Source organism: Hevea brasiliensis, chromosome 3, assembly GCF_030052815.1.
Source record: "Hevea brasiliensis isolate MT/VB/25A 57/8 chromosome 3, ASM3005281v1, whole genome shotgun sequence".
Taxonomy (NCBI): domain Eukaryota; kingdom Viridiplantae; phylum Streptophyta; class Magnoliopsida; order Malpighiales; family Euphorbiaceae; genus Hevea; species Hevea brasiliensis.
The window spans coordinates 6,363,805-6,424,752 of NC_079495.1; the positions used below are offsets into that span (position 1 = coordinate 6,363,805).

The window sequence follows — 60,948 nt, forward strand, 5'->3', positions numbered from 1 at the left end:
TCAAATTTCAACCGTAAAAGTGACGCAGTCCTTAGGACCCTTATGAACACAGTGGAAAAGAGAAAATCATGAAAAAGAACTGTTAAGCCAGTCAAATAATTAGGTCAGGGAGCCGGAAGAAATATTGGATTATTTGCAAACCGGGATGAACCGGCGAGGGGCAATTTGGTCAATTTACCTCGAGAGCTGACTCCTGACCTAATTGTCAAATAAAATTGGAGAAAAGGAAATTTCGGAATCGATAATTAAATTAAAGAACTAATAGAAAAATAAATAGAAAAAAAAAGAAGAAGAAAAATAAAAAGTCAAAAGTGATGACATCATGCATGATCTCATGCATGATGCCAAAAATAAATTAATTAGTTGAATTATTTAATTGGACTTTTTGTGGTCTTCCATAAGCCAACAGAGATAAAAGAAAAGAAAAAAAAAATTTGATTACTTCTCCATTCTCCATTCCCGTCACTCCTTCTCCCTCATTTCTCTCATTTCTTTTCCACCATTAACACCCATCTCAAGCTTTCAAAAGCTTGATTTTATTTTATAAACTCCCTAACTCCTTTAAGTAAGTCTTGTTCTTGGACTTTGACAAGCATCTTGACAACAAAAAGAGGAGGAAAGAAAGAAGATTTGAAGAGGGAGAAATTCAACAAAAGAGGTTAGTCCGTGCTGGTCTGGATCTTTTGCCACATCTGAAGGATCAACCCAAGTCTCTGTACCTAGAGAGTCACCGTCAGTTGCTAGAGGCAGAGGCAGAGGTAGGGGTCCTGGTAACACCCCTGGAAGTCAGAGCACTGTTAACCAGCCAGTACCTAGTGGCGCACTAGTTAGAGTGTATACCATGCGTCAGAGGGAAGAGGCTGAAACATCAGATGTTGTAGCTGGTATTTTCTCCATCCTTGACCAAGATGTGTATGTGTTATTTGATCCTGCCTCCACACATTCGTATGTTAGTGCTAGTGTGATGTGTTCAACTGCTATTCAGTGTGTACCAATGGACTATGATGTGCTAGTAACTAGTCCATTAGGCCAGGAGGTCAAGGTAAATAGGTTATATAGGGACTGTCCTTTGGTGATCCAAGGACACACTTTTCTGTCTGATTTAATTGAAATGCCCTTCAGAGATTATGACATTATCTTGGGCATGGATTGGTTAGCCAAGCATCACGCCATGATTGATCAGAGATCAAGATGTCACTTTTGGTCTCCTCGCATGGTGATGTAGTAATACATGGGGAGAGACAGTTATTGCCTTCAAACATCATTTCAGCTGCATTGGCCAGGAAAATGATTAGAAAAGGGTGTGAGGCGTACTTGGCACATGTGATAGACACCCAAGTGGGGAGTCCAACATTGGAGGACATTCCTACTGTATGTGACTTTCCGGATGCATTTCCTGAAGAATTGCCAGGATTACCTCCAGAAAGAGAAGTGCAGTTTGAAATTGATGTTATGCCTAGTGTGGACCCAATCTCCATAACACCATACAGAATGGCACCTGCAGAATTGAAAGAGTTGATAAAAGACTATGATTGTTCGATAGACTATCAGCCAGGGAAAGCTAATGTTGTGGCTGATGCCCTAAGTCGCAAGACTATGGCAAGTCTACAGGTTACTCCTTTGTCTTTGGTACATGAGTTGAGGTTATTACATGCCAGTTTAAAGATTAATGATGATGGGCAGGCAGCAGTTGTATGGCATGTACAGCCAGTGTTGATTGATCGATCGTAATGGTCGCCGTAATGATGAAAGGTATCGGTCGTTGGAAGAAGTCCGGCAGGGCAAGAAACCAGAGTTCTCAATCAGAGATGATGGTTTACTGCTACACCAGGGCAGAATGTGTGTTCCTAATGATGTTGATTTGAGGCAGATCATTTTGAAGGAAGCACATGAGTCTCCTTTTTCCATGCACCCTGGTGGTACAAAAATGTATAGAGGGCTAAAGGAGCATTACTGGTGGATGGGTATGAAGAGAGATGTGGCAGAGTTTGTGTCCAAATGCCTAACTTGTCAGCAAGTAAAGGCAGAGCATCAAGTACCCACTGGGTTGTTACATCCACTACCAGTGCCGGAATGGAAATGGGAAAGAATAATAATGGATTTTGTAATGGGACTTCTGCGGACACAGAAGAGTCATGATGCAGTATGGGTCATTGTCGACAGACTGACTAAGTCTGCTCATTTTCTGCCAGTCCGGATGGACTACAGTTTGGACAGATTGGCCAGGTTGTACATTGATGAGATTGTGAGATTGCATGGAGTGCCAGTATCCATTGTATCAGATAGAGATCCTAGGTTCACTTCTAGATTCTGGGGTAGTCTTCAGAGAGCCCTAGGAACTAGATTGAACTTCAGTACTGCATTCCACCCACAGACAGATGGCCAGTCTGAGAGGGTAATTCAGATCTTGGAGGACATGCTACGGGCTTATGTGATTGAGTTTGAGGGTAGTTGGGATACACACTTGCCTTTGATTGAGTTTACTTACAACAACAGCTACCAATCAAGCATTGGAATGCCTCCATATGAAGCTTTGTATGGAAGGAAATGTAGAACCCTGTTGTGTTGGGATGACGTGGGTGAAAGAAAAATGATTGGACCCGAAATTGTTCAATAGACTGAAGAGAAAATCAAGGTGATCAGGGGTCGACTTAAAACTGCATCAGACCGTTAAAAGTCCTATGTTGATTTGAAAAGAAGGGATATTGAGTATGGAGTGGGTGAGAAAGTTTTCCTCAAGGTTTCTCCTTGGAAGAGGATTATGAGATTCGGCAGAAAGGGGAAACTAAGTCCTCGTTTCATTGGGCCATATGAGGTATTGGAAAGAGTGGGTCCTTTGGCATATCGGTTGGCACTACCTCCAGAGTTGGAGAAGATACATAATGTCTTCCATGTGTCTATGTTGAGGAGGTATCGATCAGACCCATCTCATGTACTACTAGTAGAAGAAATAGAAGTGAATCCAGACCTCACATATGAAAAAGAACCCATAAAGATTCTGGCTTATGAGGTGAAGCAGCTACGGAATAAGCAGATACTGTTGGTAAAAGTATTGTGGAACCATCATTCAGGCCAAGAAGCTACTTGGGAACGAAAGGAGGACATGAGGAGACAACATCCACAGCTGTTCAGAGATTGATACCAGGTAAAATTTCGAGACGAAGTTTACTTAAGGGGGGGGGGGGGGAGAATTGTAACACCCCGTTTGCATAGCCTGGTAAATTTCACTGTTCCGGTGACCGGTGTCGGTCCGGACAATTAATGGGATTAGGGCCACACTTAAGACAACTTGAGAAGCCATAAACACAAATAATTAGTAATGTTTAATTAGTTAACTATAAATAAGAAAAACAAAACATAAGAGGTTAAACGAGCCGAGAGTCACAGCGATGAGTGACCTCCTCGGGAACGACTGTGAAGTCATTTTAAACTCAAATTTCGAACCGTAAAAAGTGACGCTGCGGTCCTTAGGACCCTTATGAACACAGTGGAAAAGAGAAAATCACGAAAAAGAACTGTTAAGCCAGTCAAATAATTAGGTCAGGGAGCCGGAAGAAATATTGGATTATTTGCAAACCGGGATGAACCGGCGAGGGGCAATTTGATCAATTGACCCCAAGAGCTGACTCCTGACCTAACTGTCAAATAAAATTGGAGAAAAGGAAATTTCGGAATCGATAATTAAATTAAAGAACTAATAGAAAAATAAATAGAAAAAAAAATAAGAAGAAAATGAAAAAGTCAAAAGTGATGACATCATGCATGATCTCATGCATGATGCCAAAAATAAATTAATTAGTTGAATTATTTAATTGGACTTTTTGTGGTCTTCCATAAGCCAAAAGAGATAAAAGAAAAGAAAAAAAAAATTGATTACTTCTCCATTCTCCATTCCCGTCACTCCTTCTCCCTCATTTCTCTCATTTCTTTTCCACCATTAACACCCATCTCAAGCTTTCAAAAGCTTGATTTTATTTTATAAACTCCCTAACTCCTTTAAGTAAGTCTTGTTCTTGGACTTTGACAAGCATCTTGACAACAAAAAGAGGAGGAAAGAAAGAAGATTTGAAGAGGGAGAAATTCAACAAAAGAGGTTAGTGGTTAGTTTTTAATATTATGTTTAAATTCATAATTAAGTAGTTGAATTACACTAGAAATTGTGGAAAAATGCAAGAGTTAGTGAGATTAGGGTTTCAATGCTAGGGTTTATGAACCAAAATTTGGAGAAATGCATAAATGGCATGTTTAACCTATTGTGAAATGAAATAATGGTCAATTATGACCAAATAAGTTGTGTGGGAATTGTTGGAATAAAAATCAAATTCGTAGGTCCAATGGTCATGCTGCTGGCAGCATGACCAAACCCACTTTGAAGGACCAAAACTCAAATTTTACAAGTCCAATTGATATGCCACCAATTGAAAATGAAAATAGACATAAAAGAGCACAATTTTCATTAAGGAACCATGCCCAAAAACTGACCAAAACTGGGTGAACAAATTGACCAAAGTGAAATGAGAGCAGGCTGCCACTGCACTAAACTGACCAAATGAACAGTAAGGTCATAACTCGAGTTAGACAGGTCAAATTGACCTGAAATTTGGCCAGGGGTTATAGGAGATATAGATCTAAAACTTTCATGAAGAACATCACCCCAAATTATGCCATTAACCCATTCAAATTATTGAGCAAAGTTGAGTAATCAAACCTGCAACTCTGCAGATTTTCATTTGAGCAGTAATGTTTGGATGGCTATAACTCTCTCTAGAAAACTCGGATTTAGGCAATTCTTGAACCGATGGAAACCTAAGGCATAGTAGAACATTTCATATGAAGAAAGTTAGACCAAATTATGAACTTAACTTGATCAAATTACTGACCAAAGTTGGATCAAAATATGCTAGAACCCAAAATATCAGCATGAACAATGCACGTGAACAGTAAACTTATTTTGGCCATAACTTGAGCTACAAAACTTCGATTGAGGTGATCCAAAAATGAGAATACACTTAAGACAATAATGAACATTTTCTATGAAGGAAGTTTTGTCAAATTCCAACAGTAGATCGACCAATGGAACAGTGTAACTTCGGAGCACCAAAACCGAAAATTGGCAATTTTGCCAAAATGACCTAAGCTTTGAGAAAGTGACCAAAACCAACAAGTTTAATGACCAAAATGTGGTATGTGGGTGAAGTTGGAGTTCCCATACCTATTAAGCCTTAGAAAGTCAACTATTTGACTTGAATAGTATAGTGAATAGTAACCCAAAACACTAAAACTTCGAGAACGTCGAATTTAACGCAATAGAGCTAGTTAAAGTGAAGATAAATTTATTTTTGGACTTATGTTAAGTTATGGTACTGAAACACTATGAAATTGTGTGTTTCAGCTGAAAAAGACTTTGAAGCTCGGAGAGACTGAGTCAAGGCCTAGAGGCGACTCTAGTCAGGTTTGTGCACAATAAATCCTATTTAAGCATTTTACCCTTGAAAAATTGATTTAGCATGCAGTATGAATTTATGAACTTTTGTGTTGCCACCTTGTGATCAAATTGTAACCTTGGAAATTGATTTGATTTTTGTATGCAATATTTGAATGAAATGTTTGAAATGGATTTTATGTTCACACTTAGCATGACAGTATCACATTTCCTCCTCCATTTATGGGGTTGAGATCGTTTATTTCCTCCCTCTCTGGCTTGCCAATTGAGGTTGTAGATCGAATGAGTACTCATTAGCTAGCTAGCCACCTCCCTCATTGATTTCGATTAATGGGGTTGTAGATTGCTTTGTCGTGGTGTACAACGCGGCATTGATCGGAAATTTTGTGTCATGACTTAAGTTGTGTATGACTTTGGCAACACTGTGTTATGAAATTGTTTGACTAAACTGTGTTATGAAATTGTTCGACTAAACTGTGTTATGAAATTATTTGACTAAACTGTGTTATGAAATTGTTTGACTAAACTGTGTTTAATAGATTATTTGACAAAATAGTGTTATTATGAACTTGGATATTTGTGAAATGTGATTGAGAAATATTTAAAGTATGTTTGACAATGAATGATTTATTTATTGTATTTTAAATTTTTATTGTGCACCACTGAGTATTTTTATACTCAGCGATAGCTTAATTTGCTGTCGCAGATAAGAGCAAGGAGAAAGCAGCAGAGTGAGCTGCTACTAACTGGAGAACTACATCAGTCTGTTGTACGGGTATTATTTTATACCCTTATAGATAATTTTGATGTAAATATAGGAATGTTGTATGTATCAATGAAAGTTGAGCAGTTGTAAATAAATTGTAATAATATTATTTTGGGTTTGCTTCTGTAAATTTAATATTTATAAATATGAATTTTCTGCTTTATGCCCTGTTAATGAAGTATTAAAAATTTTGTGATGACCAAATTTGATTAAATTGTGAAATTATTTGAAGTGCCTTGTATTGAGTTGATTTGAGAATTATTGGTGGTTGGGAGTTGTGAAATATTTTTGGAAGTGCTTTTTATAGGTATTTGAAGAACTGGTTTCTCAAAATACAGAGGGAACTCTGTCAAAATTTTTATAAAATTTGCGGCAAAATTTAAATGGACAAAAATTTTTACTAGTCCTTAAGCTTTGAATAAATGGTTTTTAATTCTCACTAAAATGCTCACCACTTCCAAAATGTAAGAAAATTGTTTTAAAATTCCTTGTAGGGTACTTAATGAGTTATCGGTGGGTGAAGTTCGGTAGTTCATTAAGTATTCTACGGGATCATGTTATGCCTTACGGAGGGGTAAGGTGTGACATCCAATTGGTTATTGGCCTCATACCAATTGGGGTCACAGATTTAGGGTTATAGGCTCATTTGTATACTGCTCTTTTATACTTTTCCCAAACACCAATCACATACACATTTACTTGCTAAATTTAAACCTCTCATACTAAATTTTAATTTGGTACCATACCAAATCCAGTCATCACTTCACATTATAATCAATTTGGGCATATTACAATTACCTTTAATACACCAATTACAACTCAAAATTTCAAAGTCCAATTTCAACAATACATACACATGAATACCTCTCATTAACACATCTAATTTCCCAATAATAATTACATACACATTTTGCCATCCTTGGTACCATAATTCACTAAACTATTATATGAATTTAAACACTCTACCATGCATCACAAGGCTGCCAAATTGATTAATTCACAAAGCCCTTACAATTTCTTCCAAAAACCCCAAAATCTCAATGGTTCCAATACACAATTCAATTGCTCAAACTTAATCCAACTAACCAAGATCAATAACATACATCCCATTGTTCTTAAATCAACATTAAATATACATAAAATTAAGGTCTTCTTATGGACATCAAGGCTGCCCAATTTACACATATACATCAAGCTTCCATTTTCAATTCATAAACTCAAAATTCAAACTATACACATGGTAATCAAACTCTTATACATTTAATCACTCTAATTAACCTCATTACCCATCAATTTCAAGTGAAAACAATTCAAACTTCTTTAATATCCATGGCTACAAAAAATGGCACATAACAATAACTCATTAAAACCTCAAATTTTCTTCACCAAATTACTCATCTCAACACCAAGACAAACATTAATGAAGAAAGGGAGAGGAAATGAGCTCTTACCTATTTTAAAGCTTTTTAAAAACTCATCAAAACCTTTCTTTCTTGCTCTCTATCTCTTCCCCAAGGTGTATAGACCAACTTTAGTGAAGGAGACTTAAGGGTTTCATGGTTTAATCATGGTGGATTAGAGCTTGGAGTGTGGACGGCAATGGTGGAACTTTAGGGAGAAAGGAATTCGGCAATTGAGAGTGTTTGAGGAAGAAGATGCTGAATGGCATGTTTTTGTCTTCAAGTGGATTTATATATGTCCCATAATGTGTGGTTAGTGCTCCACTAAGCTTAGTTTATGATTAATTAATTTCCAAGTTCCATAATTTGTAAATTTACCACCAACTTCCACTATTTACATTATGTATCAAATTCTTATTTTTCTTTGACATTTTTAAAGTTTAATACTACTTATTTTTAATGGACATTTAGGTCAAAAGCCAACTCTAGGTGTCAATTGGCCAAAATGCCCCTCTTCGGATTGTATTTTCTATTTTTCGGTAACACCAATTTTTATCGATCTCTTGATTTTTCGTTTTTCTTTGTACTAATTCATTAATTTTCTTTGACATTTATAATATTAATTACACCTCAATAGGCCTTTAATTATGTCTCAAAAATTATTTTCAAGGGTTCCCTGTGGTCCAGGGTAGTCAACGGTCGTCGCCGCAACTTCCCGGTGCGGTCACCCATCGCTAGGGTTTTTGGCTCGTTTAACCAAATTACATTTCATTGCTCTTATTTTTTCTTTATTTTTCTTGTATTTTCCTCTATTGTATTTCATCATTTTATGTCTTCTCACTAACATTTAAGTATAGTTCCAGGCATTCTAGCTGTCCGGACAGACACTGGTCACCGGAACAGTAGAATGCACTACCGAATATAGGGGTGTTACAACCATAGGGTCAAGTGAGAACGAGGTAAATCAACATCATATTGACCCTTTAGTTGTGTCTGTGCAGATCAACAAGTACACAGTTCGGTGAGTGCTAATCGATACATTCAGCTCAGTCAATCTTCTAATGAAAGAAGTATTGGAGAAGCTTGGGTACAAAATAGAAAATCTAACAAAGGTCATGCACCCCTTGGTCAGCTTGGGAGACAAAACGGTTCTGGTCTTAGGAACTGTAAATCTTGCTCTGTACTGGGAGACAAAGGGCATAAGAAAGAAATCTACACAGAGTTCGCAGTAGTTGACATTCCCCTATCCCACAACATCATCCTTGGCCGACCAATCTTAAACAATAACGACATAGTAATTAGCTTGAAGTAGCTATGCATGAAACTACCAGCCCCAGGAGGCATAACAATGGTACGAGGAAGCCAAAATTAGCACGGGAGTGCTACAAAAAGTCTACAAAGGTAGTAATAGAAGTGACCCTGCCGATTGAATTGCTCGAAAAGCCAGAAAGTTAAATCTCACTTGAACTAGTTGATTCCATAACAGAAGAAGAGCTAGAGGAAGGAAAAAAAGTATGCCTCAGAACAACACTCAGTGGAGCAAATAGGGAGGCAGTAATCCAAATGCTAAAAAATAGGATAACAACCTTCGCATGGAAGGCAAAGGACATCAAAGGAGTGGATCCGGCTAAAATAACCCATAGGTTAAACGTTGATCTAGAAGCCAAACCAGTCCAACAAAAGACGAGGCATTTTAAACTAGAACAACAGCAGGTAATTGAAACAAAAATTAAGAAATTATTAGATGCACGTTTAATCCAAGAAGTAAAATACATAACCTGGATAGCCAATGTTGTCATGGTAAAAAAGGCAAATGGAAAGTGGCGAATGTGCGTCGACTACATAGACTTAGACGAGCACTTATCTTTGCTATAATACTAGCAAGCCATTATAGATTATTAAAAAAAAAAAAAAAAACCTCTTAACACATTCTTTAAGTAATTAAGTCACTAATGCATTCTTAATAACATGAGAAACTTCATATAAAAAGAAAGCAATCTTTGCCACAAATAAAAACCAGGAGAACATCAATAGTATGCTCAAATTTTTAGAATAAAACTAAAAAATCCTAACAAACAAAAACTTTTTGCACTGTCATCCTGTAATGATCCCTCAATGGTTGGCTTTGGCAACTCTTTCAATCTCATCCTTTTCCTTGATGGCATAACTGAAAACACAGGGTCATAACTAGAAGTAAGCATGAAAGATATTGATTGTTCAGAACATGAGAGAATGAAAAGTAAGAATGAAATTCAACCTGTTGGAAAAACCCTTTGTAGCATTAATAAGGTCGTATGCCAAACATTCTACAATGGTCTTGATGTTTCTAAAAGCAGCCTCATGAGCACCAGTGGTAAGGAGATAGATGGCCTGCTTAACACACCTCAGAGGAAAGATATCCACAGCCTGACACCTGACAACACCCGTAGAACCAATTCGAGTGGCATCTTCCCGAGGCCCACTGTAGTAATACAACATAGATAAAAACAAAGAAAAAATTGAGTCAAATATATAAAAAGACAACAAACATAAAATTCAAAGGTCTACAAAAATAGGGACACCATGTAATGAAATTTAAACATCCAAATTAAACCCAATATCTGATTAGACACCAGCATAAAACTAGATTATGCACCTGTTAATCATGACATCCACAGTAACTTGGATTGGGTTTTATGTTGTGCACTGCGAAAGTGTGTAAACTGCAAAGAAACAAAGCAAACACACAAAACACTAATATTTACGTGGTTCACCCTCTCAACATAAGGTTACATCCACGAGCATTGCATCTTCCACTATCAATAATAAATAAATCATCATTACAAGCTCATAGCTATACTACCCATCAACCTAATTACATCAAGAGAATCAATACCACATCAAACTACTCATAGTAAATATTATACCACATTAAACTACTCATAGTATATACCACATCAAAAAGATAAGATTGTATATTTTTAATGGTCCATATTTTTTAAACTATGTTTTTATATATTTTTAATGTCCCCCTAACACTTATTGATCGTGTGGCCTAATTAAACTAATCATTATAATTTGTGTAATTATATTTAGAAGTACATTATAAAAATTAAATTTAAAATCTCAATACAAAATTAGTTTTTTAAATTTAATTAGTGATATTTTTAAATTTAAGATTACGCCAATATATATTTGAAAGAGGAAAACCTAAAATGTCCACGTTAACTCTCTTTTTTTTTAGATGTATATTGCCCATAGAAATTACTTGTAGAGGTTCTACGAGTACATATCCACATGCTGCAGTTATTCTTTTCTTGATACGCGTCTTACATACACTTTAATTTTTTTTTATTCTTTTACCTAAACTATATAAAAATAAAAAAGTAATTTTATAAAAAATATTCTTTATTTTTTAAATTAATTATAATTATATTTTATTATTTAAAATAATTTTAATATTTAAATAAATTTAAAATTTATAATCCTATTTATATAATAACTTTAATTAAATATAAAATTTATAAAAATAATTAACTAAAATAAGAAATTAAGAAATTAAAAAATAATATATATAAAGAGAGGGGAAAGGGATAATAATGATTTTGCCAAATATACTCATATTGATTTATTAATCTAACAATAAAAACAAAATTTAATTGACTTTTCAAATTAAATTTTTTTAAATTATTATTATTATTTAAATTAGTTTTAGAATTTATATAAATTTAAAATTTTTAAATCTTTTTGTACTTAAATTCTATTTAATTTCCACTCAATTAAGTATTTTATAACAATTTAAAATAAATAAAAATATCCTTAGTTATACCATTTATAATAAAAAAAGATTTATACTATTATAAAAAAGTAATTAAAACAAAATTAAAAATAATAATAACGAAATTAAATTATTTACTAAAATAATACAATCATGATTAATTCAAAAAGATAAGATTGTATATTTTTAATGGCTCATATTTTTTAAACTATGTTTTTATATATTTTTAATGTCCCCTAACATTCATTGATCATGTGACCTAATTAAAGTAATCATTATAATGTGTAATAATAGTTAGAAGTATATTATAAAAAATAAATTTAAAATCTCAATTAAAAGTTTAAAATTTTAAATTTAATTAGTGATATTTTTAAATTTAAGATTGGACCACTATATATCTGAAAGATAAGTACCTAAAATATTTAGCTTGTCTCTCTTCTCTTTTTTTTTTCTTTTTTTTTTAAATGGATATTGCCCTTAAAAATTACTTGTAGAGATCCCACGAGTACATATCCACGGGCTGGAGTTATTCTTTTCTTGATATGTGTCTTACATACACTTTAATTTTTTTTATTCTCTTATGTAAACTATATAAAAATAAAAAATAATAATTTTATAAAAAAATTCTTTATTTTTAAATTAATTATAATTATATTTTATTATTTAAATTAACTTTAATATTTAAATATATTTAAAATTTATTATCCTATTTATATCATAACTTTAATTAAATATAAAATTTATAAAAATAATTAACTAAAATAAGAAATTAACAAATTAAAAAATAATATATATATATATATATATATATATATATATAGACAGAGGAAAGGGATAATAATGATTTTGCCAAAAATACTCATATTGATTTATTAATATGACAATAAAAATAAATTTAATTGGCCTTTAAAATTAAATTAATTTAAATTATTATTATTATTATTATTTAAATTAATTTTAGAATTTATATAAATTTAAAATTTTAATTCTATTTGTATTTAAATTCTATTTAATTTCCACTCAATTACGTATTTTATAACAATTTAAAATAAATAAAAATATCCTTAGTTATGCCATTTATTATAATAAAAGATTTATAATATTATAAAAAAATAATAAAATTAATATTAAAAATAATAAAAAGGAAAATAAATTATTTTACTAGAATGATACGATTAATTCAAAAAGATAAGATTGTATATTTTTAATGGCCAATATTTTTTAAATTATGTTTTTATATATTTTTAATATCCCCTAACACTTATCGATCATGTGGCTCAATTAAACTAATTATCATAATTTGTGTAATAATAATTAGAAGTATATTATAAAAAATAAATTTAAAATCTCAATAAAAAATTAATTTTTTTAAGTTTAATTAGTGGTATTTTTAAATTTAAGATTGAGCCAATATATATATATGAAAGAGGAGCATCTAAAATATCCACCTTATCTCTCTTCTCTTTTTTTTTTCTCTTTTTTTATTTAGATGGATATTGCCCTTAGAAATTACTTGTAGAGATCCCACGAGTACATATCTACGGGCTGCAGTTATTCTTTTCTTGATACGCGTTTTACATACACTTTAATTTTTTTTATTCTCTTATCTAAACTATATAAAAATAAAAAAAATAATTTTATAAAAATATTATTTATTTTTAAATTAATTATAATTATATTTTATTATTTAAATTAATTTTAATATTTAGATATATTTAAAATTTATAATCCTATTTATATCATAACTTTAATTAAATATAAAATTTATAAAAACAATTAACTAAAAATAAGAAATTAACAAATTAAAAAATAATATATATATAGACAGAGGAGACGAATAATATTGATTTTGCCAAAAATATTCATATTGATTTATTAATATGACAATAAAAACAAAATTTAATTAGCTTTTAAAATTAAATTATTTTAAATTATTATTATTATTTAAATTAATTTTAAAATTTATATAAATTTAAAATTTTAATTCTATTTATACTTAAATTCTATTTAATTTTCACTCAATTAAGTATTTTATAATAATTTAAAATAAATAAAAATATCCTTAGTTATGCCATTTATTATGATAAAAGATTTATAATATTATAAAAAGTAGTGAAAATAATATTAAAAATAATAAAAAGGAAAATAAATTATTTTACTAGAATAATACGATTAATTCAAAAAGATAAGATTGTATGTTTTTAATGGTCCATATTTTTTTAAACTATGTTTTTATATATTTCTAATGTCCCCTAACACTTATTGATCATGTGGCCCAATTAAACTAATCATTATAATTTGTGTAATAATATTTAAAAGTATATTATAAAAATTAAATTTAAAATCTCAATTAAAAAATTAGTTTTTAAATTTAATTATTGATATTTTTAAAATTAAGAGCGGGCAATTATATAACTAAAAGAGGAGCACCTAAAACGTTCACGTTACCTCTCTCTTATTTTTTTTTTCTCCTTTTTTTTTAGATGGATACTGCCCATAGAAATTACTTGTAGAGATTCCACAAGTACATACCCACATGCTGCAGTTATTCTTTTCTTGATACGAGTCTTACAAACACTATAATTTTTTTTATTCTTTTACTTAAACTATATAAAAATAAAAAAATAATTTTATAAAAAATATTCTTTATTTTTTAAATTAATTATAATTATATTTTATTATTTAAATTAATTTTAATATTTAAATATATTTAAAATTTATAATCCTATTTATATAATAACTTTAATTAAATATAAAATTTATAAAAATAATTAACTAAAATAAGAAATTAACAAATTAAAAATTAATATATTGAGAGAAATAGGGGAAAGGGATAATATTGATTTTGTCAAAAATACTCATATTGATTTTTTAATCTAACAATAAAAACAAAATTTAATTGACCTTTCAAATTAAATTTTTTTAAATTATTATTATTATTATTTAAATTAATTTTAGAATTTTTATAAATTTAAAATTTTTAAATCTTTTTGTACTTAAATTCTATTTAATTTCCACTCAATTAAGTATTTTATAACAATTTAATATAAATAAAAATATCCTTAGTTATATCATTTATAATAATAAAAGATTTATAATATTATAAAAAAGTAATTAAAATAAAATTAAAAATAATAATAACGAAAATAAATTATTTTACTAGAATAATTTAATTCAAAAAGATAAGATTGTATTATTTTAATGGCCAATATTTTTTAAACTATGTTTTTTTATATTTTTAATGTCCCCTAACACTTATTGATCATGTGGCCCAATTAAACTAATAATTATAATTTGTGTAATAATAGTTAGAAGTACATTATAAAAAAATAAATTTAAAATCTCAATAAAAAATTAATTTTTTAAATTTAATTAGTGATTTTTTAAATTTAAGATTGGGCCAATATATATCTAAAAGAGAATCACCTAAAATATCTACTTTATTTCTTTTCTCTTTTTTTTTTTCTCTTTTTTTTTTATATGGATAATGCCCATAGAAATTACTTGTAGAGATTCCACGAGTACATACCCATATGATGCAATTATTCTTTTTTTTTTTTTTATACGCGTCCTACATACACCTTAATTTTTTTTTATTCTTTTACCTTAACTATATAAAAATAAAAAAAAATAATTTTATAAAAAATATTTTTTATTTTTTAAATTAATTATTATTATATTTTATTATTTAAATTAATTTTAATATTTAAATATATTTAAAATTTATAATCCTATTTATATAATAACTTTAATTAAATATAAAATTTATAAAAATAATTAACTAAAATAAGAAATTAACAAATTAAAAAATAATATATATAGAGAGAGGAAAGGGATAATATTGATTTTGCCAAAAATACTCATATTGATTTATTAATCTAACAATAAAAACAAAATTTAATTGACTTTTCAAATTAAATTTTTTTAAATTATTATTATTATTATTATTTAAATTAGTTTTAGAATTTATATAAATTTAAAATTTTTAAATCTTTTTGTACTTAAATTCTATTTAATTTCCACTCAATTAAGTATTTTATAACAATTTAAAATAAATAAAAATATCTTTAGTTATACCATTTATAATAATAAAAGATATATAATATTATAAAAAAGTAATTAAAATAAAATTCAAAATAATAATAACAAAATTAAATTATTTTACTAGAATAATACAATCAGGATTAATTTAAAAAGATAAGATTGTATATTTTTAATGGCCCATATTTTTTAAACTATGTTTTTATATATTTTTAATGTTCCCTAACACTTATTGATCATGTGGCCCAATTAAACTAATCATTATAATTTGTGTAATAATAATTAGAAGTACATTATAAAAAATAAATTTAAAATCTCAATAAAAAATTAATTTTTTAAATTTAATTAGTGATATTTTAAAATTTAAGATTGGGTCAATATATATCTGAAAGATGAGCACCTAAAATATCCACCTTGTCTCTCTTCTTTTTTTTTTTTTTTTTTTTTATGGATACTGCCCTTAGAAATTACTTGTAGAGATCCCACGAGAACATACCCACGGGCTGCAGTTATTCTTTTCTTGATACGCATCTTACATCCACTTTAATTTTTTTGATTCTCTTATCTAAACTATATAAAAATAAAAAATAATAATTTTATAAAAAATATTCTTTATTTTTAAAATAATTATAATTATATTTTATTATTTAAATTAATTTTAATATTTAAATATATTTAAAATTCATAATCCTATATATATAATAACTTTAATTAAATATAAAATTTAAAAAAAATAATTAACTAAAATAAGAAATTAACAAATTAAAAAATAATATATATATATATATATAACGGATACTATTGATTTTGCTAAAAATACTCATATTGATTTATTAATATGACAATAAAAATAAAATTTAATTGTCTTTTAAAATTAAATTTTGTTTAAATTATTATTATTATTTAAATTAATTTTAGAATTTATATAAATTTAAATTTTTTTTAATTCTATTTGTACTTAAATTCTATTTAATTTCAACTCAATTATGTATTTTATGACAACTCAACTCAACTTAACTCAACTAAGCCTTTATCCCAAAAATTTGGGGTCGGCTATATGGATTCGCTTTCTCCACTCTACACGATTTTGGGTTAAATTCTCAGAAATATGTAATATTTCTAGGTCATGTTGTACTACTCTTCTCCAAGTCAATTTAGGTCTACCCATTTTTTTTCTATCCTCTAACCTAATGTGCTCTACTTGTTTAACTGGAGCCTCCGTATGTCTACGTTTCACATGACCAAACTACCTCAATCTCTCTTCTCTCAACTTATTCTCAATTGACACCACTCCTACCTTTTCTCTAATATTCTCATTACGGACTTTATCTAGTCTAGTATGACCACTCATCCACCTTAACATTCTCATCTCTGCAACTCTTATTTTAAATGCATACGACTCCTTCAGTGCCCAACACTCACTACCATATAACATAGCTGGTCGTATGACTGTACGGTAAAATTTTCCTTTAAACTTATTAGGAATCTTGCGATCACATAAGACTCCCATGGCACGTCTCCACTTCAACCATCCGGCTTTAATCCTTTGACTAACATCTTCTTCACATCCCCCATCTACTTGAAGGATTGAGCCGAGATATTTAAAGTGATTACTTTGGGACAATACCACTCCATCCAAACTAACTTCTTCCCTATCACCAGTTTGGCCTTCACTGAACTTGCAATGTATGTATTCTGTTTTCGTTCTACTTAATTTAAAGCCATTTGACTCTAGAGTACTTTTTCAAAGCTCTAGCTTTCTATTGACTCTTTCTCGCGTCTCATCTATCAGAACAATATCATCCGCAAACATCATGCACCAAGGAATACTCTATTGTATATGTTTCGTCAATTCATCTAAAACTAATGTAAAAAGGTAAGGGCTTATAGCTGATCCTTAGTGTAATCCAATTGAGATCAAAAAATCTCTTGTGTCCCCTCCCACTGTGCGCATAATAGTAGTTGCTCCTTCATACATATCTTTCAACACTTGTATGTACTTAATAGATATCTTCTTTTGTTCTAACACATTCCATAAGATATCTCTTGGAACACTATCATAAGCCTTCTCCAAATCAATAAAAACCATGTGTAGATCTTTCTTCACATCTCTATATTTCTCCATCAAGCTTCTAATGAGAAAGATCGCTTCCATAGTTGAACGACCAGGCATGAAACCAAATTGATTGAGAGAGATAGAAGTATCATGACATAGTCGATGCTCCACAACTCTCTCCCACAACTTCATAGTATGGCTCATGAGTTTAATTCCCTTATAGTTTTGAGCAACTCTGTATGTCCCCCTTAATTTTAAAAATAAGTACTAAAATACTCCTTCTCCATTCATCAGGCATTTTCTTTGAATTTAGAATCTTATTAAATAATTTAGTTAACCATGCCACTCCCATATCTCCCAAACACTTCCACACTTCAATTGGTATTTCATCGGGTCCACAGGCTTTACCCACTTTCATTCTCTTAAGTGCTTCCTTTACTTCTAAAGATCTAATACTTCAAGTATAATTCACATTCTTTTCTATTATTCTATAGTTTATATTCACGCTATTACCATTTTGACTATTATTAAAGAGCACATTAAAATAATTTCTCCATCTTTTTTTTATTACCATTTATAACAATAAAAGATTTATAATGTTATAAAAAAAGTAATTAAAATAAAATTAAAAATAATAATAACAAAATTAAATTATTTTACTAGAATAATACAATCGTGATTAATTCAAAAATATAAGATTGTATATTTTTAATAGCCCATATTTTTTAAACTATGTTTTTATATATTTTTAATGTCCCCTAACACTTAATTGATCATATGGCCCAATTAAACTAATCATTATAATTTGTGTAATAATATTTAAAAGTACGTTATAAAAATTAAATTTAAAATCTCAATAAAAAATCAAAATTTTAAATTTAATTAGTGACATTTTTAAATTTTAGATTGAGCCAATATATATCTAAAAGAGGAGCACCTAAAATGTCCACCTTACCCTCTTTTCTTTTTTTTTTTTCCTTTTTTTTTAGGTGGATATTACTCTTAGAAATTACTTATAGAGATCCTACGAGGACATAACCGCCGGCTGCAGTTATTCTTTCCTTGTTGCGCATCTTACATATATTTTATTTTTTTTTTCTTTTATCTAAACTATATAAAAAAAATAATAATAATAATTTAATAAAAATATTTTTTATTTTTTAAATTAATTATAATTATATTTTATTTGTTAAATTAATTTTAATATTTAACTATATTTGAAATTTATAATCCTATTTATATCATAACTTTAATTAAATATAAAATTTATAAAAAAAAAATAACTAAAATAAGAAATTAACAAATTAAAAAAAAAAAAAAATATATATATATATATAGAAGAAAGGTATAATATTGATTTTGCCAAAAATATTCATATTGATTTATTAGTATAACAATAAAAATAAAATTTATTTGACTTTTAAAATTAAATTATATTAAATTATTATTTAAATTAGTTTTAGAATTTATATAAATTTAAAATTTTTAATTCTATTTGTACTTAAATTCTATTTAATTTCCACTCAATTAAGTATTTTATAACAATTTAAAATAAATAAAAATATCCTTAGTTATGCCATTTATAATAATGAAAGATTTATAATATTATAAAAAAATAATTAAAATAAAATTAAAAATAATAATAACGAAAATAAATTATTTTACTAGAATAATTTATTTCAAAAAGATATGATTGTATATTTTTAATGGCCCATATTTTTTAAACTATATTTTTATATATTTTTAATGTCCCTAACACTTATTGATCATGTGGCTCAATTAAACTAATCATTATAATATGTGTACGTTATAAAAATTAAATTTAAAATCTCAATAAAAAATCAATTTTTTAAATTTAATTAGTGATAGTTTTAAATTTAAGATTGGGCCATTAACTCATTTGTAATGCATAATTCAAAAAGTTATATAGAAAGGAATCATTAATCTAAACAAAATTAATAGCTACACAAGCCTAATCATTAATCATTAAAATTATTTTTACTAAGACAATAAATGTGACCTAAGAGTTACTCATAATTTTAATATTTTCTAATTTCTAAGATTCTAACATTCACATGGTAAAAGCATATCTTAATACACAAGGGAGTCATTTTTGCACATAAAGCTTCTAAAAATTTGGGCCAATAGCAAAATATGAACTTGAAGTCTTTTATGTACTTTAAAATAATAGCCTTTTTTTTAGAGATTGCCCATTCCAATCTAATGCCCTTCTTTCTGCCCCTATTCATTAATAAATTTAAAATTTTATCATCAGTTTTATAGAAATAGCGTCAGATTTATCGTTACATTAATAAGGGAGTTGGAGTAAATTACTATATGTAAAACTAGGTTCATCTGCTAGCATCTAGTACTTTTATATTAATTGGGCCAAAATTAGTTTTTTTAAAGTATCAATCAACATTTTTTTAATTAAACAAAATTATTAAGCCAATAAATTTATTTTTCTCTTTGTTGGAACATGCCTAGTTAAAGAATAAAGAGATTTTTACCGTATTAGAGTTAAACAGAAGGGGGAAAATACTATAATAGGTGATCAACACTTAATTTACTAGAAGGGGGTGAGAATGCGAGGGGACGCCAGTCATACTAGCGTCCGGAAGTGGTATGCTACCTATACTAGCTTGCAGGTGCATTGTAGCCTATGTGGCGAAGATTCTACGTCGGGGCGCTTCTTATACTGGCGTCCGCAACTCAGGACGCCACTAATAGTACATGCATGTGTGTTGCAGGCCACCTAACAAATATTCTCTAGGGAGGGTCACGTCAGCCAGTTGGGATGCTTCTTATACTGGCGTCTGCAGCTCGAGACGCCACTAATAGTAGCGTGCAGAGGTCACATCACTTCATGGCAGAGTTGATCGAACCTGAGCCCGCGTGCTGAGCGTACTAGGACGCTACTTATAATCGCGTTCGAAGCTGATTCATATTTCCCGCATTACCTTCATTTATCGTCTCTCTCACTAACCCTCTCATCCCTACGATTCTCTCATCCCTCTCTTCTCCATTGTCCCTCTCTTCTCCATTGTCGTGTGGAGCGTTGCTCGTTGAACCAGGTGGTGAAGCAAGCTTTTGCTCAGTGGACCAGCAACCAGAAGGGAATCGTGGTGGACCAACAACCAGAAGGAGACCTCCAGTGGTGGACCAGCAAGACAAAAAAAAAAAACTTTGTGCTGTCAACAAAAAGGTACATCGTACATTCTTGAAAAAAAATAAACATGTGTTATATTTATATATATTTGTTTTAAACATGCTATTTTTTTTTTAATGAAGTTGATAAAAAAATTTTTGTTTAAATATTTTAGTGTGTAATTTTTCTGTCTTAGTGTGTTATATTTTATATGTTTTTGTTATATTTTAGTGTGTTATATTTTAGTGTTTTTGATATGCTAATTTGTTTTAATATTTATCTGTTTTAGTATTTAATTTTTTTATATATATTTTAGACTATAGGGTAATTTTTGTATACACAGGAGTAAAAAAGAAACATAGTTTATAGGTTATCGAAAAATGAAAAATTATAGGAAGTAATGTTAACAATATAAAAAAATAGAAATATGTATATATATAAAAGAAATATAGTAAATAGTTTGATAATTAGTAAAAGTTATTAAAAATCTAAAATATATAATCGTAAACAATTTTGAGAAATTATAAAATGATTTCATAATAGCAAGATAAATTTTTTAAAAAATTAAAAATGTAAGTTATGGACGAAAATAAATTAAATCTAAATTAGAGATCTAAGTTTAATACAAAAAAGTTAGTTTAATGTAAAATAATGTTTAATTTTCAAAAAATTAGTAAAAGGATAAGGAGCGAAATTACAACAAGAATTATTATAAGTGTGCATATATATATATATATATATATATATATATATATATAGTAATTAAATAACACTTTAAAAAATAGTAAAAGTTATTCAAAAAAGAAAAAAAATTAATAGGAAATTTAGCTTATAATAAATTATAGTAAAGAATGAAATAAAAAATATAAAATAATATGACATAATAAATATAATAAAAAATGAAAGAAAAAATTGTAAATAAATGTCCAAAAATAATTATTATATATATTAATTAAATTCGAAGTTTCACATAATATTTTAATAAGTTAAATAAAAATAATTAGTAAAAGAAATATGTATATACATAAAAGAAACATAGTAAATAGATTGATAATCAGTAAAAGTTATTAAAAATCTAAAATATATAATACTAAACAATTTTGAGAAATTATGAAATAATTTCATAATAGCAAGATAAAATTTAAAAAAAATAAAAAATGTAAGTTATGGACGAAAATAAATTTAATCAAAATTAGAGATATAAGTTTAATACAAAAAAGTTAGTTTAATGTAAAATAATAGTTAATTTTCAAAAAATTAGTAAAAGGTCGAGAAGCGAAATTACAATAAGTTAAAATTAAAAAATTATAAATAAATGTCTGAAAATAAAGTTTATATTAATTAAAATGAAATATTTGTCATAAAAAAGTAAATAGATTAAGGCCGAAAATAACCCATATATATATATATATATATATATATATATATATATATATATATATATATATATATATATATATATTAATTAAATTTGAAGTTTCGCTTAATATTTTAATAAGTTAAATAAAAATGATTAGTAAAAGAAATATTTATATATATATATAGTAAAAAGTTTGATAATTAGTAGAAGTTATTAAAAATATAAAATATATAATACTAAACAGTTATGACAAATTATAATATAATTTTATAATAGCAAGATAAAATTTATAAGAATTATTATAAGTATATATATATATATATATATATATATATATATATTACATAATACTTTGAAAATAAGTAATAGATATATTAATTAAAATGTAATATTTGTCATAAAAAATAATTAAATTATGGCTAAAAATAAGTTGTATATTAATTAAATTCTAAGTTTCATATAATATTTTAGTAAGTTAAATAAAAATATTTGAATATTTGTAGTAAACCCCACCGAATTTGAAAAATTGGAGTTGTAATATGAAATCGAACTGGAGATTCATCTGGTTTAGTTTATGTTTAATTTTTTTTTTCAAGTAAGTTAATTCTGAGGTTTATGGTCAGGCCAACTGTTTATGCGGACAGTTGTAGCGATTGTAGTCGTTTTCAAAAATTTCAAGTTTTAATCTAAAATCGAACCGGATCAATTAAATTAATTTTTTTTACAACAAATATAATTGAATGCTTTTCGTGAAGCCAGTTGTTTATGCCGGTAGTTGTAGCGATTCAAACCTACTATGAAAATTTTGAGTTTTAATCTTAAATCGAATCGGTTCGAACTAGATCGATTAATTTAAAATTTTTTTGTTGCAACAAATATAATGTTAAACAGAACTAGATCTTCATTTGGATCCTTCTTGTTTTTTTAGATGTTTAGTGAATACTATTAATGATAATTTTTTTTTGGAATGCCATTTAAGTAATTGAGCTTATTTTTTAATCAGAAAATGTCAATTCCATCTTTTACTGCTGTATATTGGGATGGAGATATTATTATGGATAATGAAGGCTATGACTATTGTGGGGGTTCATCAATAGTCATTCCTATTGATAGACGCATGGATTTTGGTAATTTAGGTATGAAAATAGTCCGGGAAATTGGCCTTAAAGCTGGACGTGAATTTATATCGAGTATCTGTTTCAGACAACCCATTGTAGGAGATGGTTCTGTCAAGTGGGAGTGCATGGGTTTGGCTAACGATGATGATGTCAATATTATGTTTAATTTTATTGATCAAATTGGAAGAATGTCATCGATTGAATTATATGTTGACATTTTTCGATCGGATCCATCCGCATCCGATGGTGATGAAGTGGGACCATCAAATGCTGGTTCCACTGGTGCATACAATTGTCCAAGTCAATTGGAGAACGATTCAAAATCTACTGATAGTGATTATTGTCCAAATGATGATGAGACCAAAGATGATTGTGATGAGGAATGGACTGACAGTGACAACACGGACGTAGATGAGGATGCTGATTATGAAATTGACATGGTATTAGATTTGCCTTTATGCTACAACACTCATATTGCAAACCCAATAATGCCCATTGTTCGTCCTTCACCTTACTCTAACATAGATTTTTCATTATTGATGGTTGATCTATGGTCAAAACCGCCATGTACGTCAATGTGGGATCCATCCAAGGAGTTTGAAGTTGGAATGATATTCCCTTCAAGATATGTTGTCCAAAAAGCTGCTAAATAATATCATTTACTAAGGCACCATGAGTTTTGTACCGATGAGACAAAGATTAGAACATATGTCATCAGGTGCAAGGATACAAGGAGCAATTGTAAGTGGAGAATGCATGCATCACTATGGGAAAGGATGTGATATATGGAAAATTACCAGATATAACGGACCCCATACATGTGTTAATCTATCAATGTCATAAGATCATGTGCAATTGGGTAGTAGATTTATATCCGAGTTCATCCAAGCTATAGTATGCGAACAACCAAGTGTCAAAATAGTTGCGTTACAAGCGAAAATTAAAGATAAGGTCGGATATATGCCGAGTTATTGGAAGACATGGAAGGCTAGACACGATGCAATTGCTAAGATCTTTGGTGGTTGGGAGGAATCTTATGAAAGATTGCGCCAATTAATGAATGCCTTGTGCAAACGTAACCCTGAGTGCTCATTTTTTATTGAATATGACCCTCTTTTTGTTAATAATAAATTAAATCCTAAATATCAAATTTTTGATATAATGTTTTGGGCATATAAACAAACAATTGAAGGATTCAAGGACTATAGACCAGTTATTTTCATAGACTTGATGTTTTTATACAAAAAATACAAAGGGGTGTTTATTTTGTACAACGACACTAGATGACAATAATCATATTTTCCCAATTGCATGTGCAATAGTTGATTATGAAAACACAAGGAATTGAGATTGGTTTATGTCTTGTTTGAGGGTTTTTGTGACAGATCGAAAAGGTATTTGTGTTATATCAGATAGGCATATTGCTATAAAAAAGGTAATGCAGCAAGATTGGTGGCAGCCTCCTGATGGACATCATTGATACTGCTTAAGACATATCCTCAGTAATTATAACACGAAGTTTAAAAATACTTACATGAAAGAAGCTCTCCAAAAGGCAGGTTAGTTGTGTAAGATTATTACTTCTTTTCACTAACATTGAATTATCAATGTTACGTATTATAAACAATTGACATTGTTTTTTTATACAATCCATCAAATTCAGAAAAAGAAATTTTATGAGGCCATGGAGACAATCAAGAGAGATCATTCAGACACATATGAATGGGCCTTAAAGATACCATTAAAAAAATGGACATGTTCTCATGATGGGGGGAAACGGTATGGCTCGATGACAACCAAGACCGTCGAGTTTGTAAATGGAATGCTAAAGGGGATCTGTGCATTACCAATAACTGTTATGGTTGAGAAAATATTTTTCCAGTGTGTCAAATATTTTGACACACGCCGCATGGCGTTCCACCAGCAACTACAACTTGGCTTTAAATTTACACTAGCATGTTGTTAAGGTTTAATTGAAAATTTAAATGTAGCAAACTCACTTCATGTTCGATTATTTAACCGCGATTGTGGTGAATTTGAAGTTTGAAAGGGTGGATCTGAAAAGAAGTGTATAGTGAAACTTGATGAAAGGACATGCACATGCTGGAAGTTTCAAGAGTATCAAATTCCATGTGCCCATGTGATTGCAGCATGCCAATCAATGTCTATTAATTATGAGCAATACGTTTCAAATTATTATACATTGGAATGAAAGCTTAAGTCCTATGAATAGAAATTTCATGCACTTGGACATCATGATGATTGGCCGACAATCAATGATCCAATTCTAGTACCTGATCCAGCACATAAAAGGCCGAAAGTAAGACCAAAGTCATCAAGAAGGAAGAATGAAATGGATTGGACGATTAGTGGAAAAGTAGGAGAGACGTGTAAAATCAAATGTTTGCTCTGTCTTCAACAAAGGCATACAAAAAAGAGTTGTTCCTTGGGACAAACCACCAATAATTAATTTTATACAGTTTTAAAAATATGTTGTATTGAACAAATCATCTCATTATTTGTAATTACCATAACTTTTGACACAAATTGTTTATTGTTATGTTTTCTTTCTATGTGTGTAAATGTAACAGGATTAATGAAAAGGAAGATGAATTGTGTATCATCACATGAGAGACATCCAAACACTTCAAATAAAAAATCATATGAAAAAATTATGGACAAATATACAGACCCTAATGGATGCACATGGTATGGTCATAAAAGAGCTTTTGCCAATCAAAAGTATTATGCATGTCTGCAATAAGGATTCACAAATCATATATTTATACGCAAGAATTCAAGGAATATTTCAGATTTCGAAAAAGTTAGAATCGCTGAAAAGCATGAATGGGAGAGATTACGGGAGACACGTTGTAAATTGGAAGCATATTGTATATTTCATGATTTACCAATCCCAAAGGTTCGATCAGCTGAGATAGAAAGGAATTCAGCTGATGGTATCCAGAAAGTTAAAGCACAACTGTGTGTTGAGAATGAGATAGTGAATAATTGTCTTAAAGTGTTTCACAAACAACGAATGCTGTTCATAAATATGGATGAATTTAATAGCATAGGTGAAGCTACCTTAAACATTGAGGATGATGACATTTCTTATTTCAGTGACGAAGACGATAGTGATTTTGTACATTATCTCTCTCGTTGCTTACCCCCTTGTTGCTAGGTATAGTACAATTCAATGTAAACTTCATCTTTATAATTTCTGATTGTAACATAAATGTAAGGCATCATTAATTATTAATTGTTTACTTTTGACGTTTTTGTTTTTGATTGAATGTTAGTAATTTATTTATTTATTTATGTCTTGCAGTCGTGTTACATTAAATAATGGCTCGTATAATGCAAACTCCTAAAAGGATAGTCAGTTGAGCACAACGGCAAAGGTGCATGCTATGATTAAGAATTTGGTTGATCTACCTTTGAAAATAACAATCTCAACCATAGGGGATTACCTACTTTGCCTTGTGATGCATATGATAAGGGTGAACGAGCTAATTCTACAAATTATATGGGAAGAAGAGCTAGTAACAGATAAATCTAGATATTTGGCTCTGAGGTCAACTTTTAGTTATGTTCAAGATAAGGGTATACTCGATCGCGTATAGCGAAAATTGGAAGCGAACCGTACCCCATCATATTTACTACTACTTAAACACTTTGTGAAAGAGTATACTACTTAGGTTGCCAACAGGACTATGTGTCGGTCCACTAGTATAAAAATGCGTTATAGTAACAGATATAGTCTAGTGAAGCCTATGTTACCTAAAATCGATTATAAATTAGACAAAGACCTTTATGATGAACTAATTAAATTATGTCTAGTGAAGAAAATAGTTAGACTGACCTAGTTAGTTGTAATATCATTAACAATATGTACATATTTTGTTCATGTATGAAACTATATTTTGCATCTATGTTTGTATTACCTATATATTGAATAGTTATAATTAATGCATGAAGTAAAATGTTAGTTTATAAAATTCCTTTATTAAATGTTTTTATTACCATTATGTTTGAAACATTGTGCAATAGAAATATATGCATTGTTATAATTGTGAAATTCTATATTTTTAAATGTATATTTGCCACAATGAATAGGTATGGCAAGAGAACAACAAATGAGAGATTACATAATGCCAGGTCCAATTGATCCACAACTTCTTTGACTCCAATCACAGCACCATTCTGAAGCAATTTGGAATGGTACACTTGAGCATGAAGTGCTTACCTGCAGGAGGCAAGGGAGCATCTTACATGCTAACATTGACGACATAATAGTTCCCCATCTAACAGATTCTGGATTTATTGGAATTGCTTGACTAGGATTCTTCACGCTTGACTGACAACTAATTAGTGCCTTTGTAGAGCAATGGCAACCAGAGACCCATACATTCATGATGCCAATTAGTGAGTGTACAATCACTCTACAAGATATAGGCATTATTTCTGGTTTTCCAGTTAATGGTCCAGCGGTTTGTAAGATGCTTTTGGGCGTTAGACTATCCCAGGCTATGATTAGAGGGCATACACTAAAATTATCATGGCTAGGTGATGAGTTTAGAGATATTCCATAGTTTGCAAATGACTTAACTGTGTTACGCCATGCACGAGCCTATATATTACGACTCATTAGTTCCATTTTTCCTGATAAAACAAACTCACGTGTGAACTTGATGTTCCTTCTGCTTTTAGAAGACTTGAGGGACGATGTAACATACAGTTGGGGGGGAGCATACTTAGCCTTTTTTTATCGGGAACTATGTCATGTTGTAGTCACTGAAACAAAAGAGATTTCAGGGCCACTATTCCTGTTACAGATTTGGCCCTGGGAGAGATTTAAAATAATATCTCCATCATTAAGAGATCCATCAGCACCTGATGATGCACCACTAAGTGCTAGGTATGTCCCTATACTTTTATATTAATAACAATTAAGAAATGTATCATTTCATTTTTGTTGCATTACATTTAAATTTTTCTTTTCAACTAACAAGTGGAGTCGGGCTAGACAAATTACTGAAGTAACAACTCATGTACTACCACAAATCCAGTACAACCTTGACCGAACGCGCCCTCAAGATGTAAACTACAATTCCATAATTATAGTTAAAACATTCATTTGTTATATTTTTCTTTACATTTATCCTCACTTAATGTGTTGTGACCATTAACTTACAGATTACATGGGAACCATATACTGATGAATTGTTGGATGAGCTTCCAGACATTTGTGTTCAAGGTCGTCCCATCTTGAAGGCAGTGGTGCCATTAGTTTGCTTTCATATTGTTTAATGGCACCAGCCTGTAACATCCAGGAAAAAAAAAATTGATTGAATGATGGGATTTGGCGTGTGACAGTGGGTTTCCCACTGTCACAGCAGCCTTTTTAATTAAAAAAAAAAATTTATTCAAAAACGGGAGGAGGAACCCCCCCCCCCCCAATTCTCCCTTCTCTCCTCTTCTCCCCCTCTTCTTCTTCTTCCTTTCTCCGGGGACCGGCCGGCGACCGGCTGGCGACCTCCCAAGCGGCTCCCCATCGGCCGGCGACCCTCCGGCGACGGCCATAACCACCAGAAACGGCGGCAAGAGAGGGAGAAGAGAGAGAAAAAGCGCGCACAGTGGGCAGCAGCTTTTCGGTGCGATTCCGGCTTCATTCGACGTCCGATCGAGGCGATTCAGGTGGCGTTGGAAAGCTTGTTCCGAGACCTTTCTTTTGATACCAATTTTGCAACAAATGGAGGTCGGATGAATGAGATATGGAGGAGAGAAGTTTCGGGTTTTTCAAGCTTTTTTGTCAGATCTACGACGATCCGACCGTTAGATCGACGATCCGAGACCACCTATGGACTGAGGAAGAGGAGAGGAACATGGTGGTATGATCAGATTCGGCAAATGTCACCAGTGACCGGCGGCTGGCTACCGTGCGCGGTGGTGCCGGCGGTGGCTCCGGTGAGCTATGCAGATGGTTCAACTTCCAGAGGCTTCCTCATAAATTTTTGAAATTTTTGAGACACAGATAAACTTCGGGTAAGACAATTTCTATTATTTCCCTGTCTGTGGAGCATAAATACAGTGTTTCTTAAACAGGAAAAATTGGAGAAAAATTCTAAGAAAAATATATGATGAAAGTAAAATTATTTGGAGATATTCTATGGTGTTTGTTGAATTTTTGAGTGATTGTAGAATATTTTTGAAAAATATAGATGGATTTTAGTTAGATTTTTAGCATATGGGCATATAAGATTATTTGAAATTAAGATAATTAAATTTTATATAATTGGTTGAAGCTTGAGGATGGAGGTTTAAATATGCAAATATTTAATTGGGTTGAATTAAGAATACGTTAGATGTTGGAAACTTATGGAATCGAGTAAAATTCTTGAACAAAATATTCATGGGTTATTAGAAAATTACAATTCATTTTGCAATAGCCTTGTAATATTATTAAGGACCGCGGGGCAAAATTTTAGAATTTTTAAAGCTTGTTTGAGTGGATTTTTGAAAAATGTCAATTATAGGACTAAAACGTAATTTTTAAGATTTTGAGTATTGTCTGATTTGGAGGGCCCAGGAGGGGCCATGTGATATTGATGAGATGTGATTGTGGAAATTGAGAATTTAGAAGTGTTATTTGAGCCTTTTTGCAGGTTGGGTAGGTCCCAGGTATAGGGGAAACTCTGCCGGATTTCCGGCATGAATTAGGCTGTCTATTGCCTCTTTAGAGTTTTATCTTAACTTAGTACTAGTAAATTTATAATTTAATTATTAGGTGATCGAGGTCAGCTATTTTCTGCATCCAGCAGCCACAATAGTCATCAGTGTACTGTGAGTAAAATATTAATTTTAATTGTAATTTCGATATTATTATATATTCAAGCATGCCCATGCATCACTTATATGCATATATTTATGTAGTTAAACTCTAGGCACGATTTATGTTGCATTCATAACTGTTAAAGTGCCATGGATGTTGTTGTGGTAATTTAGAGCAGTGTACGTTCGTTGGCGTACGTGTGATGTAGTGTGGACTATGGACAGGACGGGTAGTCACGGCTTGAGTTCTTCGCTGGGACCCGATCCTTCGGGGGTAGTCACGGCTTGAGTTCTTCGCTGGGACCCGATCCTTCGGGGGTAGTCACGGCTTGAGTTCTTCGCTGGGACCCCGATTTGGTTTATTAAGCGAAAGTCCGGCTTGAGTTCTTCGCTGGCACCAGGTTGGATTTAAGAGGGCTGTATAGGGGATCAGCTCCCATATGTTAAGATTGATATTACAGGGTGCGTGAGTGCTCCAAATTACCTTTTTGCTGTTATGATGTGAACTTATTGCTGATGTTGCATTTCACTCTACAGGATGCATTAGCTTTAGATAGTTATAGAGATTATGGTTGTCGCAAGGAGTTTTGCGGTCGCCTGAACGAACCCTCACCGAAGTGGAAAAGAATGAGGAGTCGCCACTTTAATTTTGAGGGAAACTAAAGAAAACCATTTGTGAAGATAAATTGAAATAAAACCACTTCAAAACAGAGATTTTAAGTTTGGGGTCCGCAAACGGGTGGGGAAGGTGTTAGGCACCCACCTCGTCCCTTAATAAAGGTAAGTAGATTTAACTTTGCATTCTTTATAAATTAGTTAGCAGGGCTTGAACGGAAATGTTAATCCTTTTAACAAAAAGGAATATTTGATTTTTCACTAAATTCGGATTACCCAGATACATAAGTAAATGAGACAACCTTAGTGAGTTACTGTTGTATGTTAATTTTGTTTGAAGGGGCTATTTGGTTAAAATTCAATTTGAGAATCGGATAAGAACTCTCCTCCGATCTCTTTTAGATTAAGATTCGAATTTTGGATCGAATAAGAACTCTTCTCCGATCACTTTTAAAATTTTGGATTGAGAATCGGATAAGAACTCTCCTCCGATCTCTTTTAATTAAAATTTTGGGTTGAGAATCGGATAAGAACTCTCCTCCGATCTCTTTTAAATGTTTGTTAAAGTTTTTAAGTGAGAATCGGATAAGGACTCTCCTCCAATCTCCTTTTAAATATTTATTAAAATTTTTAGCTTGAGAACCGGATAAGAACTCTCCTTCGATCTCCTTTTAAATATTTATTAAAATTTTTAGTTTGAGAACCGGATAAAAACTCTCCTCCGATCTCTTTTATTTTAATGGGACTCGGATAAAGACTCTTCCGATCTCTTCGAAATTTGATCACAGCTATATATCATAAGAGTCTAAGTTTAAGAGTTCTAGTATTCAAAGATGCCAAGGGTCGTAATAAGACTTCTTTTAACTCATTGGTACTTTGTGACTAAATAAGGGATGCCGGACTGAATTTTACCGACTTCCCATATGGTCGCCTTACCAGTATCCTATCTGTTCCATTTTACTTATCTGAGATTTGATTTTTATTCCGCCTTATGGCATTATGCCGGATCGCCTTCTACGTCAGCCTAGTGATTCAATTTTGCTATTTCCCTGACGTGTTATTTAGACCCTCTTTTTCAAAGAGACCCTTAAAATACAGTTACCTATGTTTTATCCAACCACTTATGCGCTACTAGGGACTAGAAGACTTGCATTTAGGAATAACAAAGATTAACGAAAAGAATGGACTGATCACTAAAGAAGTAAACTCGGGAATAACATTTTTTGGGTTTTTTAGCACAATATGAACTTGGAGAAAATTGCATACATAAAAAGAACAATGCAAATGCGTAAAATAAAAAACAAACACTTAATAAAAACGGCAATATGAGCACTTACCTGTAAGGAGCCAAATCTATTGAAATAACTACGAGATCACAAATAGCAATAAGATTGCGAGTTGATAGCCGGGAGGCTAAGGTTCGCCTTGGAACAAAGAGTGCTTCTCTAAATGCAATTGAGTCAGAATTGTACCCGAGTTTAAAAGAGATTGAGCATGGACGATGGAAGAGAAAATGAAGATAACAAGGAAATGAAAATGTGAGTGTTACGGGATAATGAACGAGCCGAAAATGGAGAGTTTCGATGTTCAAAATCTTTTTAAGAAGACACTTCAGAAAACTGGTTCCAAAAGTTCTTCTTATGAAAGCAGAGTAACGATCTGAATTAAATTTCAGAGTTCTTCCGCTATAGTAACAACCTTCTTTTTTTTCTCCCCCCCCCCCCTTGAACAGTTTTTTATGCAGGTATTTATAGGGACCGAGTGCTTCCCGCGAAGGGTCAGGATCTATCTTGAGGGAGATGGAGGGTCAAGATTTCAAAGGACATGATCGGATGCTTGAGAATTAAAGAGAATTAAAATGAACGGCTGAGATCCTCTCCAGAATATTTGTCCTTTTCCTCTTCTCATCTGACGGTTCCAAACTTTGCTGACCTGGGCGATCCAAGGACTGGGAATGAAAGGCGCTGGCCTTGTCGTCTTTCTCTTTGATCCAAGGGCTCCTGGCTCGTCCTTACAAGTGGGATCAACGGTGGCGATTGAGACATACAGGACTGTCATGACATACTCTGGCACCTGTCAGCATTGCGGGCAATTCTCAGGCATGCGGTGGAGATCTCGTCTGCAACGCTTTAACTACCTCGGCTCTGATTCTGGCGACAGTTATTGGGATTTGTCTTATTCTCTTTGCCTTCCGATCTCTCCTCTTTTCTGATCTTCTTAACACGCTCCTTTTTCGATCTTTCATACCGGTCTCCCATCTTCCGATCTCTATTATTCCAATCCTTCCCTTAATCAGGCCCGGTCCGGTCAAAGCATTAATTCCCCTCGATTCCCGAAGTGTCCGCTTCGTTTTCTGCTTAGCAATAAATGCCCGATTTTCCCCTATATATACCCCTGACAGAAGAGACTTTCCTTATTCGATTTTCCTCTCTTCCTTCTTACTTTCCTGTTCTATTGCTCGTGATAGTTTCGGCCATGATTGTGGCTGTTGATCCCTTTCCGATGGACCGCTTTATTCCCCGATCGAAAATTTACGATCCCGGTGATCGAATAATCGTGATAACCTTATCTGATGATGGTGAGAGAACTGGACCAATTAACCGATCTGGATCGCGGACCTCGATCGTGCCGATCTCGAGTCGTTCGACCGGTATAATCGGCGAACCGATTTCGGCCGAGAAAACTGCTAATGTTCCGCCGACCCTTGGCGGTTGCTCTTCCAAGTTTATTCGGCTTCTCACCACATTGGGTGTTCCGACAGCGGCTTTCCTCCACATTGGGTGTTCCGACAGCGGCTCGGTTCTGGTCGATGACACCCTTTGGATCAGTCACAATCTAGGCTTTGACATAGGCCCTTTAGATAGGATGTTCCGCTGATCTTTAGAGATCGGCCTTTTGATGTAATCAGATCTTTAATGTAATCCGATCTTGAGATCGCCCAAATGATGTAATCTGACTTTTGGAAATGTAATCTGATCTCTTGAGATCGCCCAAATGATGTAATCCGATCTTTTGGAAATAAAGATTTTATTTTGTCGATTATCATCTTATTATTATTGCATTAATTATTTTCCGATTTCTTATGTGATTATCCGATCTGATTCTTCATTTGAATGACACTTATCCGATCCGTAATTCAAAACACCTTGATCTGCCGCTCTATAATTAACCGATCTCTTCATGGAATCTTGGGAATATGCGTGAGACGTGTCAGAACAGCTGGCGAGTCCCGCTATCCGATGCACCACCTGGAACATCGTGAGCATTAAATGCTCGGACGAGTATAAATAGGGGTGGGGGTTAGCCAGTTGCTCTCTTACGTCCTTTTCAGCACCTCGCGAGCGACTTCAAAATTCTCTCGATTTTTCAAGCTCTTCCGACACCGATCAAGCTCCGGTAAGGGTTTTGATCCTTCTTTTACTTTAAATTCTTTACTTCCTTTGAAAATGAGCGGCGCCGAAGGTCAGAGAGCGGCAAGCCCCCTTTCCGTTCACGTTTCATGGTCATCGGATGAAGTAGAGGTGGTTGGGCCAAGCGTGCGACCCGAACCTCCTAGGGTCTCGGTTCCAGCTCAGGGGCAAGCATCATCATCAAGGCGCGCGCCTTCTTCAGGGAAAGAGAACCTTCCTATGGACGAGCTGTCGTCAATCTTGCAAGAAACCGACCTGCAATCGTTCAGCCAGGAGTACAACATCCAGCCCGATTCATATGAACTCATCCGGTGTCACGGCGATCACCGAGCCGATCACTTCTTTGAAGAGAACGATATGATCATGGTTTATGAGGAACAATTAAAAGCCGGGCTGCGGTTCCCTCTCGATGACTTCTTCAAAGAAGTTCTAAAATTTTTCCAAGTGTGCATCGCCCAAGTTCATCCGAACTCATGGCGGATATTAGTAGCCTTCCGAGGCCTCTGCCGAGATAAAGGATTCTGTCCTACGCCTAAAGTGTTCACCGAACTGCATAGATTAACCCGTCGAAAGGACGATGAGTACTGGTTCTTCCAGGCGAAGCCACATTGTGGGCTTTTCACCGACCTGCCTTCTTCCCTGAAAAATTGGAAGAACCGCTTCTTCATTTTAAGAAGCAAAATTCCGAACGGCTTTGAGGGTTTCCCTCGTAGCTGGCTACACCAAAGCCCCTTAATTTTGAAGCGTCTCGTATTGAATAGGGAGGAAGGCCTGATGGTGATGGAGATGAAAGAACAGGTGAGCAGGGAGAAGTTCTCTTGCCTGGATGCAGTGACTGCCGAACTTCATCACTGGACAATGGAGTTGATCACCGGCCAAGATCGCGAGCTTCAGCTCTCTGACCTCGGCATCAGTATTTTCTACATCTCAGATCTCAGGACCTTAGCGATCTCACTGACCTCTTCTTTGTGCAGGTATGACAAGAGACGAAGCCTCCAAGGAGAACCGGAAGCGAAAGAGGGAGATCTCCCTGAAAGTACGGGAGATGAAGCGAGCCGAGGAAATGCAGACACCCAGGCATGAGCCCGGAGAAATACAAGAAGGCCCGCCTCAACCTTCGATACCGTCGATCGTAGAAGCTGTCTGATCTCCTCCTCACCGAGAAGAGCCGCCTCCACCTCCTCCAGTTGCTCCAAGCATAGAAGGGGGTCCTTCTCAACCTTCTGTGACGCCCCTTTCTCATGGCGCTCAAGTGTTGGTCACTTCCCTGGAGAAGAACCGGACTGTTCGGGAGAACCCGGGTTTTGCCAAAGTCTTGCGGTCTTCCATCTGCCTGCAGGAGGATCAGGACAGGCTGTCTCCGGACAACCTTGACGACATCCTGACCCGATCCATGAGTCTGAACGTAGAGTGCTTGGTGAATCAGCACATCGTCCGGGAAAAAGCTCACCGCCTGGGTAAGGAGGTTGAGAAGAAGAGTCAGGAAGTGGCTTCCCTCCGATCCCAACTCTCATCCGCTCGGGATTACATATGTGAAATTGAGGGGCGGATGAAGTACTATGAGGACAAGCTGGCCGAACAAGCTCATGTTCTGGCTGAACGGGATCATGCTCTTGGAGAAGTTCAGGCGCTCCGGGCCAACGAAGCTGCTCACATCGCTCAACTTACTGAGGAGCTTAAGGCAAAAGAAGAAGAGATGGTGACAGGAGTGGCCGGTGCTTATGTGAATGCCCACAGAGATCTCCTGGCTGAGCTCAAGAAGCGTTACCCTGAGGAGGGCTTCTCTTGGATGGCCAACCTGGCTCCCGAGGATGAAGGTGAGGAGAGTGAGGAGGAGGCTGAGGGTGAGAGGGGAGACGGACAAAATGTGGATCAGGCTGGGGGTGATCCTCCAGCTGAATAACTTGTACAAATTTTTGAAATGAAATGAAATAGAATGCCTCTTTTGTTCGATGAATGGTTGTGATCGGAAAATTTCTAAATTATTAAACACTTGATTGTCTGAGTATGTTGAAATAACTGAAAGTGATTATTAACCTAAGTGTGAGAGATCAGAAAACACAATGAGCATGAGATCGGTAGAGAACCAACGCTAAACGGGACTTGATTAAAATTGGAAATTTGGCTTGAACATTTAAGATCGGAATCATCATTAAACCGGAACGGAACCTTTGATTATTCTTAAACTTTTGAAAGGCAATAAAACTGGTAACAAAGATCTAGTGTCAGTTCAATTTCTTTTGTGAAAAGAGATCAGGAATATACTTGACTGGTCAGGAGATCGACAATAGGTTTGAGAGATCGATAAGTGACTTAATAGACCGGTAAGACTTTAATTGATACGAGGGCTTAGCATTGATTCAATTCTCTGTGAAGAGAGATCAGAAATGTGGTTAAATGGCAAGGAGAGACTTAGTGCTGGGGATCGGTTTTGAAGTTTATTGATTCTAGGGATCGGCCAAAATATGGTGTCGACAATGGTTAAAATTGATATTTTACTCTCTGAGTCGAACGCTCATTCCTGTTCAATATTTTTCCAGGCCACAGGAGGAGTTATTTTACAGAGCAACCTATTTTCTTCCTCGCAGGTTTAATGTCGATTATTTAATTGTTTTACTATCTTTTCTAAATTTAAAATCTAGAACTCCGCATGTGTTAGTAATAGTGTGGACCTTATTAGGAATCGTGTAATTTAAATTTTTCAGATTAATAAATAAAGATTTGTATAGTATTTAAACAGTTTGTAAAATGAGGTAACAGGGTTGAGCCGGGCTCCCCTAATTTTAGTCTCTGATGATTTTTGGGCTAAGATGGCCCGAAATAAAATTATAACAGTTTAATTTAAATTATTTTTATATGCATATTGGGCCTAAATTATGGGCTTGGTTATGGGTTGAGGAATAGTTAGGCTTACTACGGGCCTCGGGGGCTTTAGGCTGGCCCAGGTCCTAGTGCCGGTCCGGCCCATAGGTTGGGTCGTGACAAAGTTGGTATCAGAGCTTAGGCTCTAGATTCATGGGAAATAATATAATTGGGACTGTAAAAGGAGTCTTGTTAGGATGTTACATGCGGAGTATAGGATTCTGCTTCGTCTTTTTCTGTGATTCTTTGTTTCTAGATTCTGCGTTATACCTCGGGAAATATAAAAGTGCCTCAATTAGTGTCTTGATTTTCGTGGAGTACATAGAAATGTGAAATAGAGTTAGTAGACATGTGAGGTCCATCATGAGGATACGTACTCCAAGAAATGCTATGTTTCTGTCTGTATGGGTTTAAATGGTGTGCCCATTTCGTGCAAGGCACGAGTACATAAAGGTGAGTCTTGAAAGTACAGTTGCCCTAGATAAGGATGAGGATACCACTGCAGGCAGTCATCAGTGGATGACCCCGTCAGAATAAGTTTATGATAATAGAAGATTCAAGAGAGATAAGAGATTAAGAGACCTAGTCTTCCAGGACGTATCGTAGTAACTATACAATGTTCTCGATGTCTGTTCTGTAAGCTGCAGATTACAGTATCGACATGAGATTATTGTGTAGAGCTGCATACTTCCCTATAGTGCTTATAATGAGGATGTTACAGGCAGTCTCTATTTTGGTACAGTAATACCATAACAGAGTTCTATATCTGCAGAGGAGTTGGGAACTCCTGGTTAAGAGTCTAGAGCTAGAATATCGAAAGGTCACAGTTGGGTGGTAACTAGAGTAAGTGACTCAGTTACCCTAGCATGAGCTAGAGTTACAGTAAAAGTTGCCATCAGACCAGAGATTTCGGACTAGTTGCAAAGTAAAGTTGATACCTATAGAGTGAGACCATCTAGTCTTCGGTATGGAATTTTGGATGGTTTTTGCTGAACGATAGACGTTTTGCTTAGAACTTAGTGAGAATAGAATACCTTGTGTGTATCAGTATGGAATAAAGTACAACCCTACTACTTAGAGAAGGTCGAAACTATGAATTAATGATTTACAGAGCTATGATATGATAAAGGAGACATTAATTTGACATGGTTTTGGGCAAGGTGGTAAATGTAGTACCTTTGTTGCAGCAAGTTAGGGTATAGTCCTATCTTTTCAGAAGGGATCGAAAGTTATTACTAATAATGGTGACCAATAAAATAGTGCCCCAGATAGGACTGTAGAGTGTGGTAGAGAGTAGTTGGCTCGGGTATCCTGCAGAGGATACAAGTTTCATTATAGGAATCATATATAATCAGATCACGATGGATGTAAATCCTTTGAATTGGATGATGGGTTTGGGTGCCCGAAATCTTAAGTTTTGGCTAATTGAGTAAACATGGAAAATAATAATAATAATAATAATAATAATAATAATAATAATAATAATAATAATAATAATAATAATAATAATAATAATAATAATAATATCAAATGAATAAAATTACTGCAGAATCAGTTCTCGAGGTAGTAAGGATATTATGTAAGCTAAAGGATAAGAATAGAGATCCTACAATAAAAGTATGACTGTAATTTCCTGAGTTCCTTTCTAACTTCATATTATTCAAAACAATAGTATAATCTAATTATAATAGTGTTAAGAGAAATAAATTAACGAAGATAAATTATAGAAGGCCAATGGATAGAGGAAGTGCAAAATGAAGGTTTGGATAATTGATTACAGATGCAATATAATCTAAGTGCCGGTGGGAGTACTAGCTAGAGTGGTCAAAGGACCAAATCTGAGTAGCACAGATATATGATAACGCGGTAGAGACTCTAAAAGATATAGTCAGCAAGTACAGCTGTCATGATAGGAAGAAGAATGGAACCAGGGATAGAATAGTCAAGTTCTATTTTGGGTAAGACAAAGGAAATGAATGAAAGGACAATCTGAAGGGCGCGTAATAAACGGAATAAAGTTAAGATATAGGGTAAGCTAAGTGTTATTCTTGGCAAGGTGAATGACAAGGATGGAGAACCCAAAATGGGACCACATTAGTGAAGATAGTGATGGAGGTATGGAATCTAGGAATGTGATACTCATAGCATGATGTAGTTGAGATTGTGACAGGGGCTAAAGTATAGAGCTTGGAGTTACATGATTGGATCATACTTTATTCATTCCCTATTTCTAAAGTGAAGTGGATAGTAATGGGGCAAGATTCTTTTAATTTGTTAACAGTATCAAGAAGATTAGGCGAGGAATACAATAATAATGAGCAAAAAGTAGAAGGTGTGCGATGATATTGCGGACTATCTAATTAGGCAGAGAAAGAGAAGTTAGTAAGCAGTAAGTTGAATAAAAGTCAATCTAAGGGATCTAATAGGTATGATGAGAGGAAAAGAATTATAGATAATGACACATAAGCTTTAGGTTAGACTTTTGAGATAGTGAGAAGGTAGTTAGAGGTTCGTTATGAATGTTAGGCAAACATTTTTAGTGTGATCAACCGAATCACTTTGCAGTGAAGCAATAACAACAGGACAACAGTAGGGGTAGAACAAAAAAAAAATGACAAGTCTGGGTGGTTATAAATCACTGGAAAGTTCAAGGATCAAATTAATGACCATAGATAAGGGTGGAATTAGTGTTGGAAGAATTTATTAGTGAGAGAAATCTTTCAGGAATCAACAAAAGTTAAGGGCACAATATAAACGATGATAGATATGAATCATTGGTCGAGTATAAGTAAAGTTAATAAATTATAAAATATTATGTCAGGAAGGACAATGGTACGGTAAAGTGTTCATGCAGATGATATCGTATAGGTAGAGCACAATTGTGCTAAGAGATGATGAAATTTGAAGAGAAAGACCAAGAAACATAGGTTAAACGTTATTATATGGACAATTGGCGTAGTTGAATATAAGAGGATATTTTTCTTTCTTTTCAAGTTTAGCTTGTGCTTTTGGTTTTAGAAGGTTATATAAGGAACAGAGACTGAATCAAGGAGACCTAGTTATTTGAGAGTTTGGTAGGCACCAATTCATACACAATTTCCTGATATGAGAATGACAGTAAGTGCATACCTAGTGTTAAGTATGAAAGGACGATCAGAGTAATAACAGGAGTCAAATTAAGTTAGCTACTAAGGCTTGTGACTATTTTAAATTATGAGCTGGAGGAAGTGCTAATTGCTAATGAGTTACAGTGAATAGAATTGTTGCTAATGGGAAAAATGGAGACTGAAGTTTGGAAAGCTATGGGCAGTATATGTGATTATATTAAGGAGAATGAACATGTGAAGTATTTTGTTTAGAATTAAGGCATGGCACACATTTCCCACAGCCATGTTAGTTCAGATGGAACTTATAGTTTCTGGGGCTCATATCCATCTAGGATAAGTAATTTCCTACTAAGGCTGGTAGGGAATGATAATGTTCTGATAGTTAAGTTGGAAAAATGGGATATAAGAAAAATTTTCTATGGTTAATTACAAGTGTTGCATAAGGTGAAGAATGTGCTGGTAGGAGTAAATCGTAAGGTTAGAATTCCCGAAGTAATAGAACTAGTAACTAAGAAATAAAATGAAAGTTAAAGTTGATGATAGGATGAACATTCTTGAAGAAAAAGGTGTAAGGGTGAAATAAGATTAAGATTTAGGAATAAGTGCAGCAGGTTGAAAAGATATCAATAATAGCAGAAATAGGAAGAGGAAGTGGATAAGATCCAAAGGTTAGGAAGAAAGCTCGATCGAGCTAGTTATAATGATGAGGATAAGGAGGAATAGGTATGCTAGGAGTACACTAAGAGATGTTTAAAAACAAGTTATTATGAGATGATAGATTAAAGGAGTAGTAGAGCCTCGATCTGAGTGCCAATGTGTCAGAAGTAGGCCATATACTAAGAAGCTATAGGAAGAAGTCTAGATATTTCCATTCTAGAGAAGGAGTGAGAATTGATAAAGTCGCATGGATTGAGTTGTCAAGGAATATAAACACTTTTGTTACCTAGAAGGAGAGATCCAGTTTACTTTCCAATGTTGATAAATGATACACTTGGCCCTTGGAGGAGACTCTACCTGACTAATTGCATAAGATGGATAGAGGTTGGTCTAAGTACCTTAGTAATGACACAAAAGAGATTAAAAATTTGGAGTATCATGGGAGTGAGAAGATTTATAGCTATTGACCACTGAGGTCATAAGAAGAGTGAAGATCTCGAACAAGATGCCTAGATTAGGTGCTACAGGAAAGCTACTCATAGGATACCATGAAATAAGGAACATAAGTTATGTCATTGGGGAAACAGAGATTATTAAAAAAAAGGAATGGTGACTGAAGTCACCAAGAGACATGTTGGGGCGTAATAAAAGTGAGGTAAGCACAAAAGTTGATTGAAGTTATGAGACATCAAGTCTAGAACAGTGAGGTATAGCGAATACTTGAAATGTCAGAAAAATGGTCGATGAATAGTTACAAGATAAAAGCCCTCTAGAAGGAGATGATGACAAATAGGACACTATAGTAGAATCAGAGAGCGGTAGAATGTCATATATAATATATGAAAAGTTTGAAGAACAAATGTTTTACCAATCTCTGCATAGCTGAAAGAGTAATGATTGCACTTGTTCCGATAATCTTCTTTTCCATATCTCTTGTTTCTTCGAAAATTCGAGAACGAATTTTTCTTAAGGGGAGAAGAATGTAACATCCAGAAAAAAAAAAAATTGATTGAATGATGGGATTTGGCGTGTGATAGTGGGTTTCCCACTGTCACAGCAGCCTTTTTAATTAAAAAAAAAAAAATTATTCAAAAACGGGAGGAGGAACCCCCCCCCCCCATTCTCCCTTCTCTCCTCTTCTCCCCCTCTTCTTCTTCTTCCTTTCTCCGGTGACCGGCCGGCGACCTCCCAAGCGGCTCCCCACCGGCCGGCGACCCTCCGGCGACGGCCATAACCACCAGAAACGGCGGCAAGAGAGGGAGAAGAGAGAGAAAACGCGCGCACAGTGGGCAGCGGCTTTCCGGCGTGATTCCGGCTTCATTCGACGTCCGATCTAGGTGATTCAGGTGGCGTTGGAAAGCTTGTTCCGAGACCTTTCTTTTGATACCAATTTTGCAACAAATGGAGGTCGGATGAGTGAGATATGGAGGAGAGAAGTTTCGGGTTTTTCAAGCTTTTTCGTCAGATCTACGACAATCCGACCGTTGGATCGACGATCCGATACCACCTATGGACTGAGGAAAAGGAGAGGAACATAGTGGTATGATCAGATTCGGCAAATGTCATCGACGACCGGCGGCCGGCCACCGTACGCGGTGGTGCCGGCGGTGGTTCCGGTGAGCTATGGAGATGGTTCAACTTCCAGAGGCTTCCTCATAAATTTTTGGAATTTTTGAGACACAGATAAACTTCGGGTAAGACAATTTCTATTATTTCTCTGTCTGTGGAGCATAAATACAGTGTTTCTTAAACAGGAAAAATTGGAGAAAAATTCTAAGAAAAATATATGATGAAAGTAAAATTATTTGGAGATATTCTATAGTGTTTTTTGAATTTTTGAGTGATTTTAGAATATTTTTGAAAAATATAGATGGATTTTAGTTAGATTTTTAGCATATGGGCATATAAGATTATTTGAAATTAAAATAATTAAATTTTATATAATTGGTTGAAGCTTGAGGATGGAGGTTTAAATATGCAAATATTTAATTGGGTTGAATTAAGAATACGTTAGATGTTGGAAACTTATGGAATCAAGTAGAATTCTTGAATAAAATATTCATGGGTGATTAGAAAATTACAATTCATTTTGCAATAACCTTGTAATATTATTAAGGACCACGGGGCAAAATTTTAGAATTTTTAGAGCTTGTTTGAGTGGATTTTTGAAAAATGTCAATTATAGGGACTAAAACGTAATTTTTAAGATTTTGAGTATTGTCTGATTTGGAGGGCCCAGGAGGGGCCATGTGATATTGATGAGATGTGATTGTGGAAATTGAGAATTTAGAAGTGTTATTTGAGCCTTTTTGCAGGTTGGGTAGGTCCCAGGCATAGGGGAAAATCTGCCGGATTTCCGGCATGAATTAGGCTGTCTATTGCCTCTTTAGAGTTTTATCTTAACTTAGTACTAATAAATTTATAATTTAATTATTAGGTGATCGAGGTCAGCTATTTTCTGCATCCAGCAGCCACAATAGTCATCAGTGTACTGTGAGTAAAATATTAATTTTAATTATAATTTCGATATTATTATATGTTCAAGCATGCCCATGCATCACTTATATGCATATATTTATGTAGTTAAACTCTAGGCACGATTTATGTTGCATTCATAACTGTTAAAGTGCCATGGATGTTGTTGTGGTAATTTGGAGCAGTGTGCGTGCGTTGGCGTGCGTGTGATGTGGTGTGGACTATGGACAGAACGGGTAGTCACGGCTTGAGTTATTCGCTGGGACCTGATCCTTCGGGGGTAGTCATGGCTTGAGTTCTTCGCTGGGACCCCGATTTGGTTTATTAAGCGAAAGTCCGGCTTGAGTTCTTCGCTGGCACCGGGTTGGATTTAAAAGGGCTGTATAGGGGATCAGCTCCCATATGTTATGATTGATATTACAGGGTGCGTGAGTGCTCCAAATTACCTTTTTGCTGTTATGATGTGAACTTATTGCTGATGTTGCATTTCACTCTACAGGGTGCATTAGCTTTAGATAGTTATAGAGATTATGGTTAAAATTGATATTTTACTCTCTGAGTCGAACGCTCATTCCTGTTCAATATTTTTCCAGGCCACAGGAGGAGTTATTTTACAGAGCAACATGTTTTCTTCCTCGCAGGTTTAACGTCGATTATTTAATTGTTTTACTATCTTTTCTAAATTTAAAATATAGAACTCCGCATGTGTTAGTAATAGTGTGGACCTTATTAGGAATCGTGTAATTTAAATTTTTCAGAGTAATAAATGAAGATTTGTATGGTATTTAAACAGTTTGTAAAATGAGGTAATAGGGTTGAGCCGGGCTCCCCTAATTTTAGTCTCTGATGATTTTTGGGCTAAGATGGCCCGAAATAAAATTATAACAGTTTAATTTAAATTATTTTTATATGCATATTAAGCCTAAATTATGGGCTTGGTTATGGGTTGAGGAATAGTTAGGCTTACTACGGGCCTCGGGGGCTTTAGGCTGGCCCAGGTCCTAGTGCCGGTCCGGCCCATAGGTTGGGTCGTGACACAGCCCGATAGGGTGCTTCGCCAGTTTGGACTGGTTCAACCTATTCCACGGCCACCAATGCAAACAGACGAGTGCACGAGATTACTCTCCGATTGAGTGGGAGTAATTGGGAGCACCACCATGCCACCTACATTAATTGCTGGAATAAGCGACAACAATTTATTGTTCAAGGGCAACAAATGGTATAGCCACTCCACCATCATTCTGAATATATGGAGTGATACCGCCGAGTTGCTAGACGTTGGATCTTAATCAGTGGAGCTGCTATTGGTTCTGTGGTAATAATTTCGAGCACATGTTACTATTATTCATTAAATAATTTTGTGCAATGACATTTTATTTATTACATATATTTTTTTTTAACAAAAGAATGGAATTGAGGATTGTTTGCTAAAATTACAGAACCCATCAACTGAAAATGTGAAGGAAGTTAGGCGTACACTGAGGAATATGATGAATGCTCTAGAGTAGGAAAGTTGCCTTTGCCAGATGCCTCCTCCTCAGCCTACACCTCAAGCAGCAACTTTCATAGATGAATTAGAAGAGAAGCAACCAGTTGAGCAGCCTAAGCCCTCACATAGACGACGTCGATCATGTCCTGCTTGACGTCAACAACAGCCAATTCATCCACAATCTCCTCCTCGTGATGTTTGCCCCCACCTGTTGCATTCCACCCTTATTGCCCTGATCCTTCTGATCCAGTTCCCATGCCACCTGCACCGTCTGATCCTGGTCCGTCCATAATTTTCCAACTATATTCAGAAAGTATCCCAACACAATGTAGTGGTTGGGTGTCTGGCCCATCAATCCCTGGCCTAACAGCTACATGGATGCCATACCAATCTCACATGCACAGTAGAACCACATTTGACTTCATTGAGAGTCAACAGCCGCAAACACCTTCTGGCGGCTTATTTGCTCCTTTTGGCAGACCATCTAGTGTTGGCCCATCACATTATATTTCCCCTCCATTTGGTGCATATGGTTCAGAACAATACTTTGCACCATATCAGTCTAGTTCTTTAGGCCATATTCCTTCTGGTGTGAGATTATTTGGAAACTATGAACAAAATGGTTTGCATTCTACTGTAGGGGGGGAATCATCAAGACGAGAACAAGGAGAACCTAACCAACCCCAAGATGCACAAGGTGATCCACCAGATCAAGAAGAAGGGGGACAACATCGAGTTCTTTTACCGAGGCGACATATAAGTAGACCTAGCTGTGGCACATAACTTATTTTTATACTTGTCTTATTTAATATATTAAATATGTTGCTACTTTTATTTTGTTTTATTATATTATATCTTTTAAACGTTCTGCTATTTTATATATTTCTCTTAATTTATATCTTCAATTTTTCTTTTATATCTACAATATTTGCTTCTTACTCGTACAATATGATGATGAAAATATTATAATTTAATATTTGTAACTTATACAAACGTTTTATGGAACGTTACTAAAAGTCACGTGTAGAACATATTGTGAAACATATTGTGCAATGTATCTGATTTGGTGTATGTAAAAAATTTAAATATTAAAATTTTCATTTATCATACTAAACTATTGAAATTTTAAAATAAAAAATATTCTTCACAAAAAACATACTGATTTAAATGTTATATATTTATATTTTTATTCAATAAAGAAAACATATTTTACATAATATTTAAAAATTTTCCAATATGTTAATAAGCTATTAATCTTTTTAACACAATTTTTTTATCCATAAATCTTTTTTTTTAACAATGTATAATCATAATTATAATTACACTTTAGAGATGTTATATTACTACTTAAAAAATAAATGAGTATTAAAAAACAAATTCAAATACATATTTTCACAAATTTAAATTCAAATACATATATTTACAATACGTTAATAAGCCATTAATCTTTTTTTATCTATAATTTTTTTTATAATATACAAATACAATATTTCACAAAAATAAAATAAAAAAATTTAAAAAATTTAAACCACCGAAACACATTTTGCTAGAGGAAGTGAAAGGAGATTTTACAAGTCGGGATGCTAATATTATTAGCATCTTGATCTCACGAACTCACCTTGACATGGAATGTGGTGGCGAAGTAACATCCTGACTTTTGAACATTACTAATAGTGGCATTTTTATGTCAATGTTGGTCAAGGTGAGATTTTCGCCCCTGACCACTATTTATACTAACATTTTGCTCTCTTTCCTTTTTACATTACCCACATTTACACTATTTTGATAAATAAGTAAAACACAATACTTTTTTAATAATATATTTATTATAATGCCCTTTTATGGTCAATCCCCGTGAATAAAGAGGAACCCATCTTGGGGCAACTCTCCCTCCTTTCCTCTCTGTGTCGCCGTCTTCCTCTTGAGGTTTGATTTTCTCCTTCCTTTATGTAACTCCAATCTCATTATTCAAGCTTGGCTCAATTCCTAAATGGGTTTAATGAATGTTTTGAAGTTGTTACTGGTTTTCCATCTTAAGGTTAAGAGTCCTTATAAAGTTTTGTATATTTCCGGTAAAATTGAAGTTATTCATGGGTTAACATGAACATCTGATCTGGTAACTTAGGTTTGGCTTGAAGTTCATGGTTGTTGTTTGTCGATTAGGTGTCAATGATGTTTTCTTCTCTGGACAACTTTTATTTTGATAGTTTGAGAGTTTGACGTTGTGGTTGAGGATTAATTTTAAGGTGGCCTCTTCTTTTTCGGTTTGAAGTTCATGATGGTTGTTTGTCGACTAGGTGTATGATTTTGTGCAACTTTTATTTTGATCCTTGAGTTTGAAGTTCTGGTTGAGGATTAGTTTTAAGGTGGTCTTGGTGCCATTTGAGCGGATGCATTATTTGTGAGTGTTTGGTTGGACAAATTATGAGAATGCTGAATAATATAGCAATGGAGTTGAATCTGATTAAACATGTGAAATAAGTGAAAATAATCCATTTCCATTTGGTTTTTGGTAAAGAAAGAAATGTAAATAATTAAGGAGACATCCATTCATAATTTCATAAGCAGATATCTATAGGCTGATCTCATAACTTGCATTGATTTTTTTTTTTTTTCTCTTCTTTTCATCCCTGTTGCCCATAAAAGTATACCTGCAACAATTAGGTGATGAGCTTATCTTCAACTTTCCACAGCTCTCTTGATAAAAGTTCATTGTATAATCATTTGATTGTTAGCTTAACAATTGGTACCAAAGCAACTAAACTTGAACAATCGATATTTTAGACTTAAAGAAACTTTGCATCCATAGATCTTGTGGAGGAAAGAAGTATTTATGGGATTAATTAGATTTGCAAAAGAAGCAATGCCTTTTCGGGAATGTCAATTTTGCTTTTCCTATTTCGGTTTCTTTTTTTCTTCATTAGATTAGTTTTAATGCTTTATAACTAATTTTTGCTATTAGAAAAATGCAGTTTAGGTCTCCAAATTACAAGAATAGAGAAATTCTCCTTTACTTCGATCTTTTTAGGGATATAAGAATGATTCAATATATGGATTAAATGTTCATTATGAAATTTAAAAACATTAGTATGTGTAAAAACTCTGTTGTTTGCTTCTGAACTTTCAGTGATTTAAAGTCGTTTTGATGACTTTCATTTCATTTATTCTGATTCATTGCATAGATTATGCTAGAGACTATCTGATATCTCCATGTAGATGAGAAAATATGATTTATATTTTATGCATTCAGATTTCATAATTAACTATTTTGGAGATTATCTGAAATCTCCAAGCTCATCCACATCCTGATTCTGATAGTATATGCCCAGATTCTCTACTTTCTTTCTTCTCTCTTGTGCAGAAGATTTCATTTTTGAATCACCTTTTGTGTGATGCCCAAACTGAAGTTTCAGTATTAATTACACATATCTCTGCTTCCTTTTCAGGTCTGAAGTTGCTTACATGAAGTATTTTAACTGTATTCATTCACTAAGGTAGCATATGACAGATCTGTTCCAGTACATCAGAGACTGAAATTGACTCACTTATTTTGTCAGAAATGACAGAGATCTTCAGTTACACGTCCTGCAGACAGTTATCCCAGATGTTTTTGGCCATTATCTTCTTTCATAGTTCTGAATACATTCTAGCGGTTGCCAGTCATGGGAAATCAAATGTTACTCTTAAGTCACTTCTGATCAGCAAGAATTATCTTCTGGCAATGATATTTTCATTGCTTGAATACTTTGTTGAAATTTCTTCATTTCCTGCAATGAAGGAATATGGGTGGGTGAGTAACTTAGGCCTTGCCCTTGTCGTAAGTGGAGAACTCATTCGGAAAATGGCAATTATTACAGCTGGGCGTGCCTTCACACATCTTATCAAGATTTGTAAGGAGGAGCATCACAAGCTGATTACTCATGGAGTCTATGGATTTGTTCGTCATCCGGGATATGCTGGTTTCTTCGTCTGGTCAGTTGGCACTCAGATAATGCTTTGTAATCCCATATCAACGATTGCATTTGCTATTGTTGTCTGGCGCTTCTTTGCAAACCGGATACCATATGAAGAGTTTTTCTTGAGGCAGTTTTTTGGGTCGCAGTACGAGGAATATGCGTGGCGAACTCCTTCTGGGGTTCCATTTGTGAAATGGAGACCAGAAAGAGCTTGAGGCACACTTGCATCCATTTTTGGCCATAGCTAATTTAAAATGCATCTAATCAAGGAAGCCATAGGAAAACTGCAGTGTTGTTATCTTGAGATGATCTGGAACTCATTTAGAACCGAACTGATTATCTCTGTATGATATGGCTTTGTCCTTGCTGCGAGCAACTATCAAATGGTATCCCTTGGAATGGAAGGTCTGCTGTGGGTTGTTTTGGGTATTAAACCATTTGCCAAAAGGTATTTTTGCCGTGTTGAGTATTGTAGTTGTCAAACATTGGGTTAATTTCATATATGCTCACTCAACTTTAGACTAATCTCATTCCATGGAAATAACTTATCTGGCACAAAATAACCTAACTATGATCACTTCATATATATATATATATATATATAAAGTTCAATCGTGTTATATTCTAAGATGGGCTGCACATAGCCACATAGTTACTGGGGGAACATGAGAAATAGCCTTTGAGGCAAACATGGTCTCCAAAGGAGATGGGACAAAATCTTGTTCAAGAAATATCATTTTTAGATTTTGAAAAGACAAAGGATGGGAATCGTTGGGGAAATTTTGCAATATGAACTTCCTGCATTTTCCCCATAAAGGAGAAGATCTGAACGCGTTATTAGGGATATGGATGTGTTTTTTAATAGAAATAAACAGTTTTGGGCGTTGCAAAGGCAGCACACGCCCTCACGCAGTATTTATCTGCTGAGCAGCAAGTTTCCAACTTTATAATGACTTTCGTACTGTCTTTTCTGATCATTCTAGTATAGAACTACAATAAAATTTCAAAATTAATTTATAAATTTATCAGTATCAATTAACATGTTTGAAATATAGAGATTCATTTAAAATTCATTAGTAATTTCAAAATTAATAAAAAAATATTTATAATTTCAAACTTTAACAATGGGTATCTTTGAAAAGAAATCTATCAAGAAAAATATAATTCGTAAGATTTCCTATTTTTATTTGGCATTGCCTACTTTAACCGAAATGTTAATAAAAACACGGAAAACCTCATATGACAATTCTTTTCTACTTACAGGATACAATTTAACCTGCCAATCGATTAAGAACATTCAGCAAACATCAATCCCTCAAGCCAATATGATTGCACAAATTGCATTTTATGAACAAAAACAAAGCCATTAAATATTTTCCCATCCAAAGATATATGCAATCAAAACAAATTGACATTAATATACCTGAAATCTAATTGATGTTCCAATCTCAACCAGTCTGATGTTTAGTACACCTGAAAACTAAAAATTCCAACAAGCAAAATCATAACTCAAACCAAACTCTGGGGTCTTTTCATAATTGAAAAACTTCAAGTATTGGTTCCATGACAACACATATATCAAAATTCAAGTCTTGATATTGTAATGATGAGAAAATGTAACCCACACAACAATGTTCGTAAAATCATTGGAAATTACTCTAGCTACCATAACATAACATTCTTGCTACTATATTAAAACCATATGAAGAGTAGGCAAAGATAAACCCATCATCGAAGCCTCCTAGCTTCTCTTTCAGACTCAAGGAGGGTAAGCACATCCCCTTCTCTGACAGGTCCCTTCACATTCCTCATGATGAATCGATTCTGGTCATCAAGAAACTTGACTCTGACTTGAGTCACCTGCCCCCTCGATCCAGTCCTACCCATAACTTTCACCACCACGGCATGCTTAATCTGTGAATCCATCCTGCAGGAAACCGAAGGCAGCGCTAAGAAAAATATTGGACAAAAAAACACACATTGCATATAAAAAAAAATGTTTAACCACAACAAATTCCACATAAAAAAGAGATTATTGAATGAGCAGCTAAAGTAAAATACAGTGGATAACTGATCATCCCATTTTATAGGAATCTTATCATCAAGTTATAGCAACCATAAAAGCTATTCCAAAATAATCGTGCTAAAAGGGTTCAAACTTCAAGCGACACACACAAAATCTAATCCCTCAACCCAATCCAAACGACTCAGCAAAGAAACCAAGCTAGCATCTCAATAGTTGCAAAAGAAAATCTTACGATCTTTACTTTTCCTATCTGTTCCACAAACAAACATCAAACTATCTAGAAGGTTAAAGAAAGCTAAAATCCACTAACTATACACAATTTTAAGCTAAAAGCATCAAGTATAGATGCTTGAAATATCATCAGATCCATCATAACCAAACCAAAGAGCAAATTCTAACCCTACCCAGATACTTCTACCCATAGAACAAGCAAGGGATGCCAAAGACCACATTGCATAAGCAGCATATAAAAGAAAGAATAGAGGAGGGAAACGATACCGAACCTCAGAAGATTGGAGAAGGAGAGAGATGAAGAACAGCCACTACGATTTCTTGTCGCAACTCTTGCAAGGCGAGACTTGATAGAGTGCAAAGCTTTAGGGTTTTAAAAGATATATATAACAAATATGGTGGGTTTGATTTACAGTCTTGCCCTAGTTAGTTGGTTATATGGATTAGGGTAGTATCGTAATTTAACTCGCTTCTAACTATTAGTGCCCTAATCCGCTTGATCATGACCCGGTGCGGTTTATAACTAAAATCAAACCAATTCAACTTAAAATTGAAATCAACTAAATTTAGAGTGATTAAAAATTGGTCCTAAACTCGACTGAAAATAGACTGAAATCATTCGTTTATTTTTGGGCCAAAATCTTTTACTTAAAAAAAATAATTATTAAATTTAATAAAAATTAAAATAAAATTAATCTCAAAAATATCAAAATTTACATACTAATCTTTTATTTTTAAGGCGAAAAAACATAGTTTTTGATATTTGTTTTTGTCTCTTCCTCTAAATTTAATTTAATTTAATGTTAATTATACATTAGATAGCTAAAATACGCTTAAAAATATTTTTTAAATTTTGTTTTCAAGTGTTCACTCCATTCAAATTTTTTATTTAACTATATTTAAATATTGTTGTTGCAAATTATTTAAAAATAACTTAGGCTTTATTTATTTTATGAATTTTTTATTTTTTAATATTTAAATACTAAAAAAATAGTAAATAAAAATATTTTTAAGGAAAAAATAAACTATTTAAAAAAAAAAGACTTTCTCTCTTTAAAAAAAGAAAGTTATTTTTCATTTTATAAATTTTACTAATCTTATTAAAATATAAAAACACTTATACATATATAATATAAATATATATAAATAGTATGATATAAATATATATTAATAATTTAATATTACAATCAAATAATAAAAAATATTTTCATAAAAAATAATTTTTATATAAAAGATATTTTCTACAAAATAACAAAACCTTAATTATTGTGTTTTTATCACTAATTGAAAATTTTATAATTAGATAAATAAAAATAACACATTTAAAAAAAATCTGTGTGCAATTAATATCATTTTAGTAACATAGAACAAAAAATGTTAAAGTTTGATACCATTCAATATCAAAATATTTAAAATAGATTCTCAAAATTATGGCAATTGTACAAACATAAAATAAATTTACAAAAACTATTTTATGATGGTCAAATAAGACCAAGTATGAGAACTGATGAAACTCAATCAAGATAAACTTTAACGTCAATTCCATTATCAATAAGAGACTGAACCACAGCTCTGATCTTCCCTTCAAATTTGTCCCTCTCCCTTGGAGTGTAAGAAGCAGTATACACATCAGCTTCTCTTGCCCTCTCAGCTAAAATGCGGCCAATGGCCAAACATGCTGGTATGTCTGAACGGGACCTGAGCGCAGCTTTAATGTCTTTAGAGTTAGTACCGGCAACTGCAACCTGCTTACTTGTTACCCTGTGGGTGAGTGATGCTGAAACAAAGCGCTTTGAGATAAACACATCAAGCGTAAATGGCTCCATGTATGCTTTGGTCCGTTGCTTAAATGACATATGCTTGTTGGGATTTTTTGACTTCTTTTCTTTCTGGTAAGTATACGGCCTACTGTTGTCGTCATCAAGGAAATCTTCCACCCCAAAGAAGCTTCTAGGTGCACAATAAACCTGCAGTGAAGCAATACAACAACAATTAAGCCTTAATTCGAAACTAGTTGGAATCGGCTATACAAATCTTTTTTCGCCATTTAGCAGTGAAACAATAACTGACAGATTTTTTTTTTTTCTTTTATCGGTCACCATTTGGCCTTGAAAAAATACTAATCCTCCATCTCATAACATAATCCAATGAAACTTAAACTCAAGACCTTCAAATGAAAATTTGAAGCATAAATCACTGAGGTGTCTGTTGGGTGTGGAATAAATATTTCTATCTATGAGAAAATGATGTTTCAAAACTATGGTTCTTTTTCCTTTTTCAGTCATTTACTGAATTACGGCCTTCCCATTGAGCAAAATTGCTTTAATAGAGTTTGGAACATTTTCAAGCCAAAGCAGTTAGGTAACTACATACCTGTCCACTGTGGAAGCCTCTGATGGGCACATAAAAGCAAGGTCTAAGCTTGTCTCCTCCATTTGCAAAAGGTCCTTTGTTCAAAACCTTGTCAAGTACTTGCTTCAACATATCTGCACACAAGTCCCTTATTATGTCAAACTGAATTTATATAACTTCATTTTTAATCACCTACCAGAAGAAATATATAGGGAAAATTATCAAAAAAGTATTATGTAATTTTACCCATTTTCACTTCATTTACTTTGTAATAAAGAGATACCCTGTGGTAATGCTCTATTAGCAACTGACGGCTTTTAAGGAAGACGGCATCTACCTGGCTGATGTGGTTTGAAATAATATTTTATAATAAATATAAAATTATTTTTTTAATAATTTAACATTAAAAAATAATAAAAAAATCAGTCCCCAATTTCTCTCTCTCTCTCTCTCTCTCTCTCTCTCTCTCACAGAGATTCTACTCATACCCATGGCACTAATGAAGATAATATTCTTCGTAGCCATAACAATGGCTACATCCATCTCTCTCAACACAAGCATCAAGGAAGTCCAAGAGAAACCACCGTCATTAACCATATGAGATGGCCAACCCAAGCCTAGTTATTAACCATATACCTCACTGTTACATTAAGCATGTTTCATTGCACATTGCACAGAACTACATGAATGTAGCCACCAGTCATTACCAACAACACAAACGTACAACACCTACAGGAAATATCTTTTTTGACCTCAAGAAACAAGAGCCCATCACTCCCATGAATATTGAAGATAGACCAAGCCCTATAGACGAGGCATAAGCAGGGTTTGTAGGAAGCTGTGTGTGAACATAATACAGTATTGAAGCAGACAGTGATTTCTGGCTACCACTCTTCAAATAGCTGATAACACCACCCATTCCAACAAGGGCAGCATAAACAAGAGTCAGCTTCTGAGACATAGACAATGCCATCTTCTTCTTCTCACCACTGCTACCATCTGATGATCCTCCTTCACCTTCATTGCTCTGATCACCACCACCACCTCATTGTCAGCTATTATCACAAGCATGACCTCATTATGATCACCAACTTCGAGCAAGCATCAAGGAAAAGCTTCACTGCCTCTTTGCAGCAGACCATTCCCCTGTAAGAGTCCGCTAATTGGCCCCATAACGAGAAGGCATACAGGTAATCATTAGTTTTCAGTCTTGATAGCTTTCCTCTTCCAAATTGAATCAATGATGAGGTTTGCACCGAGACATGACACTGAAACTCCAGCTTGACAACAAGAGAATAGACCGGTTTACAGCAATTATGATTTGTCCATTTGAAGAGTTTTAAGGAAATGATAATTGGTCCTCCTTTAAAGCACAACTATAATACACTTTGCGCTAAGAAGCTGGAACAACCAGAGCAGAACTACCAAGGGCAGCTCTTCAAGTTCCACCTGGATGGATCCAATTGTCAATACCAACATTAATTCTCTGACTGCACAAGTTCACTGACCTCACTTCATATTCTGATACAGTAGTTTGCTTTGAAACTTCAGAGGCAGCATTTGAACACGTTATCCTTTTATCTTGATCTGTTGTGCTCCTTGTAAATAATGTATCCAGATTGCCTAGTGGCTTTAGGATCAACCTTTTCTCTGCACTGAATAGAACTTCTACTGATTTTCTAGAATAATGAATTGAAAAAAAAAAAAAAAGCGTACAGCAACCAAGAGATGCTAAGGAACCAAAGACTCAAAGAACTCCAACTAAAGAAACCAGCCAAATGCCTTATGCTGCCGGAAAAAAATGTGTGTGCGTAACAAAGAGAGAGAGAGAGAGAGAGAGAGAGAGAGAGAGAAAGAGAGAGAGTGCTGTTGGTAATTTTATATTTATTATTAATTATATTTTAATGCCATGTCAGCCAGATTAAACGGAGTTTTGCCAAGAGTCGTCGATTGCTAATGGAGAGGTACCACATGATATAACTCAGAATCTGAAGTGAAAATTAGTGAATATATACGCACAAAGCCACAAACGAAATAAAACAATTTCAAAAGTTACAAAAAAAAATAATAAAACCCATAGATAAAGTATCATAAAAATGACACTGCATGCACTTATGGCTGTTACTATATGTGCAATGGAATGCAGTATATAAGAAATATAGCGCCCATGAGCATTTTATCCAACAAATAAAATAACCAATTTAAAAGAAACAAATCCGCTGATTGTTAACTCTAGATACTTCAAACCCATTTTCTACATGGCATATACTAAAACTCCAATGCATCTAAAGCATCTTAAAACCAAAACTCAAATGCTATTACAGTGCTGGGATTACATGCTGTCACACTTGCTCAAGTCAAAGCACCAAAAGGGAAGACCGAACTTACTGATACATCTACCCAAAGAAAGTGTACATTCAGCAAAAGTTCCCAAGGGAAGAAGGAGAGTTTATATTCACACATGACAATATACACAGATGTATCAAGTTACTTTTGCTGGAAATTAAATAAAAAGAAGTATATTAGTCGGGTACCTAAAAATTCAATGTTTTAAGAACAATTAAACAAATCATCCTAAATTCGACAAAGATTACATATATTGATGCATATAACACATAAGTAAATTACACACACCTGCAAATTACAATATAAAAAACTGAAATTTTACTAACTTTGCAAGCTCCTATTTTAATCGTGGCATTGCCAATTGAACAAGATCAAATAAAAGCTACTGTAAGAGTGAATAATTAGGATACCTGCAAAAAGAAAAAGTTTTTAAAAATCTCAAAATATAAAGAAATATTAGATCCTAAAGGATTGATATAATTATCTTGCATTAACAAGCCTCCATGAACAGATAGCTGAGGACATTGAATGTGTTTAGTTGGTTTCACAGTGGATGGCATATCGGTCATTATTCATTGAACCAATATTATCCAACTCACATTTTTAATTTTATAGCAACTTCTTTTATCTGCTAATTTGCTATAAAATTCTCAACTGTGTTTCTATTGGATAATTCAACATTATAAAAATTTAAAAATTTTTATAAGAAAATCTCAAACTTAATAGAGTTAATGAACAAAGAAAAAGTTCCCTTAATTTGCATGCCCAGGAGTTAATTAGTTGATGATGAATACTAATTCAAACCCATAATGCGCCAGCATGTCTAAGCATGAGTTAATTCCGATAGAAAAACATGAGAAAAGAGAATTGAATTCAGTGTGTTCAAATAGAGTGAATTCCGTAAGAAATACATGAGCAGAAAGAGACCATTGAGAATGACAGATGAGGACACTAACTTCAAAACTAACCACAAAACAACATGCATAAAATTTTCTCAAGAAACAACCATTAAAACCTACAAAATTAAGAAGAGAAGCCAAAACATGCAGAGCCAAACTTGAGCTGAAAAGCTCAAAATATAACTTCTCCAATACCAAATGCTGAATTTCGCTCATAATAAACCCGAACTTCCTACATCATGAGACTCAAAAAAATAAACACGCTATCTGCTCACGGGTTTTTCCGATAATCAAACCTGCAATTCCACGATTCTGATAGAGAGGACGGAGCAGCCGAGCAGTAGCTGCGCATGCAGCCAGATTAAAGGGCAGCTGCAACAACAATAGAGTTACTGGCTTGGAGGAGGTGCGACGACAAAGACTCAGTCAATGGCACAAGGCCGAGAGAGAGAGAGAGAGAGAGAGAGAGAGAGAGAGAGAGTTAATATGAGTATGGCCGATGAGAAAAAGATGAGAAAAAGAAACAGGTTTTAAGGTTGCGGGCATGCGCTGCAAGAGAATAAGAATGTGATTTAGGTTCTAGGTTTACACTTCAAGCCAAAACGATGTAGTTTAATGAAAATATATTTTATATATTCTGAAAAATTGAAAAAATGCTCACATGTATATCATTAATAAAAATATTTATAATTTTAGGATTAAGGTTAAGTTTTATAATATATATAATTCATAATAATTGAATTTAAGTCTTGAATAATAAAATTAATACAATAATTAATTTTTAATTTCAAATTAGTTAGAATTAATTATAGTGATCACTTTTGTCTATTAAGTTTTATTAAACACTAAGGACTTATTTGGTATTGTCATTGAAACTGCTATTGAAAAAATTAATTTTTTAAATATATTAATTAAAGAGTGTTAAAAGATAATTAAAAATTAAATTTAATCAATTTTGATAATAAAAATATTAAAATAATAAAATAATTTTTTTAAATTATTTCTCTCAATAATATTTAAAATAATATTTTTATTTAATAAAATAATTTCAAACTCTGAAATTCAATACAAAACAGGACTAAGTCAAAAATAACATCCAAAACTTACAAGTTATAATAATTTCTCTTCACATCATCGTTGTTGTAAATTGTGTCTAGATAAGCACATCGTAATATTTATATTATAATTCTCCTTTTTTTTAGTTTGGGACAAAATTTTTAAACATTAAAATTAATAAAGTATTTAATTTTATTATTTAATTTGTCATAATTATTACAAACATAACATGTTATGAAATTTTTTTTTTTCATAATACAATCACTCTACACTCTTGCAGGTAGGGGTGTGCAGTTTTCAGTTTAAATCGAAAAATCGAACTGAATCGATTAATTCAGTTTAATCGATTTGATTTTAAAATTTAATCGGTTCGGTTCGGTTTATAATTTTAATAATTTCAGATTAATCGGTTTGGTTAGATTATTTTCATAAAAAATCAAAAAAATCGAACCGAACCGAAATTATTAATATATATAGAAAATAAAAAAAATCGAACCAAATTGAATCGAACCGAATCAAATTGAAATCAAAGAAAACCAAACCGAACCTTAAGATTTTTGAGTTTTGATTTCTAATTTTTTTTTGTTTTTATGTTTTTATTATTTAGATTTAATGTTAAAAATATGAAATTTTATAAATTTCAGTTTGATCGGTTTAAAATCGAACCGAACCGATATTTATCGATTCAATTCGATTTGATTTTCTCTTATCAATTGGTTCGGTTCGGTTTTTAAAATTTTTTATTTTCGATTTTCGATTTTATCGGTTCAGTTCGGTTCGAAACCGAACCGACCATTTGCACACCCCTACTTGCAGGGGCAGAGGGTAGAGGACAAAAGAGAGCCTTAGCCCCCTCAGCCTTTTTAAATTTTCTCGAAATATATATATATATAGAAAGAAAATATTAATTTATTTTAAGTAAAAATTATTTTATTTTAATTATTATTCTTCTCAAAAAATAATTATATTATTTGATTAAAATATTTAAAAATTTTCTAAAACATTAGTATTTTTAAAAAAAATATAGCTTAATTACATCATATTATAAAATTTTTGAATATACAATATTAACTCTTCAAAATATATAGTGAATAAAAAATATGTATAGAGAATAAATGTAATTAAATAATATATTGAATTAATAATATTTGCCTCTTCAAAAATAATTTTTTGACTCTGTTTTTGCACTCTCGAAAATATAATTATAGAAATTAAAATTGCTTTTATCTTTATTTGGAATTTTTTTTAAGCATCATTTGAAATCTATCACTATAGCAATTGAAAGTGGAACTACCACTCAGATAAAATAAATTCATGTGAGAGTGGGAAGAACTTCAACCTTTATTTTTAGCTTATGTTCTCATTTCTCAATATCTGCAGGAAGCAATCTCTGCATTCTATTGGTTTAATGGAATCTCTTTTATACTGAATATATCATATTTCCTTTTATTTAACTGGAAATTAATTATATATAGCTAAAAGAACTCTGAACTTTGTTCACCTTTTGAATCATATGAAAATCCTCTGCTTTTCTGTTTAATTTGGTTAATGATACCCAGATTTGGGAAATAAAGAACAGCAAGCTTTATTGAAGAAATTGATGAAGTTGAACAAAATCTACAAATAAATGATAATGGAGGAGTATTTATAGACTTTTATAGTACTAAACTAAATAGGAAAAAAAACAGAAATAATTAAGAAGTAACTAGAATTAATTGAACAGAGAAATCCTATTCCAAGTAGGAAAATAAATTTTCAATCTGTTTCTCGACAATAATGTATGGCTTGGGCGTGCGATCTGGACACAAAATGCGGCAACGTTGTGCTTCCTTTTGGCTATAAATTCTTTACAAATGCCTGTCGTGGCCATTGAGAATAACACGGGATTGGACTCAAGGGTCTCCTAGCTGTTCAGAACATGGTCGTGTTCTTCTCTGGATGATTTTAATTTTGGCTATCTTTTCATAGAACGTAACATGATAAGGCCGTGTGAAGTACCTCCAAGACATGGTTGAGTTGGGTAGTTCTCTGCTTCACAATCAGATGTCCTACCCACATAATTATTAGTGAGGTGTTTGTGCACTCACAAGGGTGGAGGCACCTTACGGTGAGTGGGTCAATTCTTATTTCAAAAACAATTTTGATTTATGCATGTATTAAGGGTTTGTTTGGTTTAACTGTTGAATACAACTTATAATTTGTAATGATATCATTCTTGATAGTGATAAATCGATAAATTGATGATAGCTGTTTTATGTTAAGTGTTTGGTAAAATTTTATTTAGCTATTGCTGTTGATATGTGAAATGACTAATAAGGGTATATATCATATAATTTATTTAATTTTTAAATAAATATAAAATTATAAATTTATTATATTATATTATTTATTTTATTATTAAATTAAATATATAATTATTAAATTAATATATTATATCATTTAAATAAATATATAATTATTAATCTATTATATTATATCATTTATTTTATTATTGAAATAAGAAAATAATTATTTTTTAAGATAATTAAATAATTTTAAAAATATAGATAAAATAATAAAGTAATTATTATTGTTAATAGAAAATTTTATAATTAATTTTAAGTTTTTAGATATAAATAAATATTTTATATTTTATGTTATTAATAAAAAATATTTTAACAAAGTTAAAATACGTTAATTAAAATATTAAAATTATAAATAAAAAATAAAAAATTAATAATATTAATTTTTAAGTTAAATGAAAAAGGATAACATGGTCAAAATAAAAAATAAAACCAAATCAGCTATCAGCTGATGAGAAACAGCTCTAAAAATATAGCTGATACAAACTGCAGCTGATGGGTATCATATATCAGTTGCCCATCAGCTATCAGCTCTATTTTTTTAAGCTTGCCAAATACTATAATTTACCTGTTTGTGTGTCCATCAGCTATCAGTTGCACTCAACAGGTAAACCAAACACTCCCTAAATGGAGTGACTAAGCACCCAAAGGTCTTGGTGGTAGATAGATCTCAAGTTCAAGTCTTTTCTCCTTCTTTGCACAATTAAAATAAGAGACTACTACAAATAAATGAAGTACCAATTTCCCAACAGCTTTACAAGTCTCCATTGTTTGAAGTGGGAGAAGTACATAGGCAGTTGTCATATAGTTTAGGGAAAATGGCAAAAAAAAATCCCAACCTTTCATGTTTTTTTACGATTCTACCTCATATTATCTTTTTTTTTTAAAATCAATTTCACTATGACCGTTGGAGACCAATTTAATTGCACCTTTTAAAGTCAACAATTTATGCGACATTAGACTCCCCAATCACCTTTTATAAGATCTAATCACCCTTAATCCCAAAATTAAGTTATAACCCTAATAATCCCTAAATCTAATTAACCTTATTTAATCAAAAGAGAAATAATTAACTGCCTTTCACCACATTTAACTAACTATTGATTTTCAATTCTAGTACCTCCCAATTCATCTTTTGAATTTGCAAGAAATTCAATCCCTGGACTCTAAGATGATAGAGAGCTTCATTAACCATTGATTTTTGA

The 60,948-nt window shown here is 32.8% G+C and overlaps 3 protein-coding genes, 2 long non-coding RNA genes and 2 pseudogenes across 7 annotated transcripts; 3 read left to right on the forward strand and 4 right to left on the reverse strand.

The window, feature by feature from the left end:
* Positions 1-9,721: 9,721 nt before the first annotated feature.
* On the reverse strand, positions 9,722-20,681 carry LOC110651779 (40S ribosomal protein S5-like; annotated as a pseudogene).
* An 8,331-nt stretch (positions 20,682-29,012) lies between these two features.
* LOC131178612 (uncharacterized) lies at positions 29,013-37,384 on the forward strand. Its single transcript, XR_009147544.1, has 3 exons — positions 29,013-29,134; positions 29,877-29,932; positions 36,486-37,384. It is a non-coding gene; the product is annotated as an uncharacterized LOC131178612 (long non-coding RNA).
* Positions 37,385-41,689: 4,305 nt separating this feature from the next.
* LOC131178611 (uncharacterized) lies at positions 41,690-43,778 on the forward strand. The gene is made up of 3 exons (XR_009147543.1): positions 41,690-42,265; positions 43,009-43,064; positions 43,640-43,778. It is a non-coding gene; the product is annotated as an uncharacterized LOC131178611 (long non-coding RNA).
* A 2,600-nt stretch (positions 43,779-46,378) lies between these two features.
* Positions 46,379-49,016, forward strand: LOC110655103 (protein-S-isoprenylcysteine O-methyltransferase B). Its single transcript, XM_021811279.2, has 2 exons — positions 46,379-46,461; positions 47,982-49,016. Exon 2 carries the CDS (start codon positions 48,095-48,097, stop codon positions 48,704-48,706), a length of 612 nt encoding a protein of 203 aa, XP_021666971.2. The 5' UTR covers positions 46,379-46,461; positions 47,982-48,094; the 3' UTR covers positions 48,707-49,016.
* Positions 49,017-49,996: 980 nt separating this feature from the next.
* On the reverse strand, positions 49,997-51,149 carry LOC110655106 (40S ribosomal protein S28-2). Its single transcript, XM_021811285.2, has 2 exons — positions 51,021-51,149; positions 49,997-50,418 (listed from the first exon to the last, which is right to left on the reverse strand). Exon 2 carries the CDS (start codon positions 50,415-50,417, stop codon positions 50,220-50,222), a length of 198 nt encoding a protein of 65 aa, XP_021666977.1. The 5' UTR covers position 50,418; positions 51,021-51,149; the 3' UTR covers positions 49,997-50,219.
* A 976-nt stretch (positions 51,150-52,125) lies between these two features.
* LOC110655104 (uncharacterized) lies at positions 52,126-56,804 on the reverse strand. Of its 3 annotated transcripts, none has more exons than XM_021811282.2 (3): positions 56,642-56,804; positions 53,122-53,234; positions 52,126-52,715 (listed from the first exon to the last, which is right to left on the reverse strand). In XM_021811282.2, the coding sequence occupies exons 2-3, from the start codon at positions 53,230-53,232 to the stop codon at positions 52,263-52,265; spliced, it is 564 nt and encodes a 187-aa protein (XP_021666974.1). In that variant the 5' UTR covers positions 53,233-53,234; positions 56,642-56,804; the 3' UTR covers positions 52,126-52,262. The 3 variants fall into 3 exon arrangements, with proteins under 3 accessions (XP_021666974.1, XP_057999714.1, XP_021666973.1); XM_058143731.1 differs by lacking the exon at positions 56,642-56,804 and adding an exon at positions 55,773-56,609; XM_021811281.2 differs by lacking the exon at positions 56,642-56,804 and adding an exon at positions 53,347-53,482.
* Positions 53,666-55,496, reverse strand: LOC131178287 (protein FATTY ACID EXPORT 2, chloroplastic-like; annotated as a pseudogene).
* Positions 56,805-60,948: the final 4,144 nt, after the last annotated feature.

Coding starts and splice junctions, on each gene's coding strand:
- LOC110655103 (XM_021811279.2), top strand. CDS start 48,095: ATGACAGAGATCTTCAGTTACACGTCCTGCAGACAGTTATCCCAGATG.
- LOC110655106 (XM_021811285.2), bottom strand. CDS start 50,417: ATGGATTCACAGATTAAGCATGCCGTGGTGGTGAAAGTTATGGGTAGG.
- LOC110655104 (XM_021811281.2), bottom strand. Junction 52,716..53,121: donor GAGGCTTCCACAGTGGACAG/GTATGTAGTTAC, acceptor GCTTCACTGCAG/GTTTATTGTGCACCTAGAAG.